Source organism: Manacus candei, unplaced genomic scaffold (assembly GCF_025592945.1).
Source record: "Manacus candei isolate 608988 ecotype Guabito, Panama unplaced genomic scaffold, ASM2559294v1 h1tg000169l, whole genome shotgun sequence".
Lineage (NCBI taxonomy): Eukaryota > Metazoa > Chordata > Aves > Passeriformes > Pipridae > Manacus > Manacus candei.
This window is the reverse complement of record NW_026138217.1, coordinates 1,368,372-1,439,750: the sequence shown is the minus strand read 5'-3', so window position 1 is coordinate 1,439,750 and position 71,379 is coordinate 1,368,372. Positions and strand designations below refer to the sequence as shown.

At 48.9% G+C, this 71,379-nt stretch overlaps 1 long non-coding RNA gene across 1 annotated transcript; it reads right to left on the bottom strand.

The window, feature by feature from the left end:
• Nucleotides 1-18,298: 18,298 nt before the first annotated feature.
• LOC127463695 (uncharacterized) lies at nt 18,299-49,851 on the bottom strand. Its single transcript, XR_007900914.1, has 2 exons — nt 49,672-49,851; nt 18,299-18,546 (listed from the first exon to the last, which is right to left on the bottom strand). It is a non-coding gene; the product is annotated as an uncharacterized LOC127463695 (long non-coding RNA).
• Between the last annotated feature and the right edge of the window lie 21,528 nt (nt 49,852-71,379).

The following is a 71,379-nucleotide window of genomic DNA, read 5'->3' as shown; positions in this document are numbered from 1 at the left end:
CTACCCTGGTTTATACTTGTCTGTACTGGTCTGACCTTGATGGAGATGCTGAAGTGCCCCCAACCCCCTTAACTGGTCCTTACTGGTCCCACTGCCCCATTCCCCATTCCAATGACCCGTACCGGTCTGTACTGGTTTATACCGGTCTCTACCGGTCTCTACCAGTCCATACTGGTCTATACTGGTTTATACTGGTCTGTACTGGACTGACCTTGACGGAGATGATGAAGCACCCCCAACCCCCTTAACTGGTCCTTACTGATCCCACCACCCCATTCCCTGTTTCAGTGACCCGTAGTGGTTTATATGGGTTTATACTGCTCTACCCTGGTTTATACTGGTCTATACTGGTCCATACTGGTTTGTACCGGTCTGTACTGGTCTGACCTTGATGGAGATGGCGAAGTGCCCCCAACCCCCTTAACTGGTCCTTACTGGTCCCACCACCCTGCTCGCTGTTCTAGTGACCTGTACTGGTCCATACTGGTCCATACTGGTCCGTTCTGGTTTTTTACTGGTTTTTTACTGGTCTATACTGGTCTATACTGGTCTATACTGGTCTACACTGGTCTATACTGGTCTATAATGGCCTGACCTTGATGAAGATGCTGAAGTGCCCCCAAGCCCCTTAACTGGTCCTTATCGGTCCCACTGCCCCATTCCCCATTCCAGTGACCCATATTGGTCTATACTGGTCCATACTGGTTTATACTGGTCTATACCGATCTATACTGGTCTATGCTGCTCTGTACTGGTCTGACCTTGATGGAGATGCTGAAGTGCCCCCAACCCCCTTAACTGGTCCTTACTGGTCCGACCGCCCTGCTCCCCCTTCCATTGACCCATACTGGGTCGTGGTGGCAAGAACCCCAGCAGGAGCCAGGTGGGGTCTTCCTGCCATTGGATGAGTGCTCTGGGAGGTCAGGGCTGCTCACAGATCCAGATCACAGCAGCACATTTCCAAGAGCACTGTCAAATGGGAAGGGCAAAGCACAATTATTAGGAAGGAATGGAGCTTTTCTCAGTCAGTGTTTCCAGTTTCCTACTCCTGAGGAATCTGGGGGTTGAGAAATGGAAAAGAAACTCTCATGTTGGACAAGTCACTGAGACTCCTGAGCTGTAACTTGGAATGCACAAGTGCTTCTGTAAGCAACTTCCTAAAGTGCTTTCGGTCTCTGCTCTGCTTTTGACAGAAGCAGCATCACTTCTGCTGGACCCATCTGTTTTTTCTTTATCTGCCCTTTTCCACCTGCCTAAGGTTTCTCTCAGGTCAAAGTGAGAGCACAGACATTTGGATGGAGTGCTGACAGGGAAGTCATGAATGGATTTCTGATGTTGAATCTACTGTTTTGAAATCAGAAAACGTGGTGCTGAAGTCATCGTTAGCCTTTGAGAGGGAAACAGGAGAAAAATCGGATAAACTTGTTGCTAAAAATGAGCTGCTTCAAACTGAGGTTGACCACCTTCAAAGTCTTGTTGTGCCAGAGTGTAGAGAGAAAACTGTTGCTAAAAAAACAGGCTCCTGGTTTGGTCAGGCAACTTCATAAACCAGTGTCTTACCCTGGCATTGAGACTTGGGAAACCACAGAGAACCCTGATTCTAAGTCTCAAGAGAGAAAGAAACAAGGAGAATTTGAAGTTCAACTGATGTTTCTAGAGTCTCCCAACTTTCCTCACATTAATGAAAATAGACTGAGTGATCCCTGTGATAATGAACAAAGGGAAGATTATTCTTTACCTCCCTCAATTTCCTTTGTGCCTGATACTGAATCCACTAAAAACCCTTGGACTCAAAAAGAGAACCCGACCCAGAAAACAACTCAATTCATTTGATTCAAGTGGTTAAAGAGCAGAAGCATTATGGCGATAAACCTGGACAAATTAAAAGCCAACCAGTGAAATCCTATCAATATATCACATACCTTGGGATTCCACTTTGTTCTCATCAACAGTTAATACAATTTCCAATGGATATGGGGACAAAATGTTCGCAGCAAAATGCCAAAGATGGGATTACAACCCAGATGAAAAAGAATTAAAATCACTGGAGAAAAAGAAGAAACCAGTCTTCAACCAAGAGCTTCACCCTGTTACTGTTTTGTTGATATTACCTTTTTGCTTTTTATTCTAATAATCATATTGTATGTTAAAATTTGGATGATTATGAAACAGTCAACTCACTGATTACCCCCATCAATACTAGACGATGCCCGCAGTATACACCCGTCCCAGCCCCTCCAGGAGCCCTCAAATCCCATCCTGGTCCCACAGGACACTCCCAACTTCCCCTCAAACACTCCGAGGGCCCCAGATTGACTCCCAGATCCAGAAAACTCTTGCTGCCTGCCCATGGAGTGCCCAGTGTGGCCCGCCAGCTGCACCACAAAGTCAAAGCTTCCAGGCTTTCTTTCCTGGGAATTAGGGCTGTTGTTTCCTATTTTCAGCCATGCCTCCCAACTGATAGCCCAACTCCCAAACTGCTAGCATGCCTGTTGATACAGAATTGTTAAAATAAACCTTGCCAGTATATGTTTTCAGACACCGATTATTTAGTGTTGTTTCACTTTAATCCACCCCAAGGGAATTATTAATAAAAACCTGAGTTACCCCCTCTCCCCTTTTCCTAGGGCGGGTTGTAACACCAATCAGCACTGACTCCGCCCAGTAGGCATAGCAAAGGAAGTTTCCTTTTGGTTTAGGGTTTAGTGTTAGGGTTAGGGTTAGGGTTAGGGTTTAAGGTTAAGGTTAGTGTTAGGGTTAGGGTTAGGTTTTGAGTTAGGGTTAGGGTTAGAAAGGGTTAGGGTTAGGGTTAGGAAATTTAGGGTTAGAGTTAGCAAAAGTTAGGGTTAGGGTTAGGGTTAGGTTTAGGGTTAGCAAAAGACAGGGTTACCGTTAGGGTTAGGGTTAGGGTTAGGGTTAGGGTTAGGGTTAGGGTTAGGGTTAGGGTTAGGGGTATGGGTAAGGGTTAGGGTTAGGAAGAATTTGTCTCAGTGCGCGATCTAACAATCGCGGTTTTAGCCCATTCTGGACACGCAGCGGTGCCCAATAAGCCCCTCTCAGGCTATAAGCCCGATTCATTGCCCACCGCTGTCTGAATCTTTTGCTTTTTCTCTTGGGTCTCTACTTTTGCTGTTGCTGTTCAGTTGCGTGTCTGGCAGAATCCCCACTGCCGTCCAGTATGTACTCTACTTCTATAGAGCACTGTCCCCCAACCCCAACATTAAAAGAGAGACTGGAAGCTATGCGCAAACCCTGTTCCCTAACCCTAACTCTAACCAAGAGACTGCAAGCTATGCGCAAACCTTTTTCCCTAACCCTAACCTTAAAAGTGAGAATGCAAGCTATGCGCAAACCCTTTTCCCTAATCCTAACCCTAAAAACGAGACTGCAAGCTATGCGCAAACCCGATTCCCTGACCCTAATCCTAAAAAAGTGAATGCAAGCTATGTGCAAACCCTGTTCCCTAACCTTAACCTTAAAAAAGAGACTGCAAGCTATGCACAAAACCAGTTCCCTAACCCTAACTTTAAAAAAGAGACTGCAAGCTACTAGGGTTAGGGTTAGGGTTAGGGTTAGGGTTGGGGTTAGGGTTTAGGGTTAAGGTTAGGGTTAGGGTTAGGGTAAGGGTTAGGGGTTAGGGTTGGGGTTAGGGTTAGGGTTAGTCAGAATCTGTCTCAATGCGCGATCTAACTATCGCGGGTTTACCCCATTCCAGGAACGCAGTGGTGCCCAGTAAACCCCTCTCGGATTATAAGCCCGATTCAGTGCCCACCGCTGTCAGAATCTTTTGCTTTTTCTCTTGGGTCTCTGCTTTTGCTGTTGCTGTTCTGTTGCGTGTCTGGCAGAATATCCACCACCGTCCGGTATGTACTCTGCTTCTATAGAGCACTGGCCCCGCCCACTGGGTGGAGTCAAGAGGTGGAGTCCGTGTTGATTGTTCTGCGTCACTGGCTCCGCCTACTGGGCGGAGTCAGTGCTGATTGGTGTTACAACCCGCCCCAGGAAAAGGGGAGAGGGGGTAACTCAGGTTTTTATTAATAATTCCCTTGGGGTGGATTAAAGTGAAACAACACTAAATAATCGGTGTCTGAAAACATATACTGGCAAGGTTTATTTTAACAATTCTGTATCAACAGGCATGCTAGCAGTTTGGGTGCTGTCCTACCACAATGTGACACAGAGATAACCTTTGGGGGGGGGAAAGAAAATGCATAGGGGAGAGAAAGGCAGGAGAAGAGCAAGGGAGAGTAAGAGAAAGAAAAACTGAGAGTGGACAGATGTATATAGTCACCGCCCACGGGGTCCAGCGATGCTTCCATGTCTGTCAGTTGAAGTGGTGGCCTTGATCTGCCGGGGGTGAAGGAGGGAAGTCCCCATACTCCAAGAAGTTATGAGTTATAGCCATGATTAGTGTCACGGACCATGCCTCGAGCCTCCAACATCTCGAGGGTTGCAGTCTCTCTTCTAAGGTTAGGGAAGAGGCTTTGGGCGTAGCTTGCAGTTACTGTGTGGACCAATTGTCAGAGACTGAAATGGTTAATGATTTATGCATTCTAGGAGACTTTTCAGGCTTTTGACTTGCATGATACCTCTGATGAGCAGTCGGGCCCCTCCCTCCCTCCAGTGCTGACGGTGTGAAGCCCTGAAAAGGCAAGAGCTGAGCTTACAGGCTTTTGACTGTTGATATATCTGATGAGGAATCAGGCCCCTCCCTCCCTCTGCTATGAGATGTTAGGGTTAGGGTTAGGGTTAAGGTTAGCAAGGATTAGGGTTTAGGTTTTAGGGTTTACGGTTTGGGGTTTAAGGTAGAGTTAAACCATCATTTTCGGGGTATGGGCCCGATAGCTTAATTAGCTGACCTTACTAGAAAATAATATAGAGGGAGTATAGAGGATTTTGATTCCTTTAGTGTAGGTTCGATTCCTACTTTTCTAAAATTAGGAAATGAGAGGATTGGTATACCTCTATGTTTACTTTATCATAGTAACCCTTTTGGATTCAGGCACATTTCCTTGAGTGTCTTAGGTAGGGGGGTAGGCCTGCATAGGAGATAGGAAGGCTGGTATGCCATAGGCATAAGGCTAATGTTAGGGGTAAGAAGTTTTTTCAAAGCAAATGTATGAGTTGATCATATCGGAATCGAGGGTAAGAGGCGCGGATTCCTAAGAATCCTGCGGAAAGGAGGAGGGTTTTTGTAGCTAAAGTAGGGGGAATGAGTTCTTGAGGGAGATTAAGTGAGCTGGGGTTTAGGAATAGAATGGTTGTGAGTGCATTTATTAGTATAATATTAGCATATTCGGCAAGAAAAAACAAGGCGAATGGCCCTGCAGCATATTCTACGTTGAACCCTGAGACTAGTTCAGATTCTCCTTCTGTCAGGTCAAATGGAGCGCGGTTTGTTTCGGCAAGAGTGGAGATATATCATATTATTGCTAAGGGCCAGGAGGTAGAGAGGTTCTTGAGTTGTAGCTAGGGTATTGAGGGTGTAGTTACCACTAAGGATAATTACGGATAGGAGAATAATGGCTAGGGTAACTTCGTAAGAGATAGTTTGTGCGACTGCTCGGAGGGTGCCGATTAAGGCATATTTTGAGTTAGAGGCTCACCCTGATCATAGAATTGAGTAGACTGCCAAGCTAGATAGAGCTAGAAGGAAGAGTATGCCAAGGTTTAGGTCAGTAAGGGGAAAGGGTAGAGGAAGTGGTGTTCAGATTGTAATTGCTAGGAGAAGGGCTATGATAGGAGTAGATATGAATAAGTAAGGGGATGAAGTTGATGGACGAATTGGTTCTTTAATGAATAGCTTTTCTCCATCTGCTATAGGTTGTAAGAGGCCAAATGGTCCTACAATATTAGACCCTTTTCGGGCTTGCATATAACTTAGAATCTTACGTTCAACTAGGGTAAGAAATGCTACGGGGATGAGGATGGAGAGAGCATAGGATATTGATATAATAAAGTAAGTGAGGGTTAAGTGAATTGTCATGTGGTTTGCGTTGGAGCTAGGGAGAGGATTTGAACCTCTGGGTAAAGGGCTTAAGCCTTCTGCATTTGCCAAGCTCTGCCACGCTAGCGGTCCTTTTCTAGGAGGGGGTTATGGTGGAGCTCTTAGTAATTTAGTTGGGTTCATTACTGGGTGCGAAGGCGTGTTTGTGGCATAGGCCTTACTTCTTGGTAGCGGTTGCACCACTAGGATGTCCTGATCCAACATCGAGGTCGTAAACCTCCTTGTCGATGTGGGTTCTTGAAGGAGATTGCGCTGTTATCCCTGGGGTAGCTAGGTTCATTAATCAATTATATTGGGTCTGGTTACTATTAGCACGTTGATGGGTAGTTCTTGGTTAAGATGGATTGTCTGATATTTGGAGGTTAAGTTTGTCTCCAAGGTCACCCCAACCAAAAAATGCACACCAGCAAAATCCCGGGGGAGTAGGCCCTGTGGGTGAGTATTGTTTATGGGAGTGGTAGCAGATTTTAAAGTTCCACAGGGTCTTCTTGTCTTATGGGGTTATTCCTGCTTTTGCACGGGAAGATCAATTTCACTGATTATCTGTAGGAGACAGCTAAGACCTCGTTAAGCCATTCATACAAGTCCCGATTCATGGGACAATTGATTGCGCTACCTTTGCACGGTTAGGATACCGCGGCCGTTGAACGAATTGTCACTGGGCAGGCTTCACCTTTAATACTTGGTTTGCTAAAGGCTATGTTTTTGGTAAACAGTCGGGCCTTGGATTTGCCTAGTTCCTTTTACAGATTTTAATTTTCTTTGGGGGTGCTCCATAGGTGGGTTAACAGAGTTTTGGGTATAAGGTCTTGTTAAGGTTAAAAAATATCCTGTGGATTGTTAATAATGTTGTAATGTAAGCTTGCGCCATAGAGGGGATCCCTAGTTACTTATTTTAGCATAAATTCTCTTATTTAATATAAGTTTGCCTATTGGGGAAGAGGGAGTCATGAGGAAGTTTAGATTTTTTTAGGTGAGGAGCTTTGACGCATTCTTTAATGGTGGCTGCTTGAAGACCCACAATTAAACTGTAATTAAATTTATCCGCTAGGGGAGAGTGTATTCTTTTTTAAAGGAGCTGTACCTCCTTTAAATAGCCCTTAATTCGCTTCATGTGGGTTGAGTGTAGTCCTGGGAGGTGAATTAAGAGGGAACTAAGATTCATTTCATAGGTAACCAGCTATCACCCAGCTCGATTGGCTTTTCACCACTACTAACGAGTCTTCCCACTCTTTTGCAACAGAGACGGGTTTGCTCAGTAGATAGCTGCTCGTAAGTAGCTCGCTTGGGTTTCGGGGAAGCAAGCTTAAATTGGCGTTTTGCTTGGGTAGTTCTCGCTAAATCATGATGCAAAAGGTACAAGGGTTGGTCTTTGCTATTTATTGCTTGGTTTGTCATTACTCTTTCATTCTTCCCTTACGGTACATGATCTCTATTGCGTCTTGAGTTTACCTTTCTATCGCCTATACTAGGTTGAGTGAGAGAATGTTTTGATTTAATGGGTAGTATTAACTTAGTTTCTATGTAATCTGGTAGAAGAGCTAGAGTTGGGCTTCAAGGCGATCTGATATGGAACAGATATCTTTCAGGTGTAAGCTGAATGCTTTAGTTATAGCTACGTCTTGGTAGACTAAGTGCACCTTCCGGTACACTTCCCTTGTTACGACTTGCCTCATCTCTAGCTTAGGGGTTTATTATAAATAAAATTAATCATAGCTTGTGAGGAGGGTGACGGGCGGTATGTACGCGCTTCAGAGTCAGCTTAAAGGAGGCATTATTATCCTGCTTTACTGCTAAATCCGCCTTTTAGGAGTGATTTCACACTCCTTGTCGTAAGGTATTCTATGCTAGAAAATGTAGCCCATTTCTACCATCTCATGAGCTATACCTTGACCTGTCTTATTAGTGGGATGTTGCTGTTGTGCCCACTGTTAAACCCTCAGTTTAGGGGTGGGCTGACGACGGCGGTATATAGGCTGATTTGGCAAGGGATGATTGGGTGTATCGTGGGTTATCGGTTATAGAACAGGTTCCTCTAGGTGGGTTTGGAGCACCGCCAAGTCCTTAGAGTTTTAAGCGTTTGTGCTTGTAGTTCTCAGGCGGATGCTTAAGTGGTGAAAGCATTGGGATTTAGGGCCAGGCATAGTGGGGTATCTAATCCCAGTTTGTGTCCTGGCTTTCGTGGAGTTTTGTTGATCATGAAGCTAAGATCATTTCTATGGGAGTATTGGATGCATCTTGTGCTTATAACAGCTTGGTTACATTTCAGTCTTAGTTGAAGTGATAATGAAAAACCACTCTTTACGCCGTATAAAGTTAATTTGGGTTTCTTGTGTGACCGCGGTGGCTGGCACAAGATTTACCAACCCTGGTAAGTTGCTTTAACTAAGTCAAGTTTACACTTATTGCTTAATATTAATTACTGTTGAAAACCCATGGGGGTGTGGCTAGGCAAGGTGTTTTGGGCTACAATTGGAGTGGTGTGCCTGATGCCTGCTCCTGCTGTCTTTTTAAGGTGCTGAGGGCATTTTCACTGGGATGCGGATACTTGCATGTATATATTTGGCAAGAACTAACTGTAAGGTTAGGACTAAGTCTTTTTTGTCCTTGGGTATGTGTAATAGCCGTCTTAACATCTTCAGTGTTATGCTTTATTGTAAGCTACAAGGACTAAGGCTGTTATAGGCATAGTGATTATTATTGGGGCTTGTTTTAGTTGTAGTAATAGTTGCTATTGATTTAGGATTTGTTTAGTGGTTGGAGAAGTAGTTCTAGTGGATAACAAAAATGTGTTGTTGAGAAGTTAGAAGAGTAGAAAGGGGCAGGATTGTAGTGTTGTGGGTGGGTTTGTTAAGGTTTTATGTTCTTGTAGTTGAAATTACAACGATGATTTTTCAGGCCAAAGGTCTTGGATAGAGGCCAAGCAGGAATTGTTATGACGTACTTTATACTATTTTTAAGTGTTAGTTTTATTTTGGGAGGACTAGCAGTTGCTTCCAATCCTTCTCCATACTATGCAGTAGTGGGGTTAGTGTTGGCGTCTATTGTAGGGTGTGGATGGTTAATGAGTTTGGGGGTGTCTTTTGTATCACTAGTGTTATTTCTGGTATATTTAGGTGGGATGTTAGTGGTTTTTGTGTATTCGGTTTCATTGGCAGCAGATCCATTTCCTGAGACCTGAGGGGACTGGCAGGTTGTTGGGTATGGTGCTGGGTTAGTTTTAGTGTTGGGGGGTGGGATGTTTATTATAGGGCTATCTGAGTTAGAGTGGTTAGGGATAAACACGGTGGATAGTGGGGGTGTTTTATCTATTTGGTTGGATTTTGAGGGAGCGGCTATGTTTTATTCTTGGGGGGTGGGACAATTTTTAATTGCGGGCTGGGGTCTGTTGCTGACGTTGTTTGTTGTGCTAGAACTTGTACGAGGGTTGTCTGGTGGGGCAATTCGGGCGGTTTAAGGAGGTGTGGTTCAGAGAATAGTTTAATGAAAATGCCAGCTTTGGGAGTTGGTGATAAAGGTTTGATTCCTTTTTTTCTGAAGGGTTGTAAAAAAGTTTGGGACCAACTGTTAAAGGTGTATGTGGGTGGAATATTAGTTAGAGTAGTGGGGGCGATTAATTGGGGAGGTAAGAGGGTGAAAGGAAATGATGGGGTAGATTAAAGTGTAAACAAACAAATGAACAAATGAATGATGAAAGGAAATGATGGGGTAGATTAAAGTGTAAACAAACAAATGAACAAATGACTGATGAAAGGAAATGATGGGGTAGATTAAAGTGTAAACAAACAAATGAACAAATGAATGATGAAAGGAAATGATGGGGTAGATTAAAGTGTAAACAAACAAATGAACAAATGACTGATGAAAGGAAATGATGGGGTAGATTAAAGTGTAAACAAAGAAATGAACAAATGAATGATGAAAGGAAATGATGGGGTAGATTAAAGTGTAAACAAAGAAATGAACAAATGACTGATGAAAGGAAATGATGGGGTAGATTAAAGTGTAAACAAACAAATGAACAAATGAATGATGAAAGGAAATGATGGGGTAGATTAAAGTGTGTTAAAAAAATTTAACAAATTGATGATGCAAATGTCTTAATTGGAAAATTAGGGGAATGGAAAGTTTGTAAAATTTGAAATTTTTGTTAAAAAATTTAAAAACAAAAATTAATGATGAATAGAGGGAAAGTCCCTAGATCATTGCAAAAAATGACAACATTTTTGTAATTTTTTGTGAAATTGACTACAAAAAATATGTCTGGCGTGCATTAATTAAATTGCAACTTGATGAGAGACGTAATGGAAAAACCAAGCCAACAGCACGTGACAGTGCATCAGTGCAACAGTATGAGACCGAATAACACTTGAAACCATATCATTAATTTTCACGCGAAAGTGAGAAAACCACTCGCCGACCATAAGGGGTACATGTCAACCATATATGGGAGCCCCCTGGCGGAGCACTCTAAGGGCTTATTGAGATCTACCCCCAAAAAAAACCCCAAAAGTTTAGAAGAGAGAAAATGCCGCGATCACAAGGTCCAGGTTGGCCGAGCATCCCCAACCACTAGTAACGGAGCGCAAGTTTAGGAAAATTAAGCAAGTTATGGCCCTGACCGAGGAACCAGAGGCGACAAAGAGCAAGTTATGAGAGTGGGTTATTGGTGGAAAGGGAAAGAATACACCTGAAGCTGGACATGATAAACATTACTAACGCCGGGTTGCTGGTTTCTCGTGAGGAGTACGACTAATAAATAACCCAGCACTTCTTGGTTGGTACATAGAGCAAGGTTAAGTGGTGAGTGGTCCATGGACCATGGATTTTAGGTTCTGTGACGTTCCTCGTATTGAGAAGGATTTTATGCGAAAATTAGCAGTTTTAGGTTTTAGTTCGTTTGGCGGGATTATTCCTAGAACATGACATGTTATGTCCTTGTGTGGCAATGTGCCTAGATCTGTGAATGACAAGTTTTGGATTGTATGGGAGATAGTATGGAAATTTGGATGGTTTTTGCAATAATAGTATGTCAGATTTTCCTACATGCATGTTATGTCTAATGTGGTGCAGGATGCTATGCAAAGTAATACATACCGTAGGGTATGGGGGGAGGGGGGGGGGCCCTCCCCTTGATGTACGTGTTGATTGGAAAGTTGGGGGGTGCTTGGATATTTTTTGGAAAACTCTAAGAAGGGGGCGGCCTTCAGTCTTTGGTTTACAAGACCAACGTTTTTTATAAACTATTAGAGTGGTTAGAGGTTGAGTATCTTATTTTCTAGGAGACTAGTAATGGGGAATAAGATGAGAATGATTGTGAAGTAGGTAGTTGAGGCGAGTTGTCCGATGATAATAAATGGATGTTCGACTGGTTGGCTACCGATTCATGTAAGGATTAAAAGATTTGTTACTAGGATTCAGAATAGAAGTTGGGAGAGAGGTCGGAAGGTTATAGTTCGTTGCTTTGACATGTGGAGGAATAGGGCTATAAATAGAATTAAGACGGAGGCGGCTAGGGCTAGGACTCCTCCTAATTTGTTGGGGATTGATCATAGGATGGCATATGCAAATAGGAAGTGCCACTCAGGTTTAATGTGGGGAGGTGTTACTAATGGGTTTGCAGGTGTAAAATTTTCTGGATCTCCTAAGAGGTTGGGTGAGAATATGGCAAGTGTTATTAGAGGAATGAGGAGGAACAAAAGGCCTAGAATATCTTTTATTGAGAAATAGGGGTGAAATGGGATTTTGTCGCAGTCTGAATAAATACCTAGGGGGTTGTTTGAGCCTGTTTCGTGTAAGAAAGTTAAGTGGATGAGGGTGAGACCTGCAATTAAGAATGGGAGGAGGAAGTGGAGGGCGAAGAACCGGGTAAGTGTAGGGTTGTCAACTGAGAATCCTCCTCAAGCTCATTCTACAAGTGTTTGGCCAATGTAAGGAATTGCTGAGAATAGGTTAGTAATTACTGTAGCGCCTCAGAATGATATTTGGCCTCATGGGAGGACATATCCTATGAAGGCAGTTGCTATTAGAGTTAAGAGGAGAATAACACCTGTGTTTCAGGTTTCTTTATATAGGTAGGAACCATAGTAGAATCCTCGTCCAATGTGTAGGTAAATGCATATGAAGAAGAAGGAGGCACCGTTTGCATGGAGGTTTCGGATTAGTCAGCCAAATTGAACATTTCGGCATGTATGGGCGACGGACGTGAATGCCAGGGTGATATCCGCTGTATAATGTATTGCTAGTAGGAGGCCAGTGGTGATTTGGATTGTTAGACAGATGCCAAGAAGAGATCCAAAGTTTCATCAGGCGGAAATGTTTGGTGGTGTTGGGAGGTCAATTAAAGAATTGTTGATTATTTTTAGAAGGGGGTGATGTTTTCGTAAGTTAGGGGCCATTAATTCTTAGTTCTGTGTAAATAAGATTATAATTAAGATAGATAGAGCGAAGGATCCTAGATAGGTTTTGATTAGTCCGGAGTGTAGAGTAGTTGAGATTTTGGATACTTTGACTTGAAGGGTCGCTAGTCCTTCTGGGCCTATTTTTTTATATCAGGATAGGTCGATTAAATGGGATACAATGTTCTGGTCGTTGTTTAGGAGTTTAGTAGAGCTGAGGTGGTGTATAAGGGGGTTAAAATATCCTAGAGTGCTGGAGAAGTTTATAGAGATATTTTGTTTGGGGGCAGAGAAGGTATGTGTGAGTTTTGATAGTTCTAATGCCAGAATGATGCCTAATGTTGTAATAATGATAGCAGTGGTTTTTGTGACCAGTGGTATGGTTATAGGAGGGGTTTTTGTAGGGGAGATATAAGAGGTAATTAATAGACCAGCTATAATACTTCCGAGAGCGAGACGAGTAATTGGGTTTGTGACTGCTGGGTTGTTTTCATTGATGGGAGTAATGGAGGGAATCCGGGTGTAGTCAGTTTGTACTAGTAGGGCTATACGTAGTCTGTAAGTTGCAGTAAAAGCTGTAGCTACGAGGGTTAGGAGGAGTGCTCAGGTGTTTAGATAGGAGGTGTTAAGACTTTGGATAATGAGATCTTTTGAGTAAAATCCTGCTAAAAATGGTGTTCCTATGAGAGTTAAATTTCCGATTGTCAGGCATGAGGTAGTTGTAGGGAGTAGTTTCTGTAATCCTCCTATTTTTCGAATGTCTTGTTCACCGTTAAGGCTGTGAATGATAGACCCAGAGCAAAGGAAGAGTATGGCTTTAAAGAATGCATGCGTAGAGATGTGTAGGAAGGCTAGTTGAGGTAGATTTAGGCCAATAGTGACTATTATTAGTCCTAGTTGGTTGGATGTAGAGAAAGCAATAATTTTTTTGATGTCGTTTTGGGTAAGAGCGCATGTAGCGGCAAATAGGGTGGATAGGGCACCTATACAAAGGCACATAGTTAGGACAATTTGGTTGTTACATAATATGTGGTGAGTGCGAATAAGTAGAAAGATTCCGGCAACTACTATTGTGCTGGAATGGAGTAGGGCAGATACAGGGGTTGGCCCTTCTATAGCTGCTGGGAGTCATGGATGCAGGCCAAATTGGGCAGATTTACCTGTGGCGGCTAGGATGAGCCCTAAGAGAGGGAGAAGGGATATTTGGTTTGGGGAGGATTGCTGTTGAATTTCTCAAGTGTTTATTGAGGATGCTAGTCATGCTATGCAGAGGATTAGTCCAATATCCCCAATACGGTTGTAAAGTAGGGCTTGAAGTGCAGCGGTGTTGGCTTCTGCTCGACCGTGTCACCATCCAATCAGGAGGAAGGATATAATTCCGACTCCCTCTCAGCCGATAAATAAGAGGAATATGTTATTAGCGATGATTAAGATGAGTATTGCAATGAGAAAGATTAGAAGGTAAAGAGAGAATTTTGTGGTGTGGGGTTCTGAGGCTATATATCATGTTGTAAATTGAAGAATAGATCATGTTACGAATAGTGCAATAGGAAAAAACGTTAAGGAGTATTGGTCTATTTTAAGGCTAAAAGGGATTTTGAAGTTCGCAATAAATTTTCATTCTCAATAGAAAGTGGTATTTTCCATATTTAAGTAGATGGAGAGGATTATGGGAATTAAACTAACTATGAAGGAAGTTTTAACAGTGTGTATGATGGTTGTTGGAGAGTTTAGATAGTTTTTGGATAGGAGGAGGAGTAGGATGGGTATAGAGAGGGTAGCCAGGGTCAAGAATATAGAGGTGTTGAGGATTAATGGGAAGTCCATTACTTTTACTTGGACTTGCACCAAGACGAATGACTCCTAAGACCAGTGGATTGCTATTATCCTTTAAAAGTAAGGGGGCTGAGGTCTTAGGCTCAGATGCAAGAGTTAGCAGTTCTTGTTGGTTAAGCCTCCCCTCGGCAGGCAAGAAGAGTTTAACTTCTCTTTTTAGGATCACAGTCTAATGTTTGGTTTAAAACTATGCTTGCATGTGGGAATTCCTGAGATTAGTTCTGGTTTTAGGATGAGGAGGAGGGAGGGTAGGATATGAAGTGTTATAAGGAGATGTTCTCGTGTATTTGAATTTTGGGTGGTTGTAATATAGGTTGGAGTTGGACCTCGTTGGGTTATAAGGAGTATGTTAGAGGGTATAGGCTGCAGTTAGTAGAGTTGCGGCTCCGGTTAGGATAATGGTGAAGGTAGATCAGTTGAAGAGTGCAATTATGATAGTTAATTCAGCTATCAGGTTAATGGTAGGAGGAAGGGCTATGTTTGTTGGGTTGTCTAGGAGCCATCAGATTCCTGTTAGAGGTAAAAGGGGTTGTAGGCCTCGTGTTAGAAGGAGAGTACGACTATGTATGCGTTCCTAGTTTGTATTAGCTAGGCAAAATAGTATGGAAGAGGTGAGTCCATGTGAAATCATTAGGATTATGGCCCCTGAAAAGGATCAGTGGGTTTGGATTATTGTTGCGGCAATGACTAGACCTATGTGGTTTACTGAGGAGTAGGCGATTAATGACTGAAGGTCAATTTGGCGTAGGCAGATGGAGCTTGTCATTAGTGCCCCTCATAAGGCTAGGGTTAAAAATGGGGAGCAGAGGTAGTCTAATAGGGAGTTTGTAATTATTGAGGTACGCATAATGCCGTATCCCCCAAGTTTGAGGAGGAGCGCAGCTAGGAGTATGGATCCTGCAATTGGTGCCTCTTCGTGGGCTTTTGGGAGTCATAGGTGTAGTCCATAAAGGGGAGCTTTCACTATGAAAGCGAGCAATAGGGCTAGACTTGATATGAGACCTGTTCAGGAGTTTGTAAGAGATGAGTGTGAAAGTTTTATTATAGTGATGTGTATAGTTCCTGTTTGAGTGTGAAGATAGAGGATCACTACTAATAGGGGAAGAGAACTAATTAGTGTATAAAATAAGAGGTAGATTCCAGCACTTAAATGTTCTGGTTGGCTACCCCATCGTGTGATTGGAATTAGGGTAGGGATTAGGGTAGCTTCGAATGCGATATAAAATAATATCAGTTCTAAGGCTGAGAAGGCCAAGATAATGAATGGTTGGGTGAGGATTATGGTTATGGTAAAAATATATTTTTGTGTGGGAGGTTCTTGTTGAAGGTGATTTTGGCTTGCCAGGATTATAAGAGGTAGAAGTCAACAAGATAGAACTAATAAGGGGGATGAAATTTGATCAGTTCCAAGTCATGGTGATAGGTTTTTGCTAGGGTAATAGGTTGAAGGAAGTCATTGTAAGCTAGCGGTTGCAATTAAGAGGCTGTGCGAAGTGACATTGAGTCATAGGAATTTTGGAGGAGATAGGAGGGTTATGGGGAGTAATATGATTGTAGGGAGAATAATTTTTAACATTGTAGAAGGTTTAGATTGTGTAAATGATCCGATCCGTGAGTTCGGGTGGAAGCTACTAGGACTGCTAGACCTGCGCCTGCTTCACAGGCTGAGAATGCTAACATAAGAATGGGCATTAAGGTGGGGGATGTTGTTTGGGTTTGAATAGGTCATATGGAGAGGGCAATGTATATTGATAGTATTATGCTTTCTAAGCATAGCAGGGCAGAAATTAGGTGTATTCGGTGAAAGGCTAGTCCTAGACTACTTAGGGTGAAGGCAGAGTAGAAGCTTAAATGCAGAAAGGTCATTGAGAAAGTCACGGGGTAGGACTGTGGTTTGTTGAGCCGAAATCAACTGTCTTTGCTAGACTAACTTTCTGAAGTTATTCTGCTCATTCTAAGCCCCCTTGAATTCATTCATAAATTAGCCCTAGTGCGAGGAGGAGAATGACTGTGGAGGTTCCTGTTAAGGTAGTGAGGGGGGAGAGGAGTTGAGTAGCCCATGGGAGGGGCAGTAGGAGGGCAATTTCTAGGTCGAACAAGAGGAATAAGATTGCGACAAGGAAGAATCGGATTGAAAATGGGAGGCGGGCAGAGCCCAGTGGGTCAAAGCCACATTCGTATGGGGATAATTTTTCTGAATCTGGATTTATTTGAGCTAATCAAAGGTTTAGTGAAGTTAAGATAATACATAGTGATAGAGAAATTGTGACTATAAAGAGGATGATGTTAATTGCCTTCCTCTGGTTTTGATCCAGATTTTAGAGATTGGAAGTCAATTGTAATTAATATACTAGAAGGGCAAGATCCTCATCAATAGATTGTTATGTAGAGGAACAGTCAGATAATGTCAACAAAATGTCAGTATCAGGCCACTGCTTCAAAACCAAAGTGGTGGTTGGATGTGAAGTGGAATTTTACGAGGCGGAGGAGGCAAATCAAGAGGAAGGAGGATCCAATGATTACGTGGAGACCATGAAATCCTGTGGCGACGAAAAAGGTTGATCCATAGACTCCGTCGGCAATTGAGAATGGAGCTTCATAATATTCTATTGCTTGAAGTGCTGTAAAGTAGCATCCTAATAGGACGGTTATAAGTAGGGCTTGGGTAGCTTGGTTCTGATTGCCCTCTGTAATGCTGTGATGTGCTCATGTGACAGTGACTCCTGAGGCTAGGAGGATAGCAGTGTTTAGTAGGGGGACTTCTATTGGATTGAGAGGTTTGATTCCTATAGGAGGTCATTGTCCTCCGAGTTCTGGAGTGGGGACTAAGCTGGAGTGGAAGAATGCTCAGAAGAATCCTAGGAAGAAGAATGCTTCGGATGTAATAAATAAAATTATTCCGTAACGTAAACCCTTTTGGACTGTAGGGGTATGGTGGCCTTGGAATGTGCTTTCTCGTAGGATGTCACGTCATCATTGGAGTATCACTAGGATTCTAGAGAGTAGGCCTAGGAGTAAGAGTTGGATAGAGTTGTGGTGAAATCATATGGCTAACCCAGAGGTAGTGAGGAGGGCGGCTGCTGCTCCAAAAATGGGTCAAGGGCTTGGGTCTACTATGTGAAATGAGTGGGCTTGGTGTGTCATTAAGGGTTAAATGTTTTCTTGTAAGTAAAGGCTTAGAAGAAGTACAAAGACATACGCTTGGATTATTGCCACGACCACTTCTAGAATTGTTAAGAGGAGTAGAATTGTTCTAGTTAGAAGGGACACGGTAGGTATAATGGGAAGGAGGAGGGTAGTGGCTGTTGAAATGAGTTGGATGAGCAGGTGTCCTGCTGTGAGGTTGACTGTGAGGCGAACTCCTAAGGCTAAAGGGCGAATGAGAAGGCTTGTTGTTTCAATTCTGATGAGGGCAGGAATTAGAGGTGTTGGGGTGCCTTCTGGTAGGAGGTGTCCAAGGGAAGCTGAAGGTTGGTTTCGTAGGCCTGTTAGCAGGGTGGCAAGTCATAGAGGGAAGGCGAGGGCTAGGTTTATTGATAGTTGGGTAGTAGGTGTGAATGTGTAAGGTAGGAGGCCTAATAGGTTAATTGTTAGAAGTATAATTCTGAGTGATGATAGGATTAGGGTTCATTTATGGCCTTTTTTGTTTAATGGGGTTATTAGTTGTTTAAATGGAGAAATCAGAGTTGAAGAGTTGAAAGACGATTTGTAACTCATCGATTGCCAGGAGAAGGAAGTAATAGGGTTGGGAATAACAGCGAGATGAGGATAAGGGGGATTCCGAGGAGGGTTGGGCTTATGAATTGATCAAAGAAGCTTAGGTTCATGGTCAGTTTCAGGAATGGGTTTTTATAGTGGGTAGTGTTTTGTTGGAGGGTGAGTTAGTTGGGGTAAATAGTAAGAGTTTAGGTTGAAGGATAAGAGAAAAAGTGAATCATGAAGTTAGTATGATAAAAAGTCAAGGTGCGGGGTTTAGTTGGGGCATGTCATTAAGGAGGGTGAATAATCCTCTTTCTCTAGCTTAAAAGGCTAGTGCTGGTTCATAGCTTCTTAATGATTAGGATGTTAGAAGTGAAGATCAGTTTTCGAAGTGTGTTAGAGGGGCTGATTCTACTACGATAGGTATGAAGCTGTGGTTGGCTCCACAGATTTCTGAGCACTGACCGTAGAAGATTCCAGGACGGGTTGTGATAAAGGAAGTTTGGTTCAGTCGTCCTGGAATTGCATCGGTTTTTACACCAAGGCTAGGAACAGCTCAGGAGTGGAGAACATCATCAGCTGTAACAATAATTCAAATCGGGGATTCTATTGGAATGACGATGCGGTTATCAACTTCTAGGAGGCGGAAATGACCGAGTGGTAGATCCATAGTTGGTAGTATGTAAGAGTCAAAAAATAAATCTTTAAAGTCTGTATATTCGTAGGATCGGTATCATTGGTGGCCAACAGCTTTGAGGGTGAGGTCAGGCTCATCGATTTCGTCTATCATGTAGAGGATTTGAAGGGATGGGAGGGCTAGTATAATTAGGACAATGGCAGGTAAGATTGTTCAGACAAGTTCTACTTCTTGTGCATCGACGGTGTTGGAGGATAGTTTTTCTATAAGTATAAGAGCTAGTAAATACAGGACTAGGCTACAAATGGCTAGTGCGACTATTAGGGCGTGGTCGTGAAATTCAATAAGTTCTTCTATAATAGGGGATGAAGCGTCTTGAAAACCAAATTGAGAGTGGTTGGCCATGGAGTTGGGATGGGATGTACTGGGTTTTCACCTGTGATTTAGTCTTGACAAGACTATGTAATGATTTTACTAACAACCCATAAGAAAGAAGCATGAGTGGTTTGATGCGGTTGGCTTGAAGCCAGCTTATGAGGGTTCGATTCCTTCCTTTCTTGTACTTGGACAAAAGCTGGTTCTTCAAAGGTATGGTAGGGAGGAGGGCAACCGTGAATTCATTCGATGTTTGTGGAGGTAAGTTCTGGTTGCACTACTTTCCGTTTGGATGCGAAGGCTTCTCAGATAATGAACATTAGTATAATTACAGCTACTATGGAGATGAGGGAGCCGATGGAGGATAGGGTGTTTCATAGGGTATAAGCATCTGGGTAGTCTGAGTATCGTCGTGGTATACCAGCTAGGCCTAGGAAATGTTGTGGGAAGAATGTTAGGTTGACCCCAAAGAATATTACTCCAAAGTGGGCTTTAGCTCATGTAGAGTGAAGGGTGTAGCCAGTGAACAGTGGGAATCAATGTGTGAAGCCAGCTAAAATGGCGAATACTGCCCCCATAGATAATACATAGTGGAAATGTGCAACTACGTAGTAGGTGTTGTGCAGGGCGATGTCTAGGGAGGAGTTGGCAAGAACGATGCCTGTTAGTCCACCAATGGTGAAGAGGAAAATAAAGCCTAGGGCTCATAGTATGGGCGGGTCTCATTTGATTGTTCCACCGTGTAGGGTTGCTAGTCAGCTGAAGACTTTAATGCCAGTGGGGATTGCAATAATTATGGTGGCGGATGTGAAGTAAGCTCGGGTATCTACGTCCATTCCAACTGTAAATATGTGGTGAGCTCATACGATAAAGCCCAAGAAACCAATGGATAATATGGCTCAGACTATGCCTATGTAGCCAAAGGGTTCTTTTTTACCGACGTAGTAGGCTACAACATGGGAAATAATTCAGAATCCTGGTAGGATAAGGATGTAGACTTCTGGATGGCCAAAAAACCAGAATAAGTGTTGATATAAAATTGGGTCTCCGCCTCCTGTGGGGTCAAAGAATGTAGTGTTTAGGTTTCGATCTGTTAGAAGCATTGTAATGCCAGCAGCGAGGACTGGTAGGGAGAGGAGAAGTAGAACTGCAGTAATTAGGACGGATCAAACGAATAGAGGGGTTTGGTATTGTGAGAGAGCAGGTGGTTTTATATTGATTGCTGTGGTGATAAAGTTGATTGCCCCAAGGATGGATGAGACAACTGCCAGGTGAAGGGAGAAGATGGCAAGGTCTACTGATGCACCGGCGTGGGCTAGATTTCCGGCTAGGGGTGGGTATACTGTTCATCCTGTTCCGGCCCCGGTTTCTACTGTAGAAGATGCTAGAAGAAGTAGGAAGGATGGAGGAAGTAGTCAGAAGCTCATGTTATTTATTCGTGGAAATGCTATGTCGGGGGCACCAATTATTAATGGTACTAATCAGTTACCAAACCCTCCGATTATAATAGGCATTACTATAAAGAAAATTATAACGAAGGCATGTGCGGTGACGACTACATTGTAAATTTGGTCATCGCCTAAAAGGGTACCTGGCTGTCCTAGTTCTGGTCGAATGAGGAGACTAAGGGCTGTGCCGATTATACCAGCTCATGCGCCAAAAATAAGGTAAAGTGTGCCGATATCTTTGTGGTTAGTGGAAAATAGTCAACGGTTGATGAAAGTCATAGGTAAGATGGCTGAGTGTAGAAGCGTTAGGCTGTAGTCCTTTTTACAGAGGTTTGATTCCTCTTCTTATCGATTCTGTAGTGAAGTTCATGTTGAGTTGCAAGCTCATTGATGTGCATTAAACATGCGCCGGGATCTAGTAGACAGAAGCCTGTTGGTTGGGGCATTTAGCTGTTAAGTAAAATTTTATGGGATCAAAGCCCATCTGTCTAGGGGGAGGTTCTAGCTTAATTAAAGCATCTGAGTTGCATTCAGGAGATGCAGGTTAGTATCCTGTGTACCTTAACAGAAACTAAGAGGGATTAGCCCTTGTTTAAGGCTTTGAAGGCCTTCGGTTTAAATAACCTAAGTTTCTAAGGGATTGCGAGTACTATGGGAGATAGTGGTAGGAGTATAATTGATAAGGAGGTAAAGGTTGTGGTTAGGGTGTTAGTTGGTTTGTTAGTTTGTCATTGTTTTATGTAGTTAGTGAAGTTTGGGGGTAGTGTGATGGTTGCACAGTAGGCCAGTCGTAGGTAGAAGAAAAGTCCAAGTAAAGAGAGTAGGGTAATAGCTGTGGCTACTACTGTTAGTTCTTGTTTTGTGAGCTCTTGAATAATTAACCATTTGGGTAGGAATCCCGTTAGGGGAGGAAGACCTGCAAGGGAGAGGAGAGTGAGCATAAGGATTGTGGTTCGTGATGGAATTTTGGTTCATGTGGATATAACAGTGGATAGTTTTAGGGTATTGGTTGTGTTAAGGATGAAGAAGATGGCGGAAGTTGTTACAGTATATAGATAGAAGGTAATTAAAGTCAGATTGGGGTTATAGTTGAGAATAATAGTTATTCATCCTAGGTGTGCGATAGATGAGAAATAAAAAGATTTTCTCTCTACTTCCTGTCAGCAGCGATACCTGGCCACTTCATGGGAAGCAGGGCTTCACCACACAGAGAAGCCGCTCAGAAGGCATGTATTGTAAAAAAATGGATTTTTCCCCTTTCCTGTTCCTTTCCTGAGCTCTTGTAGCTGAGCTGACGCCATATATTCTGCAATGTCCCTTTGGTCCATTGGACTCAACTGACCTGTCTGTATCGCCTCCCATGATCTTGCCCCCGATTCAGGGGACGAAGCCGATAATGCAGGTGCTGCACCAGCCCTGCTCAGCAGTTGCCAAAGCACTGGTGTGATTAACCCCTTTGTAGCTCCCAATGCAAAGCACAGCACTGTGACGCCTGCAGTGAGAAAATGAACTCCAGCTCAGACAGACCCAACACATGTGGGATTCTGAAATGTCTCAGGGTTCCTTTGGTTCCACGATGCCCCTCTCAGACCTGGCAGTAGAAAAATAAATCAAAAAATTGAGAAGAAATCATCTTAAAGTCATGCTAAACCTGTCTTCTACAGTCCAGAATCTATATATGTGTGACTGCAGATACTTGGGATGAGGGTAGATGCTCAGAGGAATTCATGGGTTTGATCTAGGAAACCTGTCCCAAAGTTTTCACTGCCTTTTCCTCTTTGGACATTTCCTGATGCCCGGAGGAAGCTCATGTCCAACAGTAGCAGGCGACCCTTGTATAACAAGGAATGAATGATTCTCCTCGTGCGGTGGTGAGACAAAGAGAAGTTTATTCAAAATTCCCACTCTTAAATCCCTGCGTACCATGTGACTTCTTCAGCCAATAGAGTTATATGTGACTGCGCATGTCCCCTCGGGCCCATCGCCCTGGCACATCCCCTGTGCATCCAGACACGCCTCCCACATATCCCCTCTCTCTAATATCTTAAAGAAGTCACAAAAAGCAGTGCAAAAAACAGTGCAAACAACCAGAACATTGTAAACTACCAAGCTTCGCAGCGACCCAGCGCATTGCTTCGCTTAGCTTCTTAACTCTAATATAAACCTTTTAAAACCTTATATTCCTATAGGGTAGTGCAACTTGGATAATTATTTTATTAACTTGGGGCCTTTAGCCCAACTGTGTGTAAACTATAACTTTTATTAATCTGAGGGTTTTTTAATAACTGGGGATTTCAAACTTTATTCAAGAAACAGGGTAAGCATATCAAAACTCAATTCTTTCAAGGTGACCTTGTGGTGTAGGTAATGTGGTCTTGTGAGGTATTCTGTGTTTTTATGTTTTCCAGTCACACAACTCTCTTATTCATTCACTCATCTCACACACGACAGCCGTCATCATTCACGCATACACATACACACACCAATATTTGCAGTTTGCTTGTCACCACATTGGTCATTAATATAAACTGAAACATAACATAACTGTTTTTAAACTCCTGAGTTATCTGGTTCCTGCAGCTGTGATTGTGTATCCAAATAGGGCTTTACACACCTGGAGGGAATCCACTTCAGTTCTTTTCCTGTTGCCACACAAGCGTAACCTCTCCCCCAAGTCAGAAGATCTAAAGGTCCTGTCCATTGTCCCGAGATCAAATCTTTTACCATGACTAATGGCCTGGGAGAGGCAAACGCCTGAGATTTGTGCTGCTTCTCATATCTGCTTCTTTCAGCACTGTCACAATTTAAAAAATTGATAACATATGTGGCTTTCCACAAACGTTCTTGCGCACTGTATAGCTTCTCCCCCCCTCTTTGTTTTATTAGCATCTCTTTCAGTGTGCGGTGTGCCCTTTCTACAATTGCTTGTCCCGTAGGTGAGTGTGGAATTCCTGTAATATGTGAAATTCCCCATTCTGATAGGAAATTCCTTACCTTTTCAGAGACGTATGCTGGTCCGTTATCGGTCTTAATCTGTTGTGGAGTGCCAAGGGTAGCAAAACAGCTTAGCCAGTGTCTTATTACATCCTTGGCTTTCTCACCTGTGTGTGCTGTAGCAGTGATGTACTGTGAATGTGTGTCTACAGTTACATGTACATATTTCAAGGGGCCAAATTCTGGGATGTGTGTAACATCTGTTTGCCATATCTGATTGGATATTAACCCTCTGGGGTTAACACCTTCCTGAGATGGCATGGGGGTAATTTTTTGACAGTCTGGACAAGTCAATATGATATCTCGGGCCTGATTGATAGTAATTTTGAATTGTCTCTTTAGAGAGCGTGCATTCTGGTGGAAAAATGAATGGGACAATTTTGCTTGCTCAAGGGTCCTAGGTACTGTGTTGAACATTGCTGCTTTGTCAGCTTCTCGGTTCCCTTCAGCTATTGGCCCTGGCATGTCAGTGTGAGACCTGATGTGCATTATATAAAAATCAAACCTTCTGTGATTGACAAGGAACCAAATACAACGCATTTCAAACAACAAATGAGGGTTAGAAACATCCCGAAGAAATGAACATTCTAGACGTGAAACTAGCCCTGCAGCGTAACAAGAATCAGTGACAATATTAACAAGTTGTTCAGAAAACTTTTCCAAGGCAATACGAATGGCAGCCAGTTCCAGAACCTGCACAGAGCATTGGTTCATGGTCTGTACTTTTTGTTCCCATTGTCCGGTATCAGGATTTATCCAAGTCACTGCAGCTTTCTGTGATCGCCCAGATGCATCTGTAAAAACTGTGAGGCCTTTTACTGGCTCACTTCTGCATCTAGTCGTGGTTCTTAAAGGCAAATTACGGATTTCTGCCCAAAGTTTGTGCTTAGGGAGATTAACTGAAATGTTACCATCAAAACCTGCTAAGGCAGCTTGGAACTCGGTGTCCTCAGCTAGCATCCAAGCTAAATTGTCCTTCGTGGCTGGAATGTAGATGACCGCTGGATCCCTTCCATCTAGTTCCTGTAATCGAACTCTGCCTTTAATAACAAGCTTAGCAAAGATTTCATTAATTGTCCATACAGTTTTAGGTGGGGTGTGGGGCAGAAATAGCCATTCTAGAACCAGCAGTGGGTCCTTTTCAGTCTGGTCCCACTGGAATAAGACTGCAAATGGCTGGTACCTGCTGGGAATTAAGGCCAGGCAGATTTGCAGTTCAGGATCTCTCCTTCTGCTCTGCCTAGATTTGATCGCCTTGGCACAGATGTCTAACGCCTGTTTGGCCTCTGCTGTCAGAGCCCTATTAGACGTCAGATCAGAGTCCCCCTTTAGTAACACAAAGAGAGGGTGTAGCTCCTCTGTGGTTAAGCCTAGAACAGGCCTTAACCAATTAATAACTCCCAGGAGTTTTTGCAACTCATGTAAGGTTAAAGTGTCTTTTACCTTGAGCTGCAGCGGCTGTGGGGAAATCTGTTGTTGCGTGATTCTCCATCCAAGATAGCTCCAGGGCTGCAATCGCTGGATTTTCTCTTCTGCAACCTGTAAGCCTGCTTCTTGGACAGCATCAGTTAAAGCAGTAACAACAATTTGCAGTTCATTTTCTGTGGCCATGCTTATTAAAATATCATCCATGTATTGGTAGATTATTGCAGAGGGAAAACGTTTTCTGACGGGTTGAATAGCATTTGCAACTACTGTTTGGCATATGGTTGGACTGTTCTTCATCCCCTGAGGGAGAACAACCCAGTGATACCTTTGCATAGGCTGTGAGGTGTTTAATGCTGGAATAGAAAATGCAAACCTTGGGGCATCCTCGGGGTGCAGGAATATGGTGAAAAAGCAGTCCTTTAAATCAATTATTGTCAGAGGCCAGTTCGCTGGGAGCATAGCAGGTGAGGGTAATCCTGGTTGCAATGCCCCCATAGACTCAATGACTGCGTTTACTACTCTGAGATCCTGAATCATCCTCCATTTGCCAGTTTTTTTGGGAATGCAAAATACAGGAGTGTTCCAGGGACTATTTGTTGGCACAATGTGTCCTGCTTCCAATTGTTCCTCTACAAACATCTTTAAATGTTCAAGCCTTTCTTTTTTCATGGGCCATTGGTCTACCCAGACCGGCTGGTCACTTTTCCAGACCAGCTTAATCGGTGCTTGGTACGGCTGACTAATGGCCCCTATTGAAAAACCTGGCTGCTTGCAGGAGGAATTTGCGTTACTGTGCCAAACTGTGAAAGTATATCACGTCCCCACAGAGAGCAAGGGATCGGGGCTATGAATGGAGCTACCTTTGCTACTTGCCCCTCTGGTCCCAAGACAGTGAGTACTTGAGCACTCTGTCTGGGTCTTTGTGTGCCTCCCACCCCTTGAATGGTTGCAGCTGGGCAAACAGTAGGCCAGTCAAGTGGCCATTCGGAGTCCTTTATAATGGAAACATCGGCTCCCAAATCCAAAAGGCCTCTAAATCGGTGCCCATTAACCTGGCACGTCATGAGCGGCTGTGCTGCTGTGATGGCTGCTGCCCAGTAAACTTGTGGTTGTCCCGTGCTGCCAAAGGCCCCTGAACCCCGCTCCCTCCCCCCCTCCCCTGCAGGCGACGTACTGTAGAAGGGGATTAACTGAGCAAGCTTCTGTCCTTTCGGGATGAAGCGGGTGGGTGAAGGGGTCCATGCCATTATCAGAATCTCGCTATGAGAATCCGAGTTTATTACACCTGGCAGCACAAACAAACCCATTCTGGTGGTAGAGGACCTTCCAAACAGCAGTGCATGTACCCCTGGATTAAGGGGACCCTGATGTCCAGTCGGGATTAGCACCACCTCAGTGGAAGTTATGAGGACTGTGTCCCTGTTGGATAAGTCCAGCCCAGCGCTGGCTGATGTGGCGGGGCACAGATCGCTGGCTGGGGTGCAGGGGCACAGAGCGTTGGCTGAGCTGGGGGGGCACAAATCGCCAGCCTGTTCCCCTGTGTCGCATGTGATTGCTGTACCGGGGCGTGCGACAGCGCCCCTCGCCTCCAGTTTTTTGGCATCCTCCTTGCTTTGAGTTGCTTTCGAGGTGCCAGTGCTAGAGGTTTCTGAGGGCAGTCCCTTTGGAAATGGTCAGGGGCCCCACAAATGAAACAACCATCTTTGGGTCTGGCCCCCTGCTGTGTCCTTAACTGAGTACTCAGTGCTACTGCTAGCAAATCTGATTGATGTGTTAAAGAACCCACCTCTTGGCAGGCACGAACTAATTCTGAGATACTGCAAGTTTCCCTCTTAGGAAGGGTTTGCAGAACTCTTTTACAATCCACATTAGCATTTTCGAAAGCCAGTCTTCTACTAAGGATTTCCCTGACTTCCTCATTTTCAATCTGCCTATCCAGAGCAGATTGCAGCCGATCTAGGAATTTTGTGTAAGGTTCTTTTGGGCCCTGTATTATTTTGGTAAATGACAAGTTTGCATCTCTGTCTGATGTAGGTAATTTTCTTATTGCCCGCATGGCATGTTTTGCTATTACCTCGTATACCTCTCTATTGTAACCGGTTTGAGCATCTATGGAACAATAGTTCCCATCCCCTGTGAGTTGGTGTGCTGATACCCCTGCTTGCGGGTCATTAGCGTAAGCAGAACAGATTTCTCTAAAATCGTTCAGCAATACATTGTATTGTGTGTTAGAAAGGCTTATTTGTAACAAGGTTCTCCAGTCATGAGGCATGAAGATGTATGTGGAACTTAGTGACTCTAAAAATGCAAGTGTGTTAGGGGATGATACACCAGTTTCTCTCATTAACTGTCTTAGTTCTTTGGTTAGTTCATGTGGTAATGGTTGGAACCTGCGGCTTTGACGTGGACCGATAATTACTGGACATGCTTGTATAACTTGTAAGTCCCCAGTACGCAATGCCTCTTCTCTGCATAAAGCCCACCTATCAATTGTACCTTCTCGGTATGTTGCTTCATCCCTTGCCGGTGGAGCTATCCTGAAATCCCCCTCCTCCTCCCCCCATTCCTCCCATTCCCCCCCCCCCCGCAGCTCCGGCGAAAGCGGCTGTCTGTGGGTGGGGGGTGGTGGTGGTTGGGGAGTACGGCGCGGGGGCGGAGGACGGGTCGGTGTCCGAACCGCGTGGCAGGCGAGATGGTGGTGCCCGCTCCTGGGCGCGTACTCGGCATTCATGCGCGGGATGGGTTGGCGAGTAAGCTGGGCTAGCCCCCCCACTCCCGTCACGGGACCCCCTGCTGCTGTCCCACTGACTGGAACCTTGCATCTCGGGCCCCGCTCCCTCCTGCCGGTCCGTGTCCCTTGGGCTCCCGGTTCCCTTCCCCGGAGATGAATTGTGAACGGCTCCACCCCCTCCCCCCGCCGAGCTTTGTGAGTTCAAACTGCGGCGCGTAAAAGTGTGGCTGCTGCTTGCAGCCTGAGTGGGGGTGTATGTGTTCGTCGTTCTTTGGTGGGATCTGCTTAATGCAGTCATTACAGCTTGCCAGGCTGGGTAAGCATTGTTTGCTTGGGAATCCCCTCTCTGAGCCTTGAGTTTGATAAGATTGCCTATTTTGTCCCATATGTGAATGTTGAGGGCTTCAACCAGAGGTAGTTCTGGTACGACTGCTTTAATGAGCCGCACCAACTCTGATAATTCAGCCCTTGTAACCTGAACATAGTAAGAATTCAGCAGAGCAGCCAGTGTTTCTGTGTCCTGTGATACTTCGGTAGGGAAAAAGTTTCCCATGTTACCTTTGTGTCTCAGCGCTGCTGGGGTGTGCTGCTGAAGAGGGTCTGTCGGTTTGTTGATTTGTGTTGGCTCACTGTCGGTTGGACTGTGGCGTCCCGTCGGCGGCGGCTGATGTCCCGGTGCAGGCGGCAAGCGGCAAGCGGCGGCGGCAGGCACGGGCAGCTGTAGCGACAGACGCGGGGCCTGGCTGTAGAGGCGGTGGCTTGGGACTGCGGCGATAGGCGTGTGCAGGCTGCAAAGTGGTGAACGAAGCGGCGGCGCTGGCGGCGGCGTCTCAGTCACGTGGCGGCGGCTCGGCGTGGTCCCGGCTCCGTCTCCGGTGAGCGCGGCGTTCGCAGCGGCGGCAGCGGCGGCTCCGGGGGTTCCCGTGGTTCGTTGGGCGACGCGGGGGTCGGGGGCGTGCTGTGTCGGAAGGCGCGGCGCGGTGCCTCGGTGAAGCCCGCACGGTCTGAATACGGCGCAGGGGCTTTTTGCTGGCTGTGCTTTTTAAGCACGCCGCAGGGTCAGTCAGCAGCAGTGAGCAGGTGGGGAGCCGCGGCCAGTTTCTGCTGGACAGAAAACTGGAATGGGGCTCCGCGGGGGTCAGCGGTGGCTGGGCTTGCTAGGACGCGGCAGCGGCAAGCCGCTTCTTGCACGCGGTCCACACAGTCGGTAGCGAAGAGTCGCTTTACCAGATGACCGACACTCAGGGGACTAACAGGCCTTTCCCTGACGATCTTAAGGTACTCCGCGGCTCGTTCTCCGAGCTGCAGGCACGCTTTCGCCCAGGGAGCAGTCTTAGACGTGCGGGGTGCGTCCCAGTCACTCACCGCTTTCGATGTTGCGTTGACCCTCTCCGCTCTCTCCGGTGGCTGCTTTGACCTCTCGGTTTCTTCCTTAACTCTTTTTTCTCTTCTTCAGTGCACTATCTTACTAGTATTGAGCTCGCTAAACTAACTGTCCTTCTCTTAGAAGCCACTAAGAGCACGGGGTTTATTGACGTCAGGGTTTTTTCTGGTGAAGTCTCCCGTCTCCGAAAATTAACACGATCCCAGAGACACCAGCTGATCTCCTGATCCAGGATAGATATCTCACTTAATATAAGCTAAAGATGTCCCAGTTCGGGCGCCACATGTAGCAGGCGACCCTTGTATAACAAGGAATGAATGATGCTCCTCGTGTGGTGGTGAGACAAAGAGAAGTTTATTCAAAATTCCCACTCTTAAATCCCTGTGTACCATGTGACTTTTTCAGCCAATAGAGTTATATGTGACTGCGCATGTCCCCTCGGGCCCATCGCCCTGGCACATCCCCTGTGCATCCAGACACGCCTCCCACACAGCTCCATCCCCCACTTCCTCCTCCTGGCTGCAGCTCTTGCACTTCTGCTTCTTCCTGGGCATCTCCCTGACTGCCCTCCTGGGCAACGGCCTCATCCTCAGCGCCGTAGCCTGCCACCACCAACTGCACAGCCCCCAGGGACTTCTTCCTGCTCCACCTCTCCCTCACACACCCGGGTTGCATCTGCACCACTCTCCCCAAAGCCATGGCCAATTCCCTCTGGAACACCAGGGGCATGTCCTACTCAGGATGAGCTGCACAGGTGTTTTTTGCTTTTCTTCTTGATCACAGCGGAGCTTGCCCTTCTCACCATCATGTCCTATGACCGCTACGTGGCCATCTGCAAAACCCTTCACTACAGGACCCTCCTGGGCAGCAGAGCTTGTGCCCACGTGGCAGCAGCTGCCTGGGCCACTGGGAAGCGGGTCTGGCCCTGGGGCTGCAGGAGCTGCCGCCTGAGCTGATGATCTCCTGAGCAGTTTCTCTGTTGCGCCGGAGGAGGATGTTCTCCAGGGCAGGCCTTCCCTGCAGCACCGTCAGAGGGACAGCGCAGGTGGGCTCCTTCTCCCAGGGATGGTTGCGGGGTGGGAAGGTGGGGGTGCAGCCAGGGATGCCCGGGGCTGTCCTGCAGAGCAGGGTCCCTGTGCTCCGGGGTTCTTTGTGCCAGGGCACGGACTTTGCTGCCTGCTGGGGTCAGGTCTCATCCTGCCTGGGTAGTTGCCCACCCCTCTGCAGGGAGAAGCTGTCGGTGGGTGGTGAGAACCCCAGCAGGAACCAGGCAGGTTCTTCCTGCCGTTGGATGAGGTGTGTGTGGTCAGGGCTGTGGGAGGTCAGGGCTGCTCCCAGATCCAGATCACAGCAGCACATTTCCAAGAGCACTGTCAAATGGGAAGGACAAAGCACAATTATTAGGAAGGAATGGAGCTTTTCTGAGTCAGTGTTTTCAGTTTCCTACTCCTGAGGAATCTGGGGGTTGAGAAATGGAAAAGGAGCTCCCATGTTGGACAAGTCACTGAGACTCCTGAGCTGTAACTTGGAATGCACAAGTGCTTCTGTAAGCAACTTCCTAAAGTGCTTTCGGCCTCTGCTCTGCTTTTGACAGAAGCAGCATCACTTCTGCTGGACCCATCTGCTTTTTCTTTATCTGCCCTTTTCCACCTGCAAAAAGAAAAGTTGCCCAGTCAGTGCGCTGCAAACAGACAGGTTTCTCTCAGGTCACAGTGAGTGCACAGACATTCGGATGGAGTGGTGACAGGGAAGTCATGAATGGATTTCTGATGTTGAGTCTACTGTTTTGAAATCAGAAAATGTGGTGTTGAAGTCATCGTTAGCCTTTGAGAGGGAAACAGGAGAAAAATCGGATAAATTTGTTGCTAAAATGAGCTGCTTCAAACTGAGGTTGACCACCTTAAAAGTCTTGTTAAAATTTGGATGATTATGAAACAGTCAACTCACGGATTACCCCCATCAATACTAGACAATGCCCGCAGTATAAAGGCATAAAGCCCTCCCAGCCCCTCCAGGAACCCTCAAATCCCATCCCGGTCCCACAGGACACTCCCAACTTCCCCTTAAACCCTCCGAGGCCCCCAGACTGCCTCCCAGACCCACAAAAGCCCACAAGATGCCCCCAAACCCCTCCCAGTTACCTCCAGCCCTCCCAGGACCTTTCAAACCCTCTCCTAGTTGCCCCCTTCCCCTTGAGTATGCCCCCAAACTTTCTCCCAGTTCCTTCCCACATCCCCGACGATTCCCCAAAACCCCTCACAGCTGCCCCAATCTCCCCAACCTCCCTCCCAAACCCCCAAACTCCCCCAAACACCTTCCCAGTTACCCCCACGACCTCCAAGCCCTTCTCAGCCTCCCCATTCCTTCCCAAAGCCCCTCCCAGTTGCCGGTCCGTCCCCAGGCTCGGGTGAGGAGGTGCCCCAGGCTGACAGGCCCGCCCAGACAGGGGCGGTTCCAGCAGCATGTCAGGAGCCACCCCCTGCCCCGAAAGCTCCCTCCCGCCCTGGAGCCACCTCAACTGCCCCTGCAGGGGAGAAATCCAGGCCGGAGCAGAGCAGGGGGCAGGGCCGGGCTGGGACCTCGATGGACGGGGGCACTGGGAGAGCAGGGGAGAGACCGGGATGGGCTGAGAGGGCACTGCGGGAGAGGGGAGACACTGGGATGGGCTGAGGGGGCACTGGGAGGGAGAGGGGAAAGTTTTTTGCCCCTTTCCTGGGCACTTGAACACCCTCTGCACCCCTGTTCCCGGTCGTGCCGGTTGTCCTTCCCCCCCAAGCCATGAACAGGTTTTGGGGCTCCCTCGTGGGTCACAGCCAATAGAATGGCTCTGCTGGAATGACGTCATTGCCAAATTCTGCTGGGCCCCTGTCCTTGTGCCGGTGAGTCACCCAATAGAACGTCGAAACTTCCATGGGGGCTGCCGGGAGCGGGGCGGTGATGGCGGGGGAAGGGAGGATCGGGATTGAACCTGATTGGTCCCAATCGATCCCGGCCCCAGGGTCTCCCCCCGCCGTGCTGTTTTTCACGTGTGGCCCCAACGAAGCCATGGTGGTGTGGGGTGAGTTCAGGGGGTCCGGGGGCTCCTGGTGACCCCTCCCAATCTCCCCCAAGACTCTCGGGAACCGCCCAGATCCCCCCCAAGACTCCTGGGGACCCTCCGCCTTTCCCCCTCCTCCCCCAAATCTCCTGTGCATCCCCTTAACCCTTGAAAATCTCCTGGGACCACCTCAGACTGCCAGACTCCCTCCTGGGGACCCCCAAACACTCTTCAGGACTCCGGGGCCCCTCCCGACCCCCTCCTAGAGTCTTTTGGGTGTCACCAACCCTTTACGGTGGATTCCTCCGTCCATTTTTCCACCCCGGACTGCTGGGGGTCCACCCCCCCAAGAAACTACTGGGAACTCCCCAGTGTCCAACCACGAGATTCCTGGGTCCCTCCTCCCCCCCAACCCCCTGTGGGTGCCCCCATCCTTTCTTCCCCTCGAAAATATTCTTGGGGGTCCCCCAATGTCTCCTCCAGCCCCCATCCTGCCAGGGATGGATTTGGGGGGATCTCCTTCCTCTTCCCTCTGGCCCTAAGGCAAATACCCCCCCTGTCCTTCTTCCTTCGCCCCCAGGCAGAAAAGAGAAGAGAAACAGCCAGTTGGCCCTGGCAGGTGTGGGTGTGTGCAGGCTGTGGTTGAGTGGTTGAGAAGGGAGAGGAGGGGGCTGGTGTTTGGGCCAAGTCCAGCAGGTGATGTCTTTTGTATCTGGCAGTCCTTGGTCAGCTCCACGACCATCCAGCTGTCAGTGTTCATGACATACCCATCAACCCTTCTCTTCTTGACTCCTACACTTGCCAACCCTAAGCTGCTCCTAAGTTCTCTTGCTGTCAGTTCATAAAGAGGTCTTGTCAAGTGTTACTGATTTAGAAACTAAAGCCTGACATCTTTGTCTTTGCCAAAGATGTGTGTGAAAGGGCAGTGCTGTTGCAAAGCAGTGTTGAGCTTCACATTGGGTGACTTGGCAGCGTCCTCTGCATCACCCATGCACCCTGGGTTTCTTTGAAAAGTACTTTTCACTCCAAATGTGACACCACATTAGCCTGTAGGACATCCTGTCCCCAAATGGATAACTGTAAATATTAATAATAAAAAAGTGACCCCCTCCATTATTCCAGAAAAGCTTGTATCTCTGTACTAAAAGCATCCAAGGGTCACGTCCCCCAGTTTTCTATCTGACAAGGGTTTGGAGGGGCTGCTTTGTGCAGGGAACCCTTTGGGGGCCCCTTGCACATGGGTAGGGCTGCACTCTGGGGGTGTGGGGCTTTGGTTCTTTGGTTGCCAGGGGCCACTGTGAGTCACTGAGCCGGGGTGGGGACAATGGGCAGGGCTGGCTGGGACAGGCTGTGGCACCTGTGACATAAAAGGGAAGTGTCCCCGTGGGGCAGCTCTGCAGGGCCCATCAGGGGATGCTGCCCAGTGCAGCCTGTGCTGTGGGGAGCACGCACACAGGGAGAGGCTGGGCCAGACGAGGGCCGGGGCAGCAAGGCTGCCCCAGGGAGTGGGTTCTGCCCCTGCCTGCAGGGCCCAGCCCCTGGCAGGAGTGCCTTGGGCAGGGCCCGGTGCTGCTGCTGGGGCAGGGGGTGAGGCCTTGCCGCCTGCCAGCTGCCTGGGCCCCTGTCCTTGCTGCGCCACATCCCCGAGGCTCCATCCCCGCTCCCCCAGTGCCAGCTCCCTCCTTCCCAGCCCCAACCAAGCCCTTCTCTGTGTCCTCCTGCAGGCCATGGCTTTCACAACATTCCTTTTGGTGCTTGTGCAAAGCATCATCCAGTCCCTGCAGGCGGTCGGGGAGGGGCTGCACAAGACTCAGTGAGCTTGGAGGTCTTTTCCAAGCTGAAGGACTCTTGGATTCTGTGATTGTGTGCTGGATTCAGCTGGGTCTGTGTTAGCAGCATTAGTTTGCTCCCAAAGTTTCCTCGCTGTCAGCTCTTGTGACCTAAGGCTTGAGCTCCTTTAGCTCCTTGTGCTGAGCTACTGATGGGAAAGGAGAGGCCTCTGCGAGCAGATTCCTGGTGTTCCCTGTAGAAGAGTGAGGGAGAAGGTGTAGTCAAGTGGGAAGAGGAGTACTGTTTGTGTGTGGCCTCCTATGTGGCCTTGGCACCTTTGAGGGGCTTGAAGGAGAAAAGAGCTTTGTTAAAGTGAGAAGTGAAATAGTGTGTTGGCTGTGGGAATGGGAAGGGAAGAGGAACGGAGAATGGGAAGGGAAAGAGGAATGGAAAGACATCTGCTGATGCTGTCGTTTGTTATGTTTACATGTAGCAGGGTGTGGTGGAAGAAAAAACCAATTGGGAAAGATATGTGGCATGGAGAAGCATCTATGGGAACTAGATGGACTTTTATACACTGGACAATTCATCCACCGGACTGACAGTTGTTCCCCAGTTTTACCCCAGTTTATTGCTGTATTGTCATGGAGTTTTATGTACCCCAGTTTACTGTTGAATTTTTATGAAGTTTGTTATACCTCCATATTGTTCCCCTTTCTCCCTCAGATTTTCCTGCCCAAAGTTGTTTGTCACCCTGTCCTCCCCTGCTTTCCTGCTCCTCTGCCACTGATTGGCTACAGTTTGCTGCAGTGTAAAGAGAGTTCCCATTGGCCCTTTCTCCTGGAGACTCCGAAGTTCCACCCGCCTTTTCCCTGTCTCCCTATCACACTTTTCCCTGAGTTGTCAGTTCCATGCTCCTCCCCAGTTCAGAATCCTCCCCTCAGACTTACCTTATTTAAAACCCTGTTGTCCCTGAATAAAGTGGCATTGCTGCACGAACCCTCGGCTGTGCCAAGAACCGTTATTGCAGTGCTCGGTCCCATTTCCCATCCCCCCGGACCATGGCAAGTGGCGCCCAACGTGGGGCACAGTTGAGGACTCTCATATTGAGAGAACTCCTGTGTCCTCACCTGGGTTCAGGCGACACCAGGAGAGGCGATCGTCCCCGTCGGTCCTCCTCAGCAGAGCGGACGGCTGTGGGCTCAGCGGTAGCTGCACGGGTCGACGCACCAGACAGGTGAACTGCTGAGGACATTCCTCACCCTACCCTAACACCCACAGCCCGGCAGAACACCAAAGGGAGGACTTTCCATCAAGAGACTGTTGTTGAGACCCGACTAACATCAACATGGGACTCACACTCTCAACCTCCCAAAAATTCGTATACAGGCGCCTAAAAGACTTTGTAATAGAACACGGTCACCCCTTAGATAAAAAATTGGCAAAATCACTCGCCAGATGGCTCGACCACAAGGGTCACCAGCTTGCCGAGGACACCAGCGTAGAGCAGTGGCAAGCCATAGGCTACAGCCTCTGGCGGGACAGCGATAAGGGGGACCGTATAGCTAAAGAGGCACTCATGGCATGGAGGTTAGTTCTGATGGTGCTACAGCACCAGATGATGAACAAGAATATCAGCCTCCCCAAGACAGACACTGAGCGGACAGAGACGGACACTGAGCAGACAGACACACAAGATGGAGGGGGGGGAAGAAACCATCGCGCCGAATTCAAAATGGCGTCGAGGAGGAGGGACCCAGGGACCACGCAGAGAAAAGGCGGGAAGGGACACCGCGGGAAAAATCAGCGCAGGAAAGGAGGAGGCGGGTTCCCTTAGCACCACCCTCCAGGCCGCCTCTGCCTCCACCTGATTGCATCAGAGATCCCTCCCCCGGCATGCCCACGAGCACACCCACTTCCTCCAACCCCGCCTCTTCCCCGGATACATCACCTTCAAGGGGCGGAAGGGTGGCAAAGGACAGGGTCAAGGCGAAGGTCAGGGCCTCCTTCCGGCAAGATGGCTGCGCCCATAGGCCTCACACCACCGAGGCCTACCCCGCCTGCCGCCACCCTGAACCGGACATAGACTTAATGTAACACTCCCCTGAATGGCGGCTTAAGCTACCAGATATCTGGAGAGCCTTCAGGGAGGAGGCTGCTAGCGCTAAAGACACTGAATTCCTAAAAGCATTTCCCATCTATGTAGAGGAAGGAAGGGCCCCAGAGTGGCTGTAGGGAATTGGCTATAGAACACGGCTTGCCTAGGCCGTGGGAACATCTTAGATAGCGAGGTTACAGTGCCCTTGTACCCTGTTAGCTGGTTGGTAAACAGGACATTGTGATTAGCAAAACAAAAAGCAACTGAGTACCACCTGTGTCAACAAAGAAATGAGTAAGAGGTGAGATCAACATTTAAGCAGAACCAATAATGAGCTTAGCTTTTGCAATATGTATGAACTAATTATAAAGCATATATTAAGCTGTTAGCAATGATCAATAAACGAAGTTTGCTGATTCTCATATTGAGCGTCTCATTCTTCCCTCGTCACGACAAGTGGCGACCAATATTGTACCCCATGCTAAGAGATATGAAAAAGGTCATCGTCGAGTATGGATTGGGGGCACCCTTCACCATCGAGTTGCTAGAATCCTTCTTCCTGGCTTATAAGCTGATACGTTACAACATAAGAGCAGTTATAGGAGGACTCTTTACAACAGTACAGTCCTCAGTATTTGAGGCAGAATGGAAAAAATTAATCACTGCATATGTCAATGACAAAATGGAAAGAAGGGGAATCCCAATTCAGCAGGCAATAGACATGCTCTATGGGAAGGGGAACTATTCAAGTAGGGGGGATCAAACTCGAATTGACCCCAAATTTTTAGAAGCGACTAAAGAATTGGCATTAGAGGCCGTGAAAAGGGTGACAGATGCCTATGTGCAGACGCCTTCTTTCACACTTATTAACCAAGGCCCAAAAGAACCTTTTGTAGAATTCATAACCAGGCTAAAAGAAGCAATCAGCAGGCAGGTCCACCAAAAAGAGAGCCAGGAAATTTTATTCAATAAATTGGTTATCAAAAAGGCGAATGAGGACTGTCAGAAAGCTTTGAAGATGTTAAAGGATCCCTCCCTACTCGAAATGATAGACGCTTGTAAAAATATAGGTTCTAATTCCCATAAAGCGCGTCTATTGGCTGCCACTTTCATGGGTCCCCAATCATGTTTCAATTGTGGTGAAAAGGGACACTTCAAAAAACATTGTCCTAAGTTAGTCCCCGAACCAAATTTGCCTAAGACCCTATGTCGGAGGTGTGGGAAGGGCCGCCATTGGTCTTCTAGTTGTAGGTCAATGACCAATATCAATGGTGAACCCCTTCCCCCCAGGAGGTCCCCAGAGCTGAGGAAAAGGGTAACCTTCCAATCTTTGCCCGATCTTCGCCCTTGCTCCTGTGAACATCAGGGAAACGGGGAGCAGAGCGCCCAGGGGGGTGCGACGACACAAATAACCCCTGCTCTCCGCTCCATCCTGCGCCCAACACCGCACCCAGCTACCCCATTACCCAAGAGCCTCTGACAGACCTCATTCGCGTTCAGTGTGATCCTTTAAATTCAGCAGACCCTATCTCAGTTAAAAACCAGTGTGTTCCCCTAAATTGGATAATCCTTTCCGTTACTCACCCGTCTACTCACCTAAGCTCCTATGAGCAGGCCAGGGTTAGACCATCTGCCCCGGTCGATCCAGATAAGACTTACCTGATGATATCGCACTTTTCAGCAGTGGCTAAGGGAATAATTGTAGTGCCTACTCTCCTGACGGGACTGACGAACACAAATATAGCTATATGCCTAACTGTGCATCTCCCTCCCGTGCAGTTGGAGGACCGCTTCCCCGTGGCGAAGATGGTCTCCACCGACGAGCTGCTCTGCGTGGTGTCCCCAGATGAGGAGCGGAGGGAGGGATCACTGAGGGAAGTCCACTGGACAACCTCAGTGAAGACCTCTCGCCCTCTTCTAACATGTCTCATCTACTTTTCTCAACCTAGGCACCCTCAGAAAGTCAAGGTGGAAGGGTTACTCGACATGGGGGCGGATGTCACCATAATTGCCTCCAAGGACTGGCCGTACGGCTGGCCAGCCCAGACCACTAACATCAGAGTCAGCGGTGTAGGGGGATCGCAGTACCCCGTCAGGAATAAAGAGGTAAAGAGGAACTCCGAAGTTCCACCCACCTTTTCCCTGTCTCCCTATCACACTTTTCCCTGAGTTGTCAGTCCCATGCTCCTCCCCAGTTCAGAATCCTCCCCTCAGACTTTAAACCCCTTATTTAAACCCCTGTTGTCCCTGAATAAAGTGGCATTGCTGCACGAACCCTCAACTGCGCCAAGAACCGTTATTGCAGTGCTCAGTCCTATTTCCCATCCCCCTGGGCCGTGGCAGCAGGGAGATTGCCAAAACTGAAACCAGTACACAGTTGAAAGCTGAACAAAACAACATTTATTCCAAAGAAAGTAGCAAACAAAATGAGAAACCAAGAGACAGAAAAGAGAAGGGAAACAAGCCCCCAAGACAACCCCCCATTCACTCAAGTGTTACTTACCAGGTTGTCTTACCGACCCCAGAATGCTTAGAATTCCCCATAGCAGAAGCTGCATCCTCATTATCCTCAATGAGCCAATTTTCATTAATGTGAGGAAAGCTGAGAGACTGTAGAAACATCAGTTGAACTTCAAAGTCTCCTGGTTTCTGTCTCTCCTCAGACTTAGAATCAGGGTTAGGGTTAGGGTTAGGGTTAGGTTTAGGGTTAGGGTTAGGTTTAAGGTTGGGGTTAGGGTTTAGGGTTAGGGTTAGAGTTAGGGTTAGGGTTAGGGGTTTTTTGAGGGTTAGGGAACCGGGTTTGCGCATAGTTTGCAGTCTCTTTTTTAGGGTTAGTGTTGCTATGCGCAAACCCGATTCCCTGACCCTAATCCTAAAAAAGTGAATGCAAGCTATGTGCAAACCCTGTTCCCTAACCTTAACCTTAAAAAAGAGACTGCAAGCTATGCACAAAACCAGTTCCCTAACCCTAACTTTAAAAAAGAGACTGCAAGCTACTAGGGTTAGGGTTAGGGTTAGGGTTAGGGTAAGGGTTAGGGTTGGGGTTAGGGTTAGGCTTAGGCTTAGGGTTCGGGTTAGGGTTAAGGTTAGGGTTAGGGTAAGGGTTAGGGGTTAGGGTTGGGGTTAGGGTTAGGGTTAGTCAGAATCTGTCTCAATGCGCGATCTAACTATCGTGGGTTTACCCCATTCCAGGAATGCAAACCGTAAACCCTAAAACCTAAACCCTAACCCTTGCTAACCTTAACCCTAACCCTAACCCTAACATCTCATAGCAGAGGGAGGGAGGGGCCTGATTCCTCATCAGATATATCAACAGTCAAAAGCCTGTAAGCTCAGCTCTTGCCTTTTCAGGGCTTCACACCGTCAACACTGGAGGGAGGGAGGGGCCCGACTGCTCATCAGAGGTATCATGCAAGTCAAAAGCCTGAAAAGTCTCCTAGAATGCATAAATCATTAACCATTTCAGTCTCTGACAATTGGTCCACACAGTAACTGCAAGCTACGCCCAAAACCTATTCCCTAACCTTAGAAGAGAGACTGCAACCCTCGAGATGTTGGAGGCTCGAGGCATGGTCCGTGACACTAATCATGGCTATAACTCATAACTTCTTGGAGTATGGGGACTTCCCTCCTTCACCCCCGGCAGATCAAGGCCACCACTTCAACTGACAGACATGGAAGCATCGCTGGACCCCGTGGGCGGTGACTATATACATCTGTCCACTCTCAGTTTTTCTTTCTCTTACTCTCCCTTGCTCTTCTCCTGCCTTTCTCTCCCCTATGCATTTTCTTTCCCCCCCCAAAGGTTATCTCTGTGTCACATTGTGGTATGACAGCACCCAAACTGCTAGCATGCCTGTTGATACAGAATTGTTAAAATAAACCTCGCCAGTATATGTTTTCAGACACCGATTATTTAGTGTCGTTTCACTTTAATCCACCACAAGGGAATTATTAATAAAAACCTGAGTGTCGTGGTTTCAATCTTGTTTTCCCCCAGAGGCTAAGAAAAGTGGTAGACCCCAAGGGGTGGAAACCCCTGGAAGTTTTGGAGTTCTGTCCAATGGGCGCTCCTGCAAAATGTCAACATCCCACAAGCTCACCGGAAAAGATGAGTTGTAGTTTGGTTGTTGAGGAGAGGTGGCCATGTTGTGAGCCACGAGGAAGGGACTCTAAGCCCCTTGGGCCCTCTGGGCCCTCCCAGCCCCTGTCTGGGGGCTGCAGGGACCTGGAACAGCATAAGCTGGGCTAGGTGCCTGCAGTTATGCCGGGAGATGTTTTCTCCATGGGCGCAGAGCAGCAGCCGGCACTGACCAGAGAAACGTTGGCAGAGAACCAGAGATAAGAACCTGAACCGGGGGAGCAGCAGAAACAACATGCAGCACCAAAGAAGACTCCTGGAAAGAGAGCCGAGGAGAAAGAGAGCCAGCAGCCTGAGAGACAGAGTTCTGAGGGTAAGACTGTACCAGATCCCCTAAAACTCCCTTGAGACCCCTCTTGGAGAAGAGGGACATGGACTCCTATTTTGGAGAGCAGTTTTGGACATGCAGCACCAGAGAGAGAGAGGAGCTAAGAAGCTCAAAAGACGTCCCGGAGCTGGACCGGGATGGCCAGATGGAATGCGGGGGGAGTTGACCTTGGCTCCCCCTCCTTGCACTGCTGCCACGGTGGCAGCCTGAGAGACAGGGCACAGAGGCCCTGCAAGAGATACCAGACCGTCACAAAGACCCCCCTGTGTCTTCGTGATATGATGTGGTGATACGACCTTGTCTGGGGTTATGAAGCCCACGGAAGACCCCTCGGTTGGAGGCGATGGGGCCGAGAGAGGCTTGAATACCTCCCTCGTGAGTGCTGGCAGAAAGCCAGTTATCAGCTGCTGCATGTGGAGAAGACAGATAGACTGCTGCCTCAGAAGATGCTACTGCTTAAGGACTGGAAGGGATCTGTCCTTCTTTCCCTCCTGGACTTTTATTTGGAGGGGAGAAGAGATCTGATCCACTGTAAATACTATATGTCATGGTAGAGATAGTTGTGATCACGTGTATAATGTGATATGGTATTTATTTGTACAGTCATTGTAATATATTCCCTTTCCCCCACTTTGAGTCTCGTGTGTTTTGTCTGGAAAAACCCATCTCACGTTAGGCTGAGATGTGGGAGGGGGAATGGAGCTAGGGAATTGGATTTGGGGACTATCTCAAACCATGACACTGAGTTACCCCCTCTCCCCTTTTCCTGGGGCGGGTTGTAACACCAATCAGCACTGACTCCGCCCAGTAGGCGGAGTCAGTGACGCAGAACAATCAACACGGACTCCACCTCTTGACTCCACCCAGTGGGCGGGGCCAGGGCTCTATAGAAGCAGAGTACATACAAGACGGTCGTGGGTATTCTGCCAGACACGCAACAGAACAGCAACAGCAAAAGCAGAGACCCAAGAGAAAAAGCAAAAGATTCTGATAGCGGTGGGCACTGAATCGGGCTTATAGCCCGAGAGGGGTTTACTGGGCACCACTGCGTTCCTGGAATGGAGTAAACCCGCGATAGTTAGATCGCGCATTGAGACAGATTCTGACTAACCCTAACCCTAACCCCAACCCTAACCCCTAACCCTTACCCTAACCCTAACCTTAACCCTAACCCGAACCCTAAGCCTAACCCTAACCCTAACCCTAACCCTAAACCCTAACCCCAACCCTAACCCTTACCCTAACCCTAACCCTAACCCTAACCCTAACCCTAGTAGCTTGCAGTCTCTTTTTTAAAGTTAGGGTTAGGGAACTGGTTTTGTGCATAGCTTGCAGTCTCTTTTTTAAGGTTAAGGTTAGGGAACAGGGTTTGCACATAGCTTGCATTCACTTTTTTAGGATTAGGGTCAGGGAATCGGGTTTGCGCATAGCTTGCAGTCTCTTTTTTAAGGTTAGGTTCAGAGAAAAGGGTTTGCGTATAGCTTGCAGTCTCTTTTTTAAGGTTAGGGTTAGGTAACAGGGTTTGCGCATAGTTTGCAGTCTCTTTTTTAAGGTTAGGGTTAGGGAAAAGGGTTTGCGCATAACTTGCAGTCTCGTTTTTAGGGTTAGGGTTAGGGAAAAGGGCTTGCGCATAGTTTGCATTCTCACTTTTAAGGTTAGGGTTAGGGAAAAAGGTTTGCGCATAGCTTGCAGTCTCTTGGTTAGGGTTAGGGAACAGGGTTTGCGCATAGTTTCCAGTCTCTCTTTTAATGTTGGGGTTAGGGGACAGTACTCTATAGAAGCAGAGTACATACTGGACGGCGGTGGGTATTCTGCCAGACACGCAACAGAACAGCAACAGCAAAAGCAGAGGCCCAAGAGAAAAAGCAAAAGATTCTGACAACGGTGGGCAGTGAATCGGGCTTATAGCCTGAGAGGGGCTTATTGGGCACCGCTGCGTGTCCGGAATGGGCTAAGACTGCGATTGTTAGATCGTGCACTGAGACAAATTCTTCCTAACCCTAACCCTTACCCATAACCCTAACCCTAACCCTAACCCTAACAGTAACCCTGTCTTTTGCTAACCCTAAACCTAACCCTAACCCTAACCCTAACTTTTGCTAACTCTAACCCTAAATTTCCTAACCCTAACCCTAACCATTCCTAACCCTAACCCTAACTCAAAACCTAACCCTAACCCTAACCCTAACCCTAACCCTAAACCCTAACCCTAACCCTAACCCTAACCCTAAATCTAACCTAAGTAGTTTGCAGTCTCTTTTTTAAGGTGAGGGGTATGGAAAAGGGTTTGCGCATAGCTTGCAGGTTTTTTTTAGGGTTAGGGAACCGGGTTTGCACATAGCTTGCAGTCTCTTTTTTAGGGTTAGGGTTAGGGAAAAGGGTTTGCGCATAGCTTGTAGTCTCTTTTTTAGGGTTAGTGTTGGGGAAAAGGGTTTGCGCATAGCTTGCAGTTACTGTGTGGACCAATCAGCACTGACTCCGCCCAGTAGGCAAAGTCAGTGACGCAGAACAATCAGCACTGACTCCACCTCTTAACTCCACCCTGTGGGCGGGGCCAGTGCTCTATAGAAGCAGAGTACATACCGGTGGGTATTCTACCAGACACGCAACAGAACAGCAATAAAAATGGCAGACATCCAAGAGAAAAAGCAAAAGATTCTGACAGCGGTGGGCAGTGAATCGGGCTTATAACCCCAGAGGGGCTTATTGGGCACCGCTGCGTGTCTGGAATGGGCTAAGCCCGCGATTGTTAGATCGCGCATTGAGACCGATTCTGCCTAACCCTAATCCTAACCCTAAAACTAAACCCTAACCCAAACCCACACCCCAACCTTAAACCCCAAACCGTAAATCCTAAAACCTAAACCCTAACCCTTGCTAACCTTAACCCTAACCCTAACCCTAACATCTCATAGCAGAGGGAGGGAGGGGCCTGATTCCTCATCAGATATATCAACAGTCAAAAGCCTGTAAGCTCAGCTCTTGCCTTTTCAGGGCTTCACACCGTCAGCACTGGAGGGAGGGAGGGGCCCGACTGCTCATCAGAGGTATCATGCAAGTCAAAAGCCTGAAAAGTCTCCTAGAATGCATAAATCATTAACCATTTCAGTCTCTGACAATTGGTCCACACAGAAACTGCAAGCTATGCCCAAAGCCTGTTCCCTAATCTTAGAAGAGAGACTGCAACCCTCGAGATGTTGGAGGCTCGAGGCATGGTCCGTGACACTAATCATGGCTATAACTCATAACTTCTTGGAGTATGGGGACTTCCCTCCTTCACCCCCGGCAGATCAAGGCCACCACTTCAACTGACAGACATGGAAGCATCGCTGGACCCCGTGGGCGGTGACTATATACATCTGTCCACTCTCAGTTTTTCTTTCTCTTACTCTCCCTTGCTCTTCTCCTGCCTTTCTCTCCCCTATGCATTTTCTTTCCCCCCCCCAAAGGTTATCTCTCTGTCACATTGTGGTAGGACAGCACCCAAACAGCTAGCATGCCTGTTGATACAGAATTGTTAAAATAAACCTTGCCAGTATATGTTTTCAGACACCGATTATTTAGTGTCGTTTCACTTTAATCCACCCCAAGGGAATTATTAATAAAAACCTGAGTTACCCCCTCTCCCCTTTTCCTGGGGCAGGTTGTAACACCAATCAGCACTGACTCCGCCCAGTAGGCGGAGCCAGTGACGCAGAACAATCAACACGGACTCCACCTCTTGACTCCACCCAGTGGGCGGGGCCAGTGCTCTATCGAAGCAGAGTACATAGCGGACGGCCGTGGGTATTCTGCCAGACACGCAACAGAACAGCAACAGCAAAAGCAGAGACCCAAGAGAAAAAGCAAAAGATTCTGACAGCGGTGGGCACTGAATCGGGCTTATAGCCCGAGAGGGGTTTACTGGGCACCACTGTGTTCCTGGAATGGGGTAAACCCGCGATAGTTAGATCGCGCATTGAGACAGATTCTGACTAACCCTAACCCTAACCCCAACCCTAACCCTAACCCTTACCCTATCCCTAACCCTAACCCTAACCCTAAACCCTAACCCCAACCCTAACCCTTACCCTAACCCTAACCCTAGTAGCTTGCAGTCTCTTTTTTAAAGTTAGGGTTAGGGAACTGGTTTTGTGCATAGCTTGCAGTCTCTTTTTTAAGGTTAAGGTTAGGGAACAGGGTTTGCACATAGCTTGCATTCGCTTTTTTAGGATTAGGGTCAGGGAATCGGGTTTGCGCATAGCTTGCAGTCTCTTTTTTAAGGTTAGGTTCAGAGAAAAGGGTTTGCGTATAGTTTGCAGTCTCTTTTTTAAGGTTAGGGTTAGGGAAAAGGGTTTGCGCATAGTTTGCAGTCTCCTTTTTTAAGGTTAGGGTTAGGGAAGAGGGTTTGCGCATAACTTGCAGTCTCGTTTTTAGGGTTAGGGTTAGGGAAAAGGGTTTGCGCATAGCTTGCATTCTCACTTTTAAGGTTAGGGTTAGGGAAAAAGGTTTGCGCATAGCTTGCAGTCTCTTGGTTAGGGTTAGGGTTAGGGAACAGGGTTTGCGCATAGCTTCCAGTCTCTCTTTTAATGTTGGGGTTAGAGGACAGTGCTCTATAGAAGTAGAGTACATACTGGACGGCGGTGGGTATTCTGCCAGACACACAACTGAACAGCAACAGCAAAAGCAGAGACCCAAGAGAAAAAGCAAAAGATTCTCACAGCGGTGGGCACTGAATCGGGCTTATAGCCTGAGAGGGGCATATTGGGCACCGCTGCGTGTCCAGAATGGGTTAAAACCGCGATTGTTAGATCGTGCACTGAGACAAATTCTTCCTAACCCTAACCCTTACCCATACCCCTAACCCTAACCGTAACCCTAACCCTAACCCTAGCCCTAACAGTAACCCTGTCTTTTGCTAACCCTAAACCTAACCCTAACCCTAACCCTAACTTTTGCTAACTCTAACTCTAACCCTAAATTTCCTAACCCTAACCCTAACCCTTTCTAACCCTAACCCTAACTCAAAACCTAACCCTAACCCTAACACTAACCTTAACCTTAAACCCTAACCCTAACCCTAACACTAAACCCTAAACCAAAAGGAAACTTCCTTTGCTATACCTACTGGGCGGAGTCAGTGCTGATTGGTGTTACAACCCGCCCCAGGAAAAGGGGAGAGGGGGTAACTCAGGTTTTTATTAATAATTCCCTTGGGGTGGATTAAAGTGAAACAACACTAAATAATCGGTGTCTGAAAACATATACTGGCAAGGTTTATTTTAACAATTCTGTATCAACAGGCATGCTAGCAGTTTGGGAGTTGGGCTATCAGTTGGGAGGCATGGCTGAAAATAGGAAACAACAGCCCTAATTCCCAGGAAAGAAAGCCTGGAAGCTTTGGCTTTGTGGTGCAGTTGGTGGGCCACAATGGGCACTCCATGGGCAGGCAGCAAGAGTTTTCTGGATCTGGGAGTCAATCTGGGGCCCTCGGAGTGTTTGAGGGGAAGTTGGGAGTGTCCTGTGGGACCAGGATGGGATTTGAGGGCTCCTGGAGGGGCTGGGACGGGTGTATACTGCGGGCATCGTCTAGTATTGATGGGGGTAATCAGTGAGCTGACTGTTTCATAATCATCCAAATTTTAACATACAATATGATTATTAGAATAAAAAGCAAAAAGGTAATATCAACAAAACAGTAACAGGGTGAAGCTCTTGGTTGAAGACTGGTTTCTTCTTTTTCTCCAGTGATTTTAATTCTTTTTCGTCTGGGTTTTAATCCCATCTTTGGCATTTTGCTGCGAACATTTTGTCCCCATATCCATTGGAAATTGTATTAACTGTTGATGAGAACAAAGTGGAATCCCAAGGTATGTGATATATTGATAGGATTTCACTGGTAGGCTTTTAATTTGTCCAGGTTTATCGCCATAATGCTTCTGCTCTTTAACCACTTGAATCAGAATGAATTGAGTTGTTTTCTGGGTCGGGTTCTCTTTTTGAGTCCAAGGGTTTTTAGTGGATTCAGTATCAGGCACAAAGGAAATTGAGGGAGGTAAAGAATAATCTTCCCTTTGTTCATTATCACAGGGATCACACACTCTATTTTCATTAATGTGAGGAAAGTTGGGAGACTCTAGAAACATCAGCTGAACTTCAAATTCTCCTTGTTTCTTTCTCTCCTGAGACTTAGAATCAGGGTTCTCTGTGGTTTCCCAAGTCTCAATGCCAGGGTAAGACACTGGTTTATGAAGTTGCCTGACCAAACCAGGAGCCTGTTTTTTTAGCAACAGTTTTCTCTCTGCACTCTGGCGCAACAAGACTTGGAAGGTGGTCAACCTCAGTTTGAAGCAGCTCATTTTTAGCAACAAGTTTATCCGATTTTTCTCCCGTTTCCCTCTCAAAGGCTAACGATGACTTCAGCACCACATTTTCTGATTTCAAAACAGTAGATTCAATATCAGAAATCCATTCATGACTTCCCTGTCAGCACTCCATCCAAATGTCTGTGCTCTCACTTTGACCTGAGAGAAACCTTAGGCAGGTGGAAAAGGGCAGATAAAGAAAAAACAGATGGGTCCAGCAGAAGTGATGCTGCTTCTGTCAAAAGCAGAGCAGAGACCGAAAGCACTTTAGGAAGTTGCTTACAGAAGCACTTGTGCATTCCAAGTTACAGCTCAGGAGTCTCAGTGACTTGTCCAACATGAGAGTTTCTTTTCCATTTCTCAACCCCCAGATTCCTCAGGAGTAGGAAACTGGAAACACAGACTGAGAAAAGCTCCATTCCTTCCTAATAATTGTGCTTTGCCCTTCCCATTTGACAGTGCTCTTGGAAATGTGCTGCTGTGATCTGGATCTGTGAGCAGCCCTGACCTCCCAGAGCACTCATCCAATGGCAGGAAGACCCCACCTGGCTCCTGCTGGGGTTCTTGCCACCACGACCCAGTATGGGTCAATGGAATGGGGAGCAGGGCGGTCGGACCAGTAAGGACCAGTTAAGGGGGTTGGGGGCACTTCAGCATCTCCATCAAGGTCAGACCAGTACAGAGCAGCATAGACCAGTATAGATCGGTATAGACCAGTATAAACCAGTATGGACCAGTATAGACCAATATGGGTCACTGGAATGGGGAATGGGGCAGTGGGACCGATAAGGACCAGTTAAGGGGGTTGGGGGCACTTCAGCATCTCCATCAAGGTCAGACCATTTGTCCTAGTTAGGACAGCTGAGATCAGTTCATCATGGTGGGTGTAACCCAAAACTGTATTCTATAGCCTTCCATGTCATTTCCCAGAAACTAGACTATTGTTGTCAATAGACTATTCGCACCCTCTGCCCATAGAGCCTGACTTCTCAGGCTATAAACTAGGTGTTAAGAGGCCTGTGAGATAGGAGGATGTTTCTGTCCTCACACCCTTTGTGGAACTCCCCACCCTGAGGGGAGCACTGAACATTCCTGCCTGAACTGGAGGATATATAATCTTGGAGTTTTGGAACATTTTTCAACCCACTCGTGGGATCCAGAAGAAGGCTGCATCTCATCGCTCTCAACCGGACTTAGACCACCACTGGACTGCGATCACCAGTTCTGGCCAGACGGCAGCAGCTCTCCCACCAGCAGGCCCTTCCCCTCTCCCTTTACTTTGGACTCAAACAGGGCCCAAGGAACACCACTTTGTTCATGCCCCAGGGCACTGGGTTATACATTTGGGTTTTTGTGGGTTGAGACCAATTGTTTGTTTGTATTATTGTACTTACTGTATTATTTTAATAAATTGTTATTCTGACTTATAATCTCTCCTTTGAGTTGAGTTTATCCCCCTGTTGGTTCACTTTTAAACCAACACACCATTATAGACCAGTATAGACCAGTGTAGACCAGTATAGACCAGTATAGACCAGTATAGACCAGTAAAAAACCAGTACGGACCAGTATGGACCAGTATGGACCAGTACAGGTCACTAGAACAGCGAGCAGGGTGGTGGGACCAGTAAGGACCAGTTAAGGGGGTTGGGGGCACTTCAGCATCTCCATCAAGGTCAGACCAGTACAGACCGGTACAAACCAGTATGGACCAGTATAGACCAGTATAAACCAGGGTAGAGCAGTATAAATCGATATAAACCAGTACGGGTCACTGAAACAGGGAATGGGGTGGTGGGATCAGTAAGGACCAGTTAAGGGGGTTGGGGGTGCTTCATCATCTCCGTCAAGGTCAGACCAGTACAGACCAGTATAAACCAGTATAGACCAGTATGGACTGGTATAGACCGGTATAGACCAGTATAAACCAGTACAGACCGGTACGGGTCATTGGAATGGGGAATGGGGCAGTGGGACCAGTAAGGACCAGTTAAGGGGGTTGGGGGCACTTCAGCATCTCCATCAAGGTCAGACCAGTACAGACCAGTATAAACCAGTATAAACCAGTACGGGTCCCTGGAATGGGGAATGGGGTGGTGGGACCAGTAAGAACCAGTTAAGGGGGTTGGGGGCACTTCAGCATCTCCATCAAGGTCAGGTCAGGATAAACCAGTATAGACCCGTATAGACCAGTATGGGCCAGTATAAACCGGTATAAACCAGTATGGACCAGTACAGGTGACTGGAACGGGGAATGGGGCAGTGGGACCAGTAAGGACCAGTTAAGGGGGTTGGGGGCACTTCAGCATCTCCGTCAATGTCCGACCAGTACAGACCAGTATAGACCAGTATAGATTAGTATAAACCAGTATGGACCAGTATAGACCAATATAAACCAGTACGGGTCACTGGAACACGGAATGGGGTGGTGGGACCAGTAAGGACCAGTTAAGGGGGTTGGGGGCACTTCAGCATCTCCATCAAGGTCAGACCAGTACAGACCAGTATAAACCAGGATAGACCAGTATAAACCAGTATGGACCAGTACGGGTCACTGGAACGCAGAATGGGGTGGTGGGACCAGTAAGGACCAGTTAAGGTAGAACTCAGCTGGGACTTAGTGGTTTGGGGGTGGGCGTGTCCCTTCTTTAGGTGGGCGTGGTCTCTCCCTGGTGGGCGTGTCCCATCCCAAGATGGCCATAGCCTCTGCAAGTGGGCGTGTCTTTTGCATCCTCTCCCCCTCCCTGAACTGGGAGCTCAACTGGGACTTACTGGGTTTTGGGTGGGCGTGTCCCCTCCCAATGATGGACCCACTTTCAGCCCCTCCCCCCACCTTTAAGGGCCCCCCCAGAGCCCCTCCCCCCCCTTCCTGCACCTCCCCAACCCTCAGGGTCCCTCCTGTCCCTCCCCCACCCTCAGGGTCCCTTCCTTCCCCTCCCCCCAGTGAACCTGCTACCCCTCCCCCACTCTCAGGAGCCCTCCCTGCCCCTCCCCCACCTTCAGGGGCCCTCAGGACCCCTCCCCCAACCTCAGAGACTCTCCTGCCCCTCCCCCACCCTCGGGGAACTTCCTACCCTTCCCCCACCCTCAGGGACCCTCAGGGTCCCTCCTTCACTTTCGGGGTCCCTCCCTGCCCCTCCCCAACCCTCAGGACCCTCCCTGCCCCTCCCCCCACCTCGGGGTCCCTCCTGCCCCTCCCCCACCCTCAGGGACCCGCCTACCACTCCCCCACCCTCAGGGACGGTCCTGCCCTTCCCCCACCCTCAGGGAACCTCCTGCCCTTCCCCCATGCTCAAGGACCATCCTGCTCCATCCCCACCCTCAGTGTTCCCTCCTTCCCCTCCCCCCCCCACTGGGGCCGTTACTGGTCCCTTACTGGTCTGTACTGGGAAGGGAGAGGGGAGGGGCCGCCCCCTCGAGGCCCCTCCCCCCCCGTGACGTCACCGGGTCCCAAAAATAGCCCCGGGGGCCCAAACTGGAGGGGGGACCTGGAGCCGCTCCCAGTGTGACCAGTTCAGGTACTGGGAGGGACTGGGAGGGAACTGGGAGGGACTGGGAGGGACTGGGAGGGGGCAGGGCTTCCCCCCCTCCCCCCCCTCCGTGTCCTTGGGGTGACCTTGGGGAGGGAGGGGGATGGGCCGCTCCCAGTGGCTCCCAGTAGCTCCCAGTAACCCCAGTAATGCCTCCGGTATCTCCAGTGACCCCCCCAGTAACCCCAGTGACCCCCCCAGTAGCTCCTAGTAGCTCCCAGTAACCCCAGTGTCTATCCCAGTAGCTCCCAGTAACTCCCAGTAATCCTAGTGTCCATCCCAGTAACTCCCAGTAACCCCAGTGTCCACCCCAGTAGCTCCCAGGAACTCCCAGTAAGCCCCCCAGTAGCTCCCAGTAACCTCAGTGACCCCCCCAGTAGCTCCCAGTAACCCCAGTGTCCATCCCAGTAACCCCAGTGACCCCCCCAGTAGCTCCCAGTAACTCCAGTGTCCATCCCAGTAACCCCAGTGACCCCCCCAGTAGCTTCCAGTAGCTCCCAGTAACTCCCAGTGTCCCGCCCAGTGCCTCCCAGTATGTCCCAGTTTAACCCAGTTCCCCCCGCCGTGGGCCCTGGGCCGGGTGGGGGAGGGGCGGGCTCACATTTCCATGGCAACATCCCTTTCCCTCTGGCCCAGTTTCTCCCAGTTCCTCCCAGTTTAACCCAGTTTTTCCACATTTTTCCCCATTTTTCCACATTTCCCCCCATTTTCCACATTTTTCCCGGATTTTCCCCCATTTTTCCACATTTTCCTGAATTTTTCCCCATTTCCCCCCCAGTTTCCAGATTTTTCCCAATTTTCCACATTTTCCCAGATTTTTTCCCATTTTTCCCCCATTTTCCCAGATTTTTCCCCATTTTGTCCAGATTTTCCCAGATTTCCCCCCCATTTTCCCAGATTTTTCCACATTTTTTCCACATTTTTCCCACAGTTTCACACATTTTCACACATTTTTCTCCAGATTTTCCCAGGTTATTTTTCCCATTTTTTCCACATTTTCCCCGATTTTTTCTCACATTTTTCCCAGATTTGCCCAGATTTCTTCCCCCATTTTCCTGGATTTTTCCCAGAATTTCCCAGATTTTCCCCATTTTTCCAAAATTTTTTTTATCTTTCTCCATTTTTCCCCATTTCCAGGATTTTCTCCCATTTTTTCCACATTTTCCCAGATTTTTCCTCATTTTTCCCAGATTTTCCCCCATTTTGCCCAGATTTTCCCAGGATTTTTTCCCATTTTTTTAAATCTTTCCCCATTTTTCCCCATTTTCTGGGATTTTTTCCCATTTTTCTCCATTCCCCCCATTTTCCCCAGAATTTCCAGCATTTCCCCCCCAGTTTGTCCCCATTTTCCCAGATTTCTCCCAGATTTTCCAAGATTTTTCCCTATTTTTCCCCATTTTCCCGGATTTTTCCCAGATTTTTCATCCACTTTTCCCAGAATTTCCCACATTTTCCCAGATTTTTCCCACATTTTCTCAGATTTTTCTCCAGATTTTCCCACATTTTCCCACATTTTCCCACATTTTCCCACATTTTCCCACATTTTTCTTGATTTTTCCCGATTTTCCCCATTTTTCCAGATTTTTTTTCCCATTTTTCCCATTTTCACACATTTTTCCTCATTTTCCCCCATTTTCACGGATTTCTCCTCATTTCCCCCATTTTCCCACAGTTTTTCCCAATTTTTTCACATTTTCCCCGATTTTTCCCCATTTTCCGAATTTTCCCCAGATTTTTCCCCATTTCGCCCCCATTTTCTCGGATTTTTCCCCATTTTCCCAGATTTCCCCCTTTTTTTTCCCACATTTCCCCGGATTTTTTCCCAATTTCCCCCCATTTTCCATGATTTTTCCCACATTTTTTCCACATTTTCCCAGATTTTTCCTCATTTTCCCCCATTTTTCCCACATTTTTCCCCATTTTTCTCAGATTTTTTTCCCCATATTTCCAGACTTTCCCAGAATATTCCCCATTTTCCCCCCATTTTTTCCCTACTTTCCCAGATTTTTCCCATTTTTTCCCCTTTCCCCCCCATTTTTTCCACATTTTTCCCAGATTTTCTCCCATTTTCCCCAGAATTTCCCAGGTTTTTTCCAAATTTTTCCCCATTTTCCCAGTTTTTTCCCAATTTTTTCCCCATTTTTCCGGGATTTTTTTCTCGATTTCCCCCCATTTTCCAAGATTTTCCCCCCATTTTTCCCACGTTTTCCCAGATTTTTCCCAATTTTTCCCCTTTCCCCCCCATTTTTTCCACATTTTTCCCAGATTTTCTCCCATTTTCCCCAGAATTTCCTAGGTTTTTTCCTAATTTTTCCCCATTTTCCCAGTTTTTTCCCAATTTTTTCCCCATTTTCCTGGATTTTTTTCTCGATTTCCCCCCATTTTCCCAGATTTTCCCCCCATTTTTCCCACATTTTCCCAGATTTTCACACACTTTTCCCCATTTTCCCCCTTTTTTCCTCATTTTTCCATATTTTCCCATATTTTTCCCCATTTTCCCCAGAATTTCCCACATTTTCCCTCATTTTTCCCCATTTCCCCGGATTTTTCTCACATTTTTCCCAGAATTTTCCACAATTTCCCCATTTGCCCACATTTTCCCAGATTTTTCACCATTTTCCTGATTTCCCCCCCATTTTTCCCACATTTTCACAGATTTTTCTCCAGATTTCCCCCACATTTTTCCCCCATTTCCCCACATTTTCTTGGATTTTTGGGTCCCCAGTTTTCCAAATTTCCCAAATTTCCCCAGTGGGAAAAAATGGGGGGAAAAAACCAGGAATTTTAGGGAAAATGGGGAAAAATTGGGGAAAAAAGTGGGAAATTTGGTGAACACGAATGAAAAATTGGGAAAAATGGGGGAAAATTTGAGAAAAAAGTGGGAAATTTGGGGAAAATTGATAAAAATGGGGAAATTTGGGAAAAATGGGGGAAATGGGGGGAAAATTGGGGAAAGAGTGGGAAATTTGGGAGAAATGGATGAAAAACTGGTAAAAAAGGGGGGAAATTTAGGAAAAACTTGGGTGTCCCCACCAGGTTCGGCCCCACCATGGCCCCGATAGCCCCGGGATCAGGTGAGACCCCTACCCCATGCCCTGACCCCTCCCCCTCCCCGAGGTCACTGCCCTGACCCCCGGAGTCCAGGCTGTGACCCCTCCCCCACCCCGTGGCCCCTCCCACACTTTATGGCCCCTTCCCCATTCTGTGGCCCCTACCCCATTCTGTAGCCCCTACCCCACTCTGTGACCCCTCTCCCACTTCATGGCCCCTCCCCCACTCTCTGACCCCTCCCCCACTCTATGGCCCCTCATCCACTTTATGGCCCCTCTCCCACTCTCAGACCCTTCCCCCACTTTATGGCCCCTCCCCCACTCTGTGGCTCCTCCCCCACTCTGTGACCCCTCCCCCATTCTGGGACCCCTCTCCCACTCTGTGGCCCCTCCCCCACTTTACAGCCTCTCCCCCACTCGGTGACCCCTCCCCCACCGACAGCTTCTCCCTGCAGAGAGAACAGCCAACACACTATTTCACTTCTCACTTTAACAAAGCTCTTTTCTCCTTCAAGCCCCTCAAAGGCGCCAAGGCCACATAGGAGGCCACACACAAACAGTACTCCTCTTCCCACTTGACTACACCTTCTCCCTCACTCTTCTACAGGGAACACCAGGAATCTGCTCGCAGAGGCCTCTCCTTTCCCAGCAGTAGCTCAGCACAAGGAGTTAAAGGAACTCAAGCCTTAGGCCACAAGAGCTGACAGCGAGGAAACTTTGGGAGCAAACTAATGCTGCTAACACGGACCCAGCTGAATCCAGCACACAATCACAGAATCCAAGAGTCCTTCAGCTTGGAAAAGACCTCCAAGCTCACTGAGTCTTGTGCAGCCCCTCCCCGACCGCCTGCAGGGACTGGATGATGCTTTGCACAAGCACCAAAAGGAATGTTGTGAAAGCCATGGCCTGCAGGAGGACACAGAGAAGGGCTTGGTTGGGGCTGGGAAGGAGGGAGCTGGCGCTGGGGGAGCGGGGATGGAGCCTCGGGGATGTGGCGCAGCAAGGACAGGGGCCCAGGCAGCTGGCAGGCGGCAAGGCCTCACCCCCTGCCCCAGCAGCAGCACCGGGCCCTGCCCAAGGCACTCCTGCCAGGGGCTGGGCCCTGCAGGCAGGGGCAGAACCCACTCCCTGGGGCGGCCTTGCTGCCCTGGCCCTCGTCCGGCCCAGCCTCTCCCTGTGTGCGTGCTCCCCACAGCACAGGCTGCACTGGGCAGCATCCCCTGATGGGCCCTGCAGAGCTGCCCCATGGGGACACTTCCCTTTTATGTCACAGGTGCCACAGCCTGTCCCAGCCAGCCCTGCCCATTGTCCCCACCCCGGCTCAGTGACTCACAGTGGCCCCTGGCAACCAAAGAACCAAAGCCCCACACCCCCAGAGTGCAGCCCTACCCATGTGCAAGGGGCCCCCAAAGGGTTCCCTGCACAAAGCAGCCCCTCCAAACCCTTGTCAGATAGAAAACTGGGGGACGTGACCCTTGGATGCTTTTAGTACAGAGATACAAGCTTTTCTGGAATAATGGAGGGGGTCACTTTTTTATTATTAATATTTACAGTTATCCATTTGGGGACAGGATGTCCTACAGGCTAATGTGGTGTCACATTTGGAGTGAAAAGTACTTTTCAAAGAAACCCAGGGTGCATGGGTGATGCAGAGGACGCTGCCAAGTCCCCCAATGTGAAGTTCAACACTGCTTTGCAACAGCACTGCCCTTTCACACACATCTTTGGCAAAGACAAAGATGTCAGGCTTTAGTTTCTAAATCAGTAACACTTGACAAGACCTCTTTAGGAACTGACAGCAAGAGAACTTAGGAGCAGCTTAGGGTTGGCAAGTGTAGGAGCCAAGAAGAGAAGGGCTGATGGGTATGTCATGAACACTGACAGCTGGATGGTCGTGGAGCTGACCAAGGACTGCCAGATACAAAAGACATCACCTGCTGGACTTGGCCCAAACACCAGCCCCCTCCTCTCCCTTCTCAACCACTCAACCACAGCCTGCACACACCCACACCTGCCAGGGCCAACTGGCTGTTTCTCTTCTCTTTTCTGCCTGGGGGCGAAGGAAGAAGGACGGGGGGGCATTTGCCTTCGGGCCAGAGGGAAGAGGAAGGAGATCCCCCCAAATCCATCCCTGGCAGGATGGGGGCTGGAGGAGACATTGGGGGACCCCCAAGAATATTGTCGAGGGGAAGAAAGGATGGGGGCACCCACAGGGGGTTGGGGGGGAGGGACCCAGGAATCTCACGGTGGGACACTGGGGAGTTCCCAGTAGTTTCTTGGGGGGGTGGACCCCCAGCAGTCTGGGGTGGAAAAATGGACGGAGGAATCCGCCGTAAAGGTTGGTGACACCCAAAAGACTCTAGGAGGGGGTCGGGAGGAGCCCCGGAGCCCTGAAGAGTGTTTGGGGGTCCCCAGGAGGGAGTCTGGCAGTCTGAGGTGGTCCCAGGAGATTTTCAAGGGTTAAGGGGATGCACAGGAGATTTGGGGGACGAGGGGGAAAGGCGGAGGGTCCCCAGGAGTCTTGGGGGGGATCTGGGCGGTTCCCGAGAGTCTTGGGGGAGATTGGGAGGGGTCACCAGGAGCCCCCGGACCCCCTGAACTCACCCCACACCACCATGACCTCGTTGGGGCCGCACGTGAAAAACAGCGCGGCGGGGGGAGATCCTGGGGCCGGGATCGATCGGGACCAATTGGGTTCAATCCCGATCCTCCCCTCCCCCGCCATCACCGCCCCGCTCCCGGCAGCCCCCGCGGAAGTTTCGACGTTCTATTCCTAATAATTGTGCTTTGTCCTTCCCATTTGACAGTGCTCTTGGAAATGTGCTGGTGTGATCTGGATCTGGGAGCAGCCCTGACCTCCCACAGCCCTGACCACACACACCTCATCCAACAGCAGGAAGAACCTGCCTGGCTCCTGCTGGGGTTCTCACCACCCACCGACAGCTTCTCCCTGCAGAGGGGTGGGCAACTACCCAGGCAGGATGAGACCTGACCCCAGCAGGCAGCAAAGTCCCGGCCCTGGCACAAAGAACCCCGGAGCACAGGGACCCTGCTCTGCAGGACAGCCCCGGGCATCCCTGGCTGCACCCCCACCTTCCCACCCCGCAGCCATCCCTGGGAGAAGGAGCCCACCTGCACTGTCCCTCTGACGGTGCTGCAGGGAAGGCCTGCCCTGGAGAACATCCTCCTCCAGCGCAACAGAGAAACTGGGAGAGTCCTGACAGATGTGCAAGGCTGTGGGATGTGGTAGCTTTAGGAGATTCCTCCAGGAACACAAGCGACATTGCCCTGCACCTGTAGACTCACTCTGCAGAGGAGTGTGAAGTTGTGTCCCCAAGTTGTGTCTCAGCTGAACACCTCCCATCTTTATGCTGCCTTTAACCTCCCTTTGCCTTTCTTCTCTTCTCTCGTGCCTACAGGCAGTGCCCTCAGCCCTGCTGGGCTGTGCAGAGGAGCTGCTCCTGGGCAGAGCTGTCTCTCTGCAGTGCTGCCCGCTTGCCAGGATTTCCCTGTGTGCCAGGAACCCGACCCAACTGAGCAGCACAGCAAGAGCCAAAGGCAGCCCTTTCTCTGCCCCTCTGGGTTCCCCACAGGTGTCCCTGGCGCTCCAGGGACACCTACTGTGGAACAGACTGAAGGAAACAATGATGTTCCCTCTTCTCTCCTCTTCAGTGACACTTCTTTCCAACAGTGACACTTCTTTCCAGCAGTGACATTTCTCCTCTTAGAAAATTACCAGGGTATGATGATCACCTTTTCTAGTTTCATCATTACACAGGACACCAGGAGGGTGACAGCAAAGGATCTGGTAACTCCCTGGCACAGCGGGGGTTTTCCTGGAGTCACACAGAGAAATGTGTCAGGGCTCTGAGAGGTGTCCAACCCGGAGCTGGACTGATGCACACACGGGGGTGTTCAGAGACATGAGTCCTTCACTGGTACACACACAGGCAGTTCATTGCAGCAGGGGCAGTGTCTCCCTGGGCTCCTGCTACCACTCCCAGAGCCTGGAGCCACCTCAGCCCTGTAATGCTCCCACCCTGCCCACTCCTACACTTCAGATGAACATTGGGGTTTTCTAGTCACTGGAACTGCCCAGACCAGCCCCTCCCTGGTCCCCCCATCTCCCTGCCCCGCCCCAGCCCAGCAGAGCAGCACAGTCGTTTCTGGTCCTGCAGCAAGAAAGGGAGGCAATAGAGGACAGGGACAGTGACTGCATGTCTGGACTGCTCAGGAGATCATCAGCTCAGGCGGCAGCTCCTGCAGCCCCAGGGCCAGACCCGCTTCCCAGTGGCCCAGGCAGCTGCTGCCACGTGGGCACAAGCTCTGCTGCCCAAGAGGGTCCTGTAGTGAAGGGCTTTGCAGATGACCATGTAGTGGTCATAGGACATGATGGTGAGAAGGGCAAGTTCCGCTGTGATCAAGAAGAAAAGCAAAAAACACCTGTGCAGCTCATCCTGAGTAGGACATGCCCCTGGTGTTCCAGAGGGAATTGACCATGGCTTTGGGAGGAAGTGGGGGATGGAGCTGCTGTTGGACATGAGCTTCCTCCGGGCATCAGGAAATGTCCAAGGAGGAAAAGGCAGTGAAAACTTTGGGACAGGTTTCCTAGATCAAACCCATGAATTCCTCTGAGCATCTACCCTCATCCCAAGTATCTGCAGTCACACATATATAGATTCTGGACTGTAGAAGACAGGCTTAACATGACTTTAAGATGATTTCTTCTCAATTTTTTGATTTATTTTTCTACTGCCAGGTCTGAGAGGGGCATCGTGGAACCAAAGGAACCCTGAGACATTTCAGAATCCCACATGTGTTGGGTCTGTCTGAACTGGAGTTCATTTTCTCACTGCAGGCGTCACAGTGCTGTGCTTTGCATTGGGAGCTACAAAGGGGTTAATCACACCAGTGCTTTGGCAACTGCTGAGCAGGGCTGGTGCAGCATCTGCATTGTCAGCTTCGTCCCCTGAATCGGGGGCAAGATCATGGGAGGCGATACAGACAGGTCAGTTGAGCCAAATGGACCAAAGGGACATTGAAGAATATATGGCATCAGCTCAGCTACAAGAGCTCAGGAAAGGAACAGGAAAGGGGGAAAATCCATTTTTTTACAATACATGCCTTCTGAGCGGCTTCTCTGTGTGGTGAAGCCCTGCTTCCCATGAAGTGGCCAGGTATCGCTGCTGACAGGAAGTGATATTTTCCTCTTCACTTATGCATGCGCAAACTTTGGCTTTTGCTTTAGTAAAGTGCCTGATCTCAAGGTAGAAATAATTTTCCATCTTATTCTGTCTCTTCTGTCTGGCTGGGAAGGGTAGCAATAGAGCAGCTTGGTGGGTACCTGGCATCCAGGTAACGTCAACCCACTGCAACATTGCAGGGTCTCATGGAACCAAAGGACTGCTGGGAGACTGGGGGAACTCACGGAATCAAGTGGTCGTCGTGACACTGCCCTGCATCATAGAAGCAAATGTTCCCTGGGAAACTACAGAAACCAGGGACTTAAGGGACATCATTGGGATGTACGGGACTTCATGGAATTAAACAAACCGTGGGATATCTTTGGAACTTCATGGAATCAAAGGGATAAAACAAAAGAATTAAACCCCATGACCAGAAACCATTGGATCGAACATTTCTTTAATATGCCAGCTGGGGATTCATGGGGGTACTCTGCCATGCATGAATCAAAGAATCAGTATAAATTTCGGAGTATAAATACAGTGATGCTTGAAAGACCCTCCCCTTCACAAGCAGTCCAAAATTCTCTTCTGATTTTAGGGTCAAATAACCTCTTGAATTTTATTCGTGGAGCAAGACTGCCATCTAGCGTCCATTTCTTCTGGGAGGGACAGTCATTTTCACAGAGTGGTCTTCTCCCTTAGCAGGCCTCGTAGCATCTCTGATTGATCTATCCGACCCCTAACCCCTAAACTAAATGCTTTAGGACCAGCTAAGACGTGTCTTAGAACTTCCCATTTGCTTAAACAATGTATAATTGACTTTCTTCTTAACAGAACAATCTCTTATTAAACAAGTTTTCTGAGGCCTGTAAGCTAATTTCTTGAAGATGGGCATATGATACACTCTCTATTAGTTTCCATGTATCATCTACATTCTCTCTCCTACAACTAATTGTAGTCTTAAAAGAAAAGAAAAGACTGCTACCATGCCAAGAAAGCAAACCCCTTTGTTGATTAGGATTTTTATCTAAGAAAAACTTCTGATTTACGAAGCCATTAAGGATGGAGATCCTCTCTCATTTCAGTGTCATTGTGACAATATGGGGCCTCATGTAACACATGGAACACAGAACACTGCACATTCCCAAGCAATCAAGGGGCCATTGTAACACTCCAGGGCCTCATGGAAGACGGAGGCCCCACAGAGAGACCTCAAATCAGAGGTTTGGGCAATCCTCAACCAGAGGACGTTCAACAAGGGGAAGTGCCAGATTCTGTCCCTGTGATGGGGCAACCCCGAATGTCCGGACAGACTGGGAATGATATTCTGCATAGCAGAGCTGGAAAATGGCCTCTGGGGTCCTGGTGGATGGCCAGTTGGCCAAGAGTCAGTGGTGCTCTGGCGGGGGCTTACTGCTCGGTCACAGGAGGTTTTTCAGACACACGAGTCCTTCGCTTGCACACAGACACAGACAGTTCATGGCAGCAGGGGCAGTATCTCCTGGGGTTCCTGCTGCCACGCCAGAAACCTGGATGCACATAAGCCCTTGTGGGGTACCACCTGCTCTGCCACTATCTGAGATGCCCCACCGCCTGAGAGATGGAAACGCGGAGCTCTGTCCAAGAGAAGCACATCCCAGAGCTGCACACCTGGATTTTGCCAGGATTTAGAACCGTAAATGCAATGTGACACCGAGACACTCTTTGTCCCACATAACTTCAAGGTCTCCCCAGGAGGTTGATGGCAATTGTTCTTGCTCAGGGTCATCTCCCCACACCAACAGCAGGTGTGTGCTCAAGACTTGTCTGTGCAATGCAAACAGATACACGCTGTCTAGTTCTTCCGGTCTCTCCAAGGAAGGCAAAAGAATCTCTGTGTGCCGGGTGAGAAGCCAGTGCTGGAAGTTGTGGTTCTATTGTGAGTGCCTAGAGCGAATGGCAGGTCTGTGATGAATGCCCTGAGGAGATGACCTGGGTTTTCCAGTGCACATGGCAATAGATCACACCCTGCTTTGGTGGTCATTTATGTCCTTTGGATGTGACAGAGATGGGAAAGAGAATGAAATTTTTGAATGTGCCTCTGAGTGCCCCTCAACCTGCTACAAATGTGCAGATTCCAGTACATCCAGTTCAGGTGTGAGAAGCTGTTCCCTGGTCCTCTGAGCAAGAAGAGTTGGACGAGGGACACAGCAGAACTCGCTTACTGAGACTGCATCTCCATGAATCCCAAAGCAAGTGCGAGGGGTTATGCCACGTCCGAGTTTTCTCAGGGGAAGGTGTTTCTCCCATGCATTACCTCCCCGTGGCACTGTTGCCACAGCCCCCGACAAAACCACAAGTGGTCTTTGTCCCTAGCAAAAGTGCTCCTACTGGTAGCAGGGATGTTCCACGGGAAAGGTCAGGAGATGTTGAGCCCGGAGGGCACTGAGCCCGGAGGGATGTTCTGCCTCTCGTGCCCCTCGACCATTCTCGCAAGCCCAGCCCGACCCCGCCGGTTCTACGGTGCAGAGCACGGACCGCTGCTGCGCTGCCGCCGCTGTCGTCCGGCCTCCGCCTCCAACCAGCACCCGAGGAGAGCCCGAGAGGCACCGGCGCCTGTCCCAGCCCCGGGGTGGATTTGTCGGAGGAGGACAGGGGAGGAGGCGGAGAGGAGGCGGCCCACCCGGAGCAGAGAGTCGGGGCTGGTGGGGGCAGCGAGGCACCGGGAAGCGGATGGGAGGCTGCGGCGCTGTCGGGGAGTGGGACTGGCGGCGCTGGTCGCGGTTTTGATCTGTGCGCAGGGCTGGCGGCCGGAGATCGTATCCATTCCTACCGGCAGCTCCCGGGTCACAGTCCCGAACTCCTCGTACGCGCTGCTAAATTGTCCAGAGAGCTGCGGACGACAACGGGGTGGCTGTTGGTGACCGGAGACGGTCTTTCCGCCGTCCTCTGGTTCTCCGGACCCCATCGTGAGAACGCGGCTCTGTATTCCTGGGCCCTGGAGGACACGGACTCATTGGCGCTGTCTTCTTCAGAGATTTCAGGGGATTCTCTTAGAAACAAAACTCGGTTAATTGGTTCTACGGCAGAGGAAATTATCACCCCTATGAAAACATGGTTTTTCATTCCTACACAGAGCGCAGGCTTGCGACAGAATGCCTGAGTGCAAAGTGATTTATGCAGCACAGGGCATCGCAAATCTGGGCATCCTGCAGTCAGCTGCCATGTGTGTCCCTAGCTTCTCTTGAGGCATCGTCTCCTGGTTACTCTGATCCACTCCAGGCAGGAGCCGCGATTCTCTGGTTCATGAAGATCTTTCTCTTTGGATAGGAGGAGGGGTTCTTGCCTTGCCTGGAGTGTGGAAAAGACAGAGATTAAGGGTCCGCAAGATTTGGAGTGTCACTCGTCAAGGATCTGAACACTACATCTCGGACATGTTCTGAAAAGCTGTGAAGGCAGACAGTGCGAAGGAGCGAGGTGTAACCAAGCCAGACCAAGCGTTAGAGGTGGTGAGAGAGGAAAGCAAAGCAGTAAGAAAGGAGAGACCTCCAACCATGTAACCCTGGCCTCAGGAAGGATGGTTGCAGGACCATCCTTCATTAGCCTCTCAGTAAAACTGCAGAATTCTCAGCTTCCTCTAAATGTGTTATCTCTCCTCTAATACTTAAGATGGTAGAGAATTTTCAGGAGCACACAGGTATAAGGAGAGTGGACTCGATATTGCTCTTCTACGTGGGAAGCATGTGAAAGCCTCTGTTTCCTGTGGTGTGATGGGTGCCTGGGATCCCTCTGGACTTGGTTTAGGGAAGATGCTGGCTGTAAGGCTCTCCATCTGCCAAACCCCCAGACCTTCAACTGCCCTGGGTGGGCCAGGTCTCTCCTAACTCCACCACTCGCAAGCGGCACTCTGGCAGTTGCCCCATGTGCTCCCTGCTTGTGCGTCAGGGTCTTCATCCTGTTCCCTGCTCATCCCTCAGTACATTCCCTAGGGCATATGCTCTCCTTGCCATCGCTGGAGCTGGGATATCCAGCAGCCCTGCTGGAGTCACGTTCCTCTCAGTCTTTGCCTTTTTGCAGAAGAGAAAGGCAAATCTAGAGACACTGGGCTGCTGCCCAGCAGGTCTCATCTCCCTTTCCCGGGGAGCTGGGAGAGAGGCATTCTTCCCAGGCAGATGAAGAAGGACAGGGGAAAAGCCACAGAAGCGGACGAGACACGTGTTCCCCGAGGAAGCTGCAAGCAGCCCAGAGAGCTGAGGACAGCAGGGGAAGATGTGAAAGGTGCTGAAGGGTAGAAGCCCGGAGCTCCCAAAAGCATATCAGTGGGTGTGCACCAGAGCAGGCGATTGCTACTGGGGAGGGGAGGACTGCACTGCGAGCTGACTGGGAACAATCTCTGCCCATGAGTGAGATCCCAGAGCCAGGCAATGCTCAGAATGCCATCGGCTGGGGGAGTAATACGGGCTGTTGCTTGGGGAGGGAGAAACCCAAAGAGAGCATTTGAGGTACTGAAAGTACAGTTCATTTCTTGGCCCTCCTGCTTCCTTTGCTCCCCCTCTAAGAGATTCGTTTCTGGCAGCTCTCTTCTCTCGGCACAGGGTGGAGATTTCTGACACTCTCGGTAAAGAGGCAGGTTTGTCTCAGCATGAATTTTGGCTAAATCGTCGTCACTTTCTGCCTGGTACACCTTCTCTCTATATCCCAGCTTTTCATAAATGCATTCTTTTTCCTCCCAGGAAATAGTCAACTGCCTTTTCAGACCCCGTGGGGGAATACAACTGAATAGAGAAACATCGCTGCAGATAATGTACTTGCTGTCTTTCATGTGTTCACTCCAGGCGATCTTACTTCTCTAAAGAAATAAAGAGGGAAAGAAGAGAAAGCTCAGGCCTCCTTCTCTCTCTCTGCTCGCCACTTCAAGTTCGCTATCCATCTCCGTCTGTCCTCTCCTCCACATGCTGCCACCAAAAGATATCTCGGCTCTCTCTGCAGTCACACATTTCTCCTTTTCTAAAGAAAATCAGGAGATAATTCCAAAGCTGCTCCAGGTCTATCAAACTCTCATCTCACTAACTTTATTAATGCATCCCTTTCAACCTGCAGTCTGCCTCTGGCACGACTTCCAGTTTTCCTCGGCTGGCAACATATTCAAATCTCTCTGTTTGCAGTGGACCATGGCTTACGGGGGCTTCGATACACCGGGAGACCGATATACGTCTGTGGGGAGTGGAGCTGTCAGCAGGAGCATTTCTGCTGGAGACAAATAGCACCTTAGTTTTAGACTTGGTCTGTGGCACCAGTTCTACGCCGAAGTAGTGCATGGGTGAAGCACCTGCCCATGAGAAATCACGGTATGGCATCTCCCACCCGCTTTGGACCAATGGAGATACAGTCTCCGTGATGAGATCCCAGTTGTGTCACTTCTCCTGCTCAGAAGACTAGGGAACACCTGAAATATGTATGCTTGTCCTGAAAACAGAGAGCTCTAATTATTTGGGCAACCTGGAGTAAACTGGAGGTCGTACCAGAGGCAACCTGGAAGCAGAATCTGACGCATTATTAAGTTTAGTGAGATGAGGATTTGATAGGCCAGGGGTAAATTCAGTGTTCTAGCACTGGTGCCTCTTGCGCTGCACTGTGCCTTTTACGTCACTTGGCACCCAGGTACTCAAGCCTGTTCTCTTTGTATGGCTGAAAACCCTGTTTTAATAGAAGCGCTAATACCCAACTCGTCTCCATGACGGTGCCCGGAGAGCCAGAGGACAGTGGAAAGATAATCACCCGTCACCCACAGCCGCCTCGTTGGCGCACGCAGCTCTCTGGACCATTTAGCAGCTCTCTGGACCATTTAGCACCGAGGAACTCGGGGCTGTGACCCGGGAGTTGCCGGTAGGAATGGATAAATTCACCGTTTCGTATGTTGGCGTATGAGCACTTGGTGATTTCACTGCTCTCGGTGGTCTCTACCAATTGGTCCTGCTGCACCTGGGCTCTACCTGCAGACACTGGCAGGGAGATGAAAAAAACCGTCGGAAGTGTTTTTGCACTGGATGTTTTTTCCCAAAACAAAGGGCACAGCAACAGTCAAGCCAATACGGAGAAGACTTTTAAGAGGATATAAAGGTGTGTAGTAGTTGAAATGTCCATTAATATTTGCTGGAGAGAGGTGAGCGGAAAAGAGAAGTGGATTGGTGAAGTCACTGAAGAATGGAAAGTTGCGGGATTAAGCCAAGCGAAGAGAGGAAGAAAAGTAGGAAAGGGGAAGGACGGACTGCACGAATTCACAGAAGGACAGAGAGTAAAGCAAGGAAAGAATAACGGCTCGACAAAGAAAAAAGTGATGAGTGTTCCCTGGGAATACTTTATGGACAAGAGGGAGGGAGGGCTGGGAAGATAGTTCGGGAGAAGAGCTTTGTGAAGAACCTACCAGACAGGAGGGCAGCCTCGAGGAATATGCACGTCCACCTCAGAGGGCTGTCCCGGCCACTACGGTCTCCGGTCACCAGCCCTGCGTACAGATCACAACCGTGGCCAGCGACACCAGCCCCGCTTTTCGACAGCGCCGCAGCCGCCGATCCACTTCCCGGCGCCCCGCTGCCCCCGCCAGCCCCGACTGTCTGCTCCTGGCGGGTCGCCTCCTCTTCACCTCCTCTTCCTTCCTCTCCCTCCTCCCCTGTCTTCCTCCGACAAATCCGCCCCGGGGCTGGGACAGGCGCCGGCGCCTCTCGGGCTCTCCTCGGGTGCTGGTTGGAGGCGGAGGCCAGGTGACAGCGGTGGCAGCGCGGCGGCGGTCCGTGCTCTGCACCGTAGAACCGGCGGGGTCGAGCTGGGTGGCAGGGGTGGTGTTTGGTATCGAGGATCTTCAGATTGACAGACCACGTGCTTCTTACACCGCCATCGTCTCTTCCCTCACATCTCTCCTTTGGCACGTAGAGACTCCGGAATTGTCCTCCAGGGCAAGCACTTGCCAGAATGTTCGAGGGGCACGAGAGGCAGAACATCCCTCCGGGCTCAGTGCCCTCCGGGCTCAACATCTCCTGACCTTTCCCGTGGAACATCCCTGCTACCAGTAGGAGCACTTTTGCTAGGGACAAAGACCACTTGTGGTTTTGTCGGGGGCTGTGGCAACAGTGCCACGGGGAGGCAATGCATGGGAGAAACACCTTCCCCTGAGAAAACTCGGACGTGGCATAACCCCTCGCACTTGCTTTGGGATTCATGGAGATGCAGTCTCAGTAAGCGAGTTCTGCTGTGTCCCTCGTCCAACTCTTCTTGCTCAGAGGACCAGGGAACAGCTTCTCACACCTGAACTGGATGTACTGGAATCTGCACATTTGCAGCAGGTTGAGGGGCACTCAGAGGCACATTCAAAAATTTCATTCTCTTTCCCATCTCTGTCACCTCCGAAGGACATAAATGACCACCAAAGCAGGGTGTGATCTATTGCCATGTGCACTGGAAAACCCAGGTCATCTCCTCAGGGCATTCATCACAGACCTGCCATCTGCTCTAGGCACTCACAATTGAACCACAACTTCCAGCACTGGCTTCTCACCCGGCACACAGAGATTCTTTTGCCTTCCTTGGAGAGACCGGAAGAACTAGACAGCGTGTATCTGTTTGCATTGCACAGACAAGTCTTGAGCACACACCTGCTGTTGGTGTGGGGAGATGACCCTGAGCAAGAACAATTGCCATCAACCTCCTGGGGAGACCTTGAAGTTATGTGGGACAAAGAGTGTCTCGGTGTCACATTGCATTTACGGTTCTAAATCCTGGCAAAGCCCAGGCGTGCAGCTCTGGGATGTGCTTCTCTTGGACAGAGCTCCGCGTTTCCATCTCTCAGGCGGTGGGGCATCTCAGATAGTGGCAGAGCAGGTGGTACCCCACAAGGGCTTAGGTGCATCCAGGCTCCTGGCGTGGTGGCAGGAACCCCAGGAGATACTGCCCCTGCTGCCATGAACTGTCTGTGTCTGTGTGCAAGCGAAGGACTCGTGTGTCTGAAAAACCTCCTGTGACCGAGCAGTAAGCCCCCGCCAGAGCACCACTGACTCTTGGCCAACTGGCCATCCACCAGGACCCCAGAGGCCATTTTCCAGCTCTGCTATGCAGAATATCATTCCCAGTCTGTCCGGACATTCGGGGTTGCCCCATCACAGGGACAGAATCTGGCACTTCCCCTTGTTGAACGTCCTCTGGTTGAGGATTGCCCAAACCTCTGATTTGAGGTCTCTCTGTGGGGCCTCCGTCTTCCATGAGGCCCTGGAGTGTTACAATGGCCCCTTGATTGCTTGGGAATGTGCAGTGTTCTGTGTTCCATGTGTTACATGAGGCCCCATATTGTCACAATGGCACTGAAATGAGAGAGGATCTCCATCCTTAATGGCTTCGTAAATCACAAGTTTTTCTTAGATAAAAATCCTAATCAACAAAGGGGTTGGCTTTCTTGGCATGGTAGCAGTCTTTTCTTTTCTTTTAAGACTACAATTATTTGTAGGAGAGAGAATGTAGATGATACATGGAAACTAATAGAGAGTGTATCATATGCCCATCTTCAAGAAATTAGCTTACAGGCCTCAGAAAACTTATTTAATAAGAGATTGTTCTGTTAAGAAGAAAGTCAATTATACATTGTTTAAGCAAATGGGAAGTTCTAAGACACGTCTTAGCTGGTCCTAAAGCATTTAGTTTAGGGGTTAGGGGTCGGATAGATCAATCAGAGATGCTACGAGGCCTGCTAAGGGAGAAGACCACTCTGTGAAAATGACTGTCCCTCCCAGAAGAAATGGACGCTAGATGGCAGTCTTGCTCCACGAATAAAATCCAAGAGGTTATTTGACCCTAAAATCAGAAGAGAATTTTGGACTGCTTGTGAAGGGGAGGGTCTTTCAAGCATCACTGTATTTATACTCCGAAATTTATACTGATTCTTTGATTCATGCATGGCAGAGTACCCCCATGAATCCCCAGCTGGCATATTAAAGAAATGATCGATCCAATGGTTTCTGGTCATGGGGTTTAATTCTTTTGTTTTATCCCTTTGATTCCATGAAGTTCCAAAGATATCCCACGGTTTGTTTAATTCCATGAGGTCCCGCACATCCCAATGATGTCCCTTAAGTCCCTGGTTTCTGTAGTTTCCCAGGGAACATTTGCTTCTATGATGCAGGGCAGTGCCACGACGGCCACTTGATTCCGTGAGTTCCCCCAGTCTCCCAGCAGTCCTTTGGTTCCATGAGACCCTGCAATGTTGCAGTGGGTTGACCTTACCTGGATACCAGGTGCCCACCAAGCTGCTCTCTTGCTGCCCTTCCCAGCCAGACAGAAGAGACAGAATAAGAGGGAAAATTATTTCTACCTTGAGATCAGGCACTTTACTAAAGCAAAAGCCAAAGTTTACGCATGCATAAGTGAAGAGGAAAATAAAAAGATTTTCTCTCTACTTCCTGTCAGCAGCTATACCTGGCCACTTCATGGGAAGTAGGGCTTTACCACACAGAGAAGCCGCTCAGAAGGCGTGTATTGTAAAAAAATGGATTTTCCCCCTTTCCAGTTCCTTTCCTGAGCTCTTGTAGTTGAGTTGACGCCATATATTCTGCAATGTCCCTTTGGTCCATTTGGCTCAACTGACCTGTCTGTATCGCCTCCCATGATCTTGCCCCTGATTCAGGGGAGGAAGTTGACAATGCAGGTGCTGCACCAGCCCTGCTCAGCAGTTGCCAAAGCACTGGTGTGATTAACCCCTTTGTAGCTCCCAATGCAAAGCACAGCACTGTGACGCCTGCAGTGAGAAAATGAACTCCAGTTCAGACAAACCCAACACATGTGGGATTCTGAAATGTCTCAGGGTTCCTTTGGTTCCACGATGCCCCTCTCAGACTTGGCAGTAGAAAAATAAATCAAAAAATTGAGAAGAAATCATCTTAAAGTCATGCTAAAACTGTCTTCTACAGTCCAGAATCTATATATGTGTGACTGCAGATACTTGGGATGAGGGTAGATGCTCAGAGGAATTCATGGGTTTGATCTAGGAAACCTGTCCCAAAGTTTTCACTGCCTTTTCCTCCTTGGACATTTCCTGATGCCCGGAGGAAGCTCATGTCCAACAGCAGCTCCATCCCCCACTTCCTCCCAAAGCCATGGCCAATTCCCTCTGGAACACCAGGGGCATGTCCTACTCAGGATGAGTTGCACAGGTGTTTTTTGCATTTCTTCTTGATCACAGCGGAGCTTGCCCTTCTCACCATCATGTCCTATGACCGCAACGTGGCCATCTGCAAAGCCCTTCACTACAGGACCCTCCTGGGCAGCAGAGCTTGTGCCCACGTGGCAGCAGCTGCCTGGGCCACTGGGAAGCGGGTCTGGCCCTGGGGCTGCAGGAGCTGCTGCCTGAGCTGATGATCTCCTGAGCAGTCCAGACATGCAGTCACTGTCCCTGTCCTCTATTGCCTCCCTTTCTTGCTGCAGGACCAGAAACGACTGTGCTGCTCTGCTGGGCTGGGGCGGGGCAGGGAGATGGGGGGACCAGGGAGGGGCTGGTCTGGGCAGTTCCAGTGACTAGAAAACCCCAATGTTCATCTGAAGTGTAGGAGTGGGCAGGGTGGGAGCATTACAGGGTTGAGGTGGCTCCAGGCTCTGGGAGAGGTAGCAGGAGCCCAGGGAGACACTGCCCCTGCTGCAATGAACAGCCTGTGTGTGTGCCAGGGAAGGACTCGTGTCTCTGAACACCCCCGTGTGTGCATCAGTCCAGCTCAGGGTTGGACACCTCTCAGAGCCCTGACACATTTCTCTGTGTGACTCCAGGAAAACCCCCGCTGTGCCAGGGAGTTACCAGATCCTTTGCTGTCACCCTCCTGGTGTCCTGTGTAATGATGAAACTAGAAAAGGTGATCATCATACCCTGGTAATTTTCTAAGAGGAGAAATGTCACTGCTGGAAAGAAGTGTCACTGAAGAGGTGAGAAGAGGGAACATCATTGTTTCCTTCAGTCTGTTCCACAGTAGGTTCCCCTGGAGCGCCAGGGACACCTGTGGGGAACCCAGAGGGGAAGAGAAAGGGCTGCCTTTGGCTCTTGCTGTGCTGCTCAGCTGGGTCGGGCTCCTGGCACACAGGGAAATCCTGGCAAGCGGGCAGCACTGCAGAGAGACAGCTCTGCCCAGGAGCAGCTCCTCTGCACAGCCCAGCAGGGCCGAGGCCACTGCCTGTAGGCACGAGAGAAGAGAAGAAAGGCAAAGGGAGGTTAAAGGCAGCAGAAAGATGGGAGGTGTTCAGCTGAGACACAACTTGGGGACACAACTTCACACTCCTCTGCAGAATGAGTCTACAGGTGCAGGGCAATGTCGCTTGTGTTCCTGGAGGAATCTCCTAAAGCTACCACATCCCACAGCCTTGCACATCTGTCAGGACTCTCCCAGTTTCTCTGTTGCGCCGGAGGAGGATGTTCTCCAGGGCAGGCCTTCCCTGCAGCACCGTCAGAGGGACAGCGCAGGTGGGCTCCTTCTCCCAGGGATGGCTGCGGGGTGGGAAGGCGGGGGTGCAGCCAGGGATGCCCGGGGCTGTCCTGCAGAGCAGGGTCCCTGTGCTCCGGGGTTCTTTGTGCCAGGGCCGGGACTTTGCTGCCTGCTGGGGTCAGGTCTCATCCTGCCTGGGTAGTTGCCCAGCCCTCTGCAGGGAGAAGCTGTCGGTGGGTGGTGAGAACCCCAGCAGGAGCCAGGCAGGTTCTTCCTGTCGTTGGATGAGGTGTGTGTGGCCAGGGCTGTGGGAGGTCAGGGCTGCTCCCAGATCCAGATCACACCAGCACATTTCCAAGAACACTGTCAAATGGGAAGGACAAAGCACAATTATTAGGAAGGAATGGAGCTTTTCTGAGGCAGTGTTTTCAGTTTCCTACTCCTGAGGAATCTGGGGGTTGAGAAATGGAAAAGGAGCTCCCATGTTGGACAAGTCACTGAGACTCCTGAGCTGTAACTTGGAATGCACAAGTGCTTCTGTAAGCAACTTCCTAAAGTGCTTTCGGCCTCTGCTCTGCTTTTGACAGAAGCAGCATCACTTCTGCTGGACCCATCTGCTTTTTCTTTATCTGCCCTTTTCCACCTGCAAAAAGAAAAGTTGCCCAGTCAGTGCGCTGCAAACAGACAGGTTTCTCTCAGGTCACAGTGAGTGCACAGACATTCGGATGGAGTGGTGACAGGGAAGTCATGAATGGATTTCTGATGTTGAGTCTACTGTTTTGAAATCAGAAAATGTGGTGTTGAAGTCACTGTTAGCCTTTGAGAGGGAAACAGGAGAAAAATCGGATAAATTTGTTGCTAAAAATGAGCTGCTTCAAACTGAGGTAGACCACCTTAAAAGTCTTGTTAAAATTTGGATGACTATGAAACAGTCAACTCACGGATTACCCCCATCAATACTAGACAATGCCCGCAGTATAAAGGCATAAAGCCCTCCCAGCCCCTCCAGGAACCCTCAAATCCCATCCCGGTCCCACAGGACACTCCCAACTTCCCCTTAAACCCTCCGAGGCCCCCAGACTGCCTCCCAGACCCACAAAAGCCCACAAGATGCCCCCAAACCCCGTCCCAGTTACCACCAGCCCTCCCAGAACCTTTCAAACCCTCTCCTAGTTGCCCCCTTCCCCTTGAGTATGCCCCCAAACTCTCTCCCAGTTCCTTCTCACATCCCCGACGATTCCCCAAAACCCCTCGCAGCTGCCCCAATCTCCCCAACCTCCCTCCCAAACCCCCAAACTCCCCGAAACACCTTCCCACTTACCCCCACGACCTCCAACCCCTTCTCAGCCTCCCCATTCCTTCCCAAAGCCCCTCCCAGTTGCCAGTCCGTCCCCCAGGCTCGGGTGAGGAGGTGCCCCAGGCTGACGGGCCCGCCCAGACAGGGGCGGTTCCAGCAGCATGTCAGGAGCCACCCCCTGCCCCGGAAGCTCCCGCCCGCCCTGGAGCCACCTCAGCTGCCCCTGCAGGGGAGA